Raw genomic sequence first — 72,089 nt, 5'->3', positions numbered from 1 at the left:
TATAGGCCTACATTATGCTTATTGAATGAGATTGTTAGTACTTCATTTTTGTTTTTGTCTTTTATCGGGGGATGACTGGTATACACAATAAAAAAATATTGATTTACACCCATGACATAAGAGAAGATCATTTCAGCAAAATTAGCCGTCTGTTATGAGATATCAAAGAATGCCGGGAGAAATGTCGTTTATTTCAACAAAAATATCGTCTTTTCCTTATTTTCTGAAGTGATGTAATAATTGTAGGTCTTCAAGCCTGTGTGGCTTGTGCTTGCCATACTTCCATGATCATGTCGGCTTCTTCTACAGCTGCCGGATGGCCAACCTTTTTTGTTGCTAAATTGAATGAATTTCTCCGTCGAACTCGGGAATGCTCACCTGCGACCCTGTTTGAAAAGACGCTCTCTCATACGAATTTGAATTCTCAGTGGACATTCTAATTTGAATTGTGTTAAGGCTACGTAATTTGAAGTGATAGGATATAGTGAAAGGAAACTGAGATTGAATGAACATCTTCATTGCGCGATCTTTTTTTTTTTTAGGCCCTTTTGAATTACCTAACTGTGAAATTAGAAGACAAACGTACACACACACACACACACACACAAATGACTGCAAAATCTTTGCATAATGTTGAACCATTTTGAACATTCGAATATGTCGTTTTGCTCTTCCTTTGTAATACATTTGCCTCGATTAGTGCTGCTTCGATTTATCTCATTGCATCTCATTACTTTCCTTTCCAGCTATCCACTTCTTCATTCCCATCATCTACAATTAATCGTTTAGATTGAATATCCCCATTGATGGTGGCGATCACCTTTCCAAGATACTTTGCCCGTATTATTATATATAATCTTATAAGATATCACCATAACACAGATTATAGGCAAACCTAGCCGTGTGTAATATTTCATTTCGTTTGCCAAAGTGTGTTCAGATTACTGTCCATGGAACTAAATTTAGAAGACCAGCCTATTTTTTATCTCTTTATCTCTCAATCTTTCTTCTTATCGCATAGACTCCGATGTTTCGTTTGCAGACCGGAAGAGCTCATAAATGCTCCATCAACTGACTTGAATAGGTGTTATATATATATATATATATATATATATATATAACAATAATCTATCCCGTTTGCTGATGATTATCATATCACTGTGTGACATTTAATTTCAAGTGATGTGCAGTGAACAATACCTTCCCGCCATTACGGTAGAGTTGTAAGGGAATCATGATTGCACATAAAATTTGCAACATACAACCCGACAGTAAACTTACAAATGCGCTCGTTGATCTCCTTTATTCATCTCATGGAAACCTAAGTCATATAATTATGGTCGAAATCTGGAGGCAGTCATGATGGATAATTTCACAAAGCAAACGTCTTTATACAAAAATGCATGGAGTTCGCAGGTTTAGTCACCATTAGCTGTCAAAGATTGCAAGAAAGATGCAACTATTTATCTGAATATTGAACATCCCATCAGGCTCTTGTCAACATTATGAAAATTGTTGAAACAAAACCAAGAAGCAAATTCAAATGGAAGATTGGTTTGAGAAACTCAACTTCGATGTTGCTTGAAGCTTTTTTTTTCTCTCTCTCATACTTATGAATGACAGCGTGATTATGTTATAAGATCGTTCAAAAAATCTACTCGGCCAACGAACCAAATAGAGGATATTCTGTATAATAGTCATCATTTTCATACAATGCAAGAGCCGATATTGCCACTGTGGGGTCTTACAATTATATTCATCATGGTGAAACACAGCGTAACATGTGCGCGTGTTATAGGCAAGAATACTTTGAATAGACCAGGTGGCCAGAGTATCAGGTTACATTGTACCTCCTTGAATAGACAGGATGTTGATACAAAAACATTCCTAAGACGCACTCGTAGACGCCATCCGAAAAGTCGGGGATTATGAGCATAATAAAGAAGTTCAAAGGCCGATTACAGACAGCCTCTTTATTCTGCACCGGTCCATAGAATGCATTATAGTGATGTGCTTCGTATGTATTACGTAACCGCTTTTACGGACCCCAATGATTTTATGGTTGTTGAAAATCCAATGTGCAAGTTCTAATGTACTTGTTACGAACATGTATTACAGAATTTAAACCTCGACAATGACATACGCTGCAATAAAGCGAGAAACAAGACATACGGCAGAAGTTGTCTTTTTTTCTCTCTCTCTCTCTCATACGCTTAGAATTCACAAATAAAAATTATGATGTTCAGTATTTGATGTTTGCAGTATTTCAAAGAGGCAGTCAAAATAAAATTACATCCCATATTACGACGATACCGACAATGGTGATGTTGACTGTTTAGTCTTTTTTGGTTCTAGTTTTGTATGAATTCTTCATAATATGCTAATTTTCGGCTATAGTCGCTCTGTCAATTACTTATACGTTTAGAAGTCTGGGTTTTTCAGTCCATCTCTTTCGGAAGTTCACAAGTCAAATGATTTCGCGATCATTGAGTTATAATGGTTTTAGCAACACACTACCGTTTTGTAGCTCAATCGATTTATAATCAGTAGAATATGGTAACTCATGCCTAAAAAAAAATAAACTTTTTTTATGTAAATTTGTAGAAAGCACTCCAAATTTGCGAAGTGATGATTCAGTTTTGCGAGAGTCGGAGATGTGATAACCCGTCGCTTCAATTGAACACTCTACTTTGTTTAGGAGCAAGGAATTTCGAGCAATAGAAGCATGAAATGTTCTTGTCCATCTCATATATTGATGTGATCAAATGTTTTCATGCTGCTATTGAAGTGGTTTATGCACTTATCGTGGTTGCGTATTTTTTTATAATAATTGCATTATACATCTCTGTATTTACGTAGACCTACTTGCATTCATTCCTTTAGACTTCGTGAAATCGCATTGAAGCATTTTCATATTCATAAACGATTGCAGCAAATGCTCGTTTCCTTTATACATTATGCTTATTGAATGAGAATAGTACTTCATTTTCTGTCTTTTACCGGGCGATGACTCGTATACACAATAAAACAAAACAATATTGATTTACACTCATGACATAAGAGAAGATCATTTCAGCAAAATTAACCGTCTGTTATGAGAGATCGAAGAATGTCGGGAGAAATGTCGTTTATTTCAACAAACATTATCATCTTTTCGTTATTTTCTGAAGTGATGTAATGATTTTAGACCTTCAAGCTTGTGTGACATGTGCTCGCCGTTCTCCCATGGTCATGTCGTCTTCTTCTATCAGCTGGCGGGTGGTCAACCTTTTTGTTTCTAATATGAATGAACTTCTCCGACGAACTCGGAAATGCTCACCTGCGACCCTGTCTGAAAAGATACTCTCTCACTTTGATGCGAATCTGAATTCTCGATGGGAATTCTAATTTGAATTGTGCTAATGCTACATTTTTTGAAGTGATAGGACATAGTGAAAGGCAAACGAGGTTGAATGAACATCTTCATGGCGCGGTTTTTTTTTTCTTTTTTTTTGTTGGCTATTTTGAATTACGTAACCACGAAATTGGAAGGCAAACGTACACAAAAAATGACTGCAAAATCTTTGCATAATGTTGTACCCTTTTGCCCTTATTTGCCGTTTTGCTCTTCCTTTGTAATACATTTGTCTCAATTAGTGTTCCTTCATTTTATCTCATTACATCTCATCACTTTCCTTTCCAGCTATCCCCTTCTTCATTCCCATATACAAACGTGTAGATTGAATATTATCATTGATGGTGATGATCGCTTCTCCAAGATACTCTGCCCATAAAATTTATATATGTATGTATGTATATATATATATATATATATATATACATATGTATATATACAGATATATATATACACATATGTATATATATATATATATATATATATATATATATATATATATATATATATATATATATATATATATATATATATATATATATACATATGTATATATATATATATATATATATATATATATATATATAAAACGTAGAAAGATATTACCAAAACACAGGTTGTAGGCAAACCTCATCTTGTATAATTTTACATTACGTTTGAAAAATCTTTTCAGATTATCTACCGTCAATCAAACAAAATTTAGATGACCAGCCTATTTTTCTCTCCTTTTTCTCTTCTCATCGTATAGACTGCCCTGTTTCATCTGAAGAGCTCATACATGTTCTGTCAACTGGCTTAAACAGGACCGGTGTTTTATTCTTAGTTTTTTTTTTCTAGGTAAGAAATAACGATACTCATTTAGGTTGGTGATTACTTTTTATAATAATTAAATATATGTCTTGTATCACTGTGAGAAATCTCATTTCACTTGATACATAGTGAATAATTAAATCATTATCTTCCCGACATTACGTCGAAGTTGTAAAGGAAAGATCGCACAGAAAAATAGCAGCATCAAACCCCGATAATAAACTCACAAGTCGACTCGGTGATATCTTGTATGCATCCAATGAAAACCTATTATAAGTCGCATGATCGAAATTTGTAGGTAGTCACGATTGATAATTTCAGGAAGCAAACTTCTTTATACAGACTTCTTCAGAGGATGACAGGTATCGCGCAAGCGTGGATTATGTATTTTTATTCGTCTCAAAGAAAGTTAGAAAGATGCAAAGATTTGTTTGAATATTGAACATATTCCAGGCTCTTGTCAATTTTATGGGAATTACTGAAACAGAACCAAGAAATAAACTCAAGTGGACGTTATTCTATTACGAAATTCGACTTTGATAAATCAGTATCACCAATTCTACTTGTAATATTACATCGTTGATGGTTTGCCTAGTGTTGAAATAAAGCCACGTGCTTCTGTTACAGACACGCGAGCTTTGTATTTGGATACCAGTAGCGGGGACAAACAAGGTGTAACAGATTTTCAAATGTTGTATACAATGAATAAACTTCCTTCTGTTTCCAAAATTCATTGACTAGCTATGGTAAGGAATTTTGTGAACAACAGGAAGTCAAGAGTGGGTTCGTGTGCCTTTGATATCGCCACAATATGAGATTTACTTGGCGTGTCTTACAGTCGTGTAAATGGAAATACGCAAGCCTGTACACAATCCTCCGATCGATCGCTTTTCATTGAAAGACTTTGAAGGCTTGTGATCAACGGATTACAGTTTCCATAAAAGATTGCCTCCATGAAGCAGTAAATTCAAGACAATTATGTAGTAGAAATTTGCGACACCCTCGACATAGCCTGGTGCCCAATAATAAAAGACGCTATTCATTTGAGTTGACGAGGGAACGTAAATTGACGATCGTATAGTACGTGAAGTTCAAACCGCGCGCGCGAACCCAGATAGCGAAGGGAAGCGACATTATTATTCATGAGCGGTCGTTATTCATCCAATCAGGAAGCGGATTCCTACACCGCATACACGGCAATTTGATGATTGGGTAAAGCGGGACCGTAAGTCACACCCCCTTAGTAACCCTCGGTTCGGGCTCGATTTTGGAAAACCTGTCCGTCTGTGGGGGTGTTCGCCAAAGCAAACCGTCCTAAACGGGTTAAGGTAGCAGTATTATTTTGATGTTGATTATTATATTGTGGGAGGGGACGTCCCCCCTCCAATCACGGGGAGAACATTTTGCATTTTGACGTTGTAAATGCTGCAATTTGATGCATGTTTTGCGTGTTTTATCGACTTGAAACAGTCCCACTTGTTTAAGGTAGCAGTATTATTTTGATGTTGATTATTATATTGTGGGAGGGGACGTCCCCCCTCCAATCACGGGGAGAACATTTTGCATTTTGACGTTGTAAATGCTGCAATTTGATGCATGTTTTGCGTGTTTTATCGACTTGAAACAGTCCCACTTGTTTAAGGTAGCAGTATTATTTTGATGTTGATTATTATATTGTGGGAGGGGACGTCCCCCCTCCAATCACGGGGAGAACATTTTGCATTTTGACGTTGTAAATGTTGCAATTTGATGCATGTTTTGCGTGTTTTATCGACTTGAAACAGTCCCACTTGTTTAAGGTATTGAGCAGTGGCGACTTTTTTTTTTTTTTTGGGGGGGGGGGGCACCTCGTGGAAAAGTCATTTTGAGGGTGTGTATCAAGTGTATGCTTGTGCGCGCGTGCGTGTGTATGTGTGTGTGCGCGTGTGTGCGTGCGCTGTCAGTCTGCAAACTTAATGGGGACTACAATACATAACGGAATGTGATACATTCCACAGCGCAGTCATTGAGCAACATTGTAAGTTTTACTTACATCAGGAGAATGGCATAACGATTAGATGCGAGCGAGCTTGAAAATTTTGACATTTTACAGTCCAAAAACTTCCGTTTGTGGCTATATTTTTTGCTTTGGAAATTAGGGGGGGGGGGGCGCACCGGGCGCAACTGCTGGCATTTACTGGCAGCAACATCAGGAGAATGGCATAACGATTAAATGCGAGCGAGCGAAGCGAGCGAGCTTGAAAATTTTGACATTTTGCAGTCCCAAAACTGCCGTTTGTAGCTATATTTTTTCAATTGGACATTAAGGAGGGGGGGGGGGGACGTATCGGGCGCAACTGCTGGCAATTACTGGCAGCAACATCAGCAGAATGGCATAACGATTGATAATTGAATGCGAGCGAGCGAAGCGAGCGAGTTTGAAATTTTGACATTTTACAGTTCCAAAACTGCCGTTTGTATAGCTATATATTTTCGCTTTGGAAATTAAGGGGGAGGGGGGGGGCGCACCGGGCGCAACTGCTGGCAATTACTGGCAGCAACATCAGGAGAATGGCATAACGACTAACTGCGAGGTTTAAATTTTTGACATTTTGCAGTCCCAAAACTGCCGTTTGTGGCTATGTTTTTTCATTTGGAAAGTAAGGGGAGGGGCGCACCGGGCGCAACTGCTGGCAATTATTGGCAGCAACATCAGGAAAATGGCGTAACGATTAAATGCGAGCGAGCGAAGCGAGCAAACTTGAAAATTTTGACGTTTTACAATCCAAAAACTGCCGTTTGTAGCAATATTTTTTCGCTTTGGAAATTAAGAAAGGGGGGGGGGGGCGCCCGGTGCCCCCCCCCCCCCCCGATCCACCACTGGTAGTCAAGGGTGTCGGTTTATGTTCATGATTGGGGGATGTATGACCAGCGAGGGGGCGTCGAAGTGACCAAGCGGGGGAAAGATGTCCAAAATCTGAACTTTACAGCATCCTCTAATTGTTTGTTTGTGTGTGTGTGCGTGTGTGTGCGTGTATGCGTGTGTGTGTGTTTTATATGCATGAAAAAGTTAGGAAATAGCCTAGGTCTCAGTTCTCCGTACAGATGTACAATACGGTCGATAAATAGTAAGCACTGTAGAATACTAGTAGATGGGTATAAAATCAGTGCTGCCAGAGCCCGGGGTGCGAATTGTTTTTGCCCACGAATTTTTTGTCCCCGGTACGAAATTAAGAAAGAAATGAAAAAAAAAAAAAGAAAAGAAAAAAAAAAAAGAATAACTATTAGCGTCCGGCGTTGAGGTCGCTCGCAAACTCGTAAAATCGTAAGGTCCAACTTTGTCTTTCATCTTAAAACGATAGATAAAGACTTGAAAAAAAAAAATTAGTAAACTCACGTAAAGCCAGTAACGTTATATTATTATACATTTACTCCCGTACGTAGTTACGTTGTCTCGAATTAAGTGCACTGCATCGCTGTCATCTTGAAGGTTTTTAGATAAAGACTTGTAAAAGAAAAGATAAGTAAACTCACGTAAAGCCAGCAACGTTATATCATTATACATTAACCCGTGCATCACGTTGTCTCGAATTAAGTGTACTGCATCGCTGTCATCTTGAAGGTAGAGACACGTTAATAATTTTTGATCGACATTCTGTCGTGGAATGTCGACGGAAAATCTATTCTGTAGAACTGCTGTTTTTGAAGACAAAGGAGAAATTTGGAAGTTAAGTGTATTAACTTGTGGTGGGCTTTAATCTCCGTTAAAAGTTCGTGGAACATTCAGAAGGTTTCATGATATTTCATAGTGACATTACAAAGATTAATGGTCACATGAATATAAGCCTAATGTTATTTCTATTTCTCTGAAACCGCTAAATTTTTATTACATTCCAGGTGGATTTTATTTTAAAATGTAACACACAGAGAAGTAAGCAATTTGCAATATTAAAACTAGAAAAGCGATCAGCAGCCTTTGCATATGATGTTTTGCAAGATTTGCTAAACTGCTCACCGTTAACAAGTCTTACCCTTTTGCATGCAGAGAAAGAAAGTTAAGCAAAAATGAAGTTCACATGTTCACACAAAACGTGACCATGGATCTCAAAACCAACAAAAAGTCGCCAAACATGTATTTTTAGTTTAGAGCAGATTCTGTATAAGAGCAGACGCAGAAGCAGAAGCTTTAAAATGATGTATAACTCTATTCAAATGTACTCTCCTGACCTATCTAAATATTGGAAAGAAAGAACACACTTGGGAAAAGAGTGAACTGAGAAAAGAGGCTCTGAAGTACAGGGTCTGTATTCAAGCTCTTAATCTTTACCTAGCCGTGCTAGCTGTGCGATTAAAGGGACAAAAACTAGGAACTATCACATTAAACCATTCCATACGGCAACCTGGTGGCGTGTTTATCAAGTGTGTGGGGTTTCAGAATTCAGTATGGAACGGGTTGAGCTGAAATTGAGCATGATTTGTTAATACATTCTGTCTAGGATTAATGCCAATTTCAAAGCAGCATCATAATCTTTTATGAGGTTTTTACAGTAGAAAGTGAAGAACATTTACAGGGTTTTAAAGGAAAGAAAAAGGGACTTTATAAGAGTCACCTTATCGCACTATTCTCAAAAAAAAAAAGTTCGAGAAAAACTGGTCATAACACACTTTCCTAGTCGTTTTTTTTTTATTACAAACTTTAGCATAATGTAGAAGAAGTCTTGCTTGTTGCGACACAAATTGTCGCCCCCTAAAACAGGCCACAATTTGTGCATGAAGCTGACGGCACAAATTGTCACCCCAGCACAAATTGTCGTCTGGCGACAATTTGTGCTGAGGGCTGACGGCATAAATTATCGCCCGCCCTCGAAGCACATCATTTTTTTTTTATTTTTTTTTTATTTTTTTTAGGGGGGGGGGAGGGGTAAATCACTCTTGACATAGTCATTGAAATACCAACATGTAACTTACATGGCTACATCCATGCAAACAATTACTGTAACTGTAAATAGTCACGGTGAGGTTTCAAGGAAATGTGTATGTGAGCGCGCACATGATCATTGAGTGTCCGTTCGTGTGTGTGTGTGTGTGTGTGTGTGTGTGTTATCGCATATTATTGAAGAATGTGTGTTGAGGTGGTTTCTATGCATTGTGAGGATTTGTTTGAATGTTTGTCGGTGTTTGTTCATAAATACGTATGTATTTGCGGTGTGCATATGCAGTTCGTTTGTGCTAAAGTCAGCTAACGATTGAGAAATTATTTATGGCGTTTCGAAATTATTCGCTCATGCATTAAAGATGCAAAACTTACTCTGGGGCAAAGAATAGTGATATGGAAGTTGAAGTTAAGACTGATGGAAGAATATTACTGCAGTGAAAAAAAGAAATGAACAAAGACAAATAACATTTAGGGAGGGTACCTCCCTCTTATGCTTTTTCTCTCGGTCTCACTCCCCTAGCCCCCCTAAACACGTGCTCATTATACATGTTGAAGGCATTGCCACAGTAGTGCCTGCTGCTGCCCAAAATGTTCGTTCGCACAAAACACAAACAGACACACGTACGCACACAGACAAACAAACCACTACCACTATACAACCACCACACATGCACAGTTTCCACATATTGTGTTATTATACTCCGATCACACACATAAACACAGCTATGCGCAAACGCATACACAAGTCACATAATAGGCCTACGCACCTACAAATCATACACAGCACATACCATGCAGCCCCCCCCCCCACACACACACACATACTCATAACTTTAACCAGTTATAACCACTCCACCCAAGCATAACATCAGAGCAATCCCCCAAACCACACAATTCATAGTGCATGGCCGACGACAATTTGTGCAGCTACGTTTCATTTCGCCAGGACAAAATATTAATTGTCGCCATCGCCAGGCGACAATCTATGCAGGTGCGACAATTTGTGCCGCCAACTCCGGCACAAATTGTCGCCCCGAGCCGGGGGCGACAATTTGTGACGGGGCGACAATTTGTGCCGTAACACTTGCTCAGAAAATATGAAAAACTCAAGCATGTCAAGATAAGCTAGGTTGACCCATTCAGTCCTCACACAAAACCAGTGCGTGCGACATTTTGCTGGTTTTGTGATGCACGGTCACAAATGCACACACATACACACACACGCAAATTAATTAATATCATTCTTGCCGTTTTTTTTTTTTTTTTTTTTTGGGGGGGGGGGGGTAATCCCCCGGCAGAAAATTTGTTATGCTGTCAGAAACATTTGGTTTGCATTCGAATTCATGAAATTCATGTAAAGGCTGTGAAGAAAAATATTTTGTTAATAACAACTGGTGTTAACTGGTGGTAGATATATGTATGGCTCCAACAGTGTATGTATGTATGTATGTATGTATGTATATATATATATATATATATATATATATATGTGACCCTGCACCTCAAAACAAACAAAAAGTCGCCAGACATGAATTTTTAGTTAAGACCATATTCTAAAAGAGCAGACTTTAAGCTTTAAAATGACGTATAACTCAAATCAAATGGACTCTCCTAACCTTGATTATATATATATTATATAAATCATATGTACATGTATGTTCATGCCCAGTGATAGTATACAGAAACCAATAAATCAATAAATCAAATTAATAAATCAAATCAAATTCTTCCGTCGAGATGTTTTCATTTCAACAAATTGACAAATTGCCCTACATCGACTAAGAACTGAATTGATAAGTGTTTTAGTAGAAGTCATGATAAAAAAAAAAAAAAAAATGGGCGTACATACTCGAGCAGGATTCGAGCCTACGACCTCCTGATCTCCGGACAGGCGTCATCTCCACTGAACCAGAGTGTTGTATCTGAGTGTGTCAAGTCTAACGCTAATGCGGCAGTAAAAAGACTGTTAAAGGGTGAGGACATTGAGCTGGAAAACTGTTTTGACTATTGAAAAGGTTATTCATCAAAATCACACGTGAACATAATTATTATAGGGAAGTGATACATATATCACATATAATAATATGTACAACTATATATGCATATATTGTTTGCTATAATAGATAATTGGTTTCTTCCTCATCAAGAAAATTCATCAGTGAGGCTGGTTGATGGACCTTCACCTCATGACGGGTATGTGGTCTTTGAAACAAACACATATGTTTGTCTTGAGGGATTTCATGAGAGAGCTGCTATTTTGCTCTGCCAAAGACTCGGCTATCCAGCGGTGCAGGAATACTTGGATAAGACATTGCCCGGCATAATGACAACGAACGGGTTTATACAGTTACGATGTGATGAAGGTGTGTGCATATGATAAACATTGAGGAATTTATGTGTAGCATTAAGATTTTGGAACATTGGAACTTTATTGACCTCGGAACCAGACTTTGCTACGACTCCTGAAATAACTGGTTTACTGTCAGAGGCTGAATTGTGCTTTTATTTTGTTGTACTGTGTTGTGTTGTCTTAATTGTGTTTTGTTTGTTTTGTTTCACTGAAGTCGGTATTTTTGGGGTCATTAGTTGGCAGTGAAAATATTTTGGCAACCATCTTTCACACCGGTCTTTAGACTGTTAGAGCTGCCTAGCCATTGACATGCAGATTTATGGAATTAAAGATTTGTTATAACTAACCATTTGCCAAGCGTTTTGCGAGTACAAAACAGACAAAAAGAAACACCTCCATTTCCAGTGATCTCATTTCTAATGATCTTTGCAGAGTGTCTTTGTGCCAGGACACTATAAAATGGAGCATAATGCAGCTCATTGTCATTCATGCATCTTTTCTTTGGTCCAAGCAAAGCGATCTATTGTCCCAAATCCAAAGCCCTGACTTCCATAGTATATCGTGGACGTCGATTTTGATTTTCGTTTTGCTTTTTTTTTTGTGAAAGTATAATCGTGCAATTAAAGAATTCGGTTGTAGGGAGTTCCTATGAACCCCTGAATTCATTTCAGCTGGCTTGCATCGATTCAAAATAACTTAATTATGTTTCCTACTCTCATAAGAAATAATAGGGCCTACTTCGAATATTGCTAATTATACATGTGACTCGTTATATCAAACTGTAATGTCGTAGGGCACTGGCATCTTTAACAATAAAAAAAATAACGACTTACAAAGAAGAAAAAAATCACAATTTGAAACTTTGGCTCATTGGACTTTTTTTTTAGCATTCACGATAGACTACACTTATTATGTTTAATCTAAAACTGTAGTCACAACGGCTGAAAATGAATCATCATTGATTACCAATGATATACTGTCACATATTTTCTCGTCCCTGTTGTACTGAGACACTTACAGAGTAGATTCGATTCTACTTGTATTACTTCCGCATCTATTTCTCTCTATTTTTTCCATATTTCCGTATCCTTTCCACGCATCCCATTATTTTTTCGATACAGTTCTGTCGAGGATCGCTGGATCTGTTTTGCCTTTCTGTCCGTTGTATTGTCTTCCTATTATGACAGTCTTGTCTCGTTCTGTCTTGTATTTAAGTCCCCCTTTATAAGTTTTATCGTCCCAGTCTTGTTTAATGTCCATTCGCCTGTGTATGTGTGTCTGTCTGTTACTCTGTCTTCTTATTGGGCTTCCAGACTTTTTTTTTTATCTGACTTTATTCCCAATTTTTCCCCTTTTTGAATCAGTTCATTTTCTATTGACATTCTGTACATGAGGGGCCCAGCATTGCCTTTTTAGTGGGTCCCTCCATTTTTCGATATTTTGTGTAATGTTATATCGTCTATATCACTTCAGTCAATTTTCATTACAACATTATTTGTTACCCCAAGGTTCCACAATTATGTTTTCTCAATTTACTCTGTTTTGATTATATGTAACCCTATTCTCTGTTACCAAAGAAAGTGAAATGTTTATGTTTTTTTTCGAAAAATGAAATAAAGTTTGAATTGAAAAAAAAAAATCTCCATCAATGTTTCATCTTGGCAAGGTAATCAATCATCTCTGCTTATGTAAATAACATGGCTTAATAATTTGGCCCCATTATTACATTTCATACCTTTCGCGATTGTTAGAAATATCTAATTATCTCAGAGAAATTTGGATACCCCAATAAATACATCAAATTCTGAAGTAGAAAACCCATTCACAATTGCAATTTAGAAAATTAACATTTCATATTTAGAAAATTCATTACATGTATTCCAGTGCTTAATATTCTCATCGTGATGAATGGCACATTTGTGTAGATGGCATATTGGTAATTGCACCAATGTCAACTAAATTTCCTGGGAGTAAGAAAGTAAGAATTTTGGAAATACTCGTATAAGAAATACAACAGCACGCGCACAAACATACTTCCCCACTGCATACTGCTCAGTACTGCAAAAAATGTACATTTTGAAAGCACAACCCTTGGGTCCGTTCCATGAAGTCATCACATAAAAGTCTGAGCATAAATCTCAGACTGGCCAAGGTCGCGCATATGTAGCTATATGAGAGACATTCAAAGAGGAGTAAAATCCATTTAATGAGCGTTTCATACATGTGTCTTAATAATTATGCGGAAAAGTCTCTCATAAGACTTTCATAATAACGGACTACTGGGGTCAATTCCATACTAGTCTCTCAGCCCAGTCAGGCCTTGCTCATACGATGACGATCTCGTACTTTCCTATTGAATCAAAATTATGTACTGCCTATTATTATTCATACAGCCATGGATGATTATCATGCTGTAGTATCACTTGAAGTTGTTCTTTTGTTTTCCTTCTTTGTAATTTTGTTATGTTCTGTACATTCATTTGTACGTTGTAGGAAAAGCAAAACATTTACAAGCAAACAAACAAAAATGTGATAAATTCTTACATGAAGAGTATGATATTTCTTAAGGTGTTTTTTTTTTTTTCGCTTGTTCATATTCTTCTCACAGGTGAGCGAGGATATTGTGTAGTGAATTGACAAGAATTTCATTCATAACGATTTCAATGAAATCGGACATTGTCGGGAGCTGCATAATAAATCTTCTCGCAAGTAGCCAGCTATCCATAGACACAAGCAATCACTCTCTATCAGTTTTGTAATGACATAAGTCACCATAAAGTATTTGGATCAATTGTTAATGTTCTTTTTTGCTGTATCCAAATCAAAATGGTTTAACAATGAAAGATAATTTTGTATTACCCTTCAATATCAATTGATAGGTGACATTGACCTCGAGGAGTGCTCATTGGCAACCACTGGATGTTCCTCAAACCAAGTTGTTAGACTGAAATGCCGAGGTAAGAATTTGCCTGAAGAGTATGGTTTATATTGGGAGAATTTGATGTTTGATGACACGACTTATCTAGCGACGTGTCTAGATCAATGTTTTTAAGCAGATTTATTATTTGCATTACAAACTTAAGTGCCTCTTTCGGATGTGAAGATGTTTTCCTTCTTCAGGTTCGGTTTCTTTGGTTTCCATAAAAGAGGTATTCGGAAGTGTTTATTGAAACCTTAAAAATTAAAATCAGTCAAAGATGAATCTCACATTTGGCATTATCATGGAGAAATGTTTGCACTGCAGTATGACTCTATTTATAACTTTAATTTCGAGCACAATCTAAGCCGCTAACATTGAGTTGTGGATCCCTTTTAGCTACACTCAATAGTGTGTCTCATTGCACGTCACCAGATCCTTCATTGACACATGTTTGATTTTTTTTTTTTTTGCCATCCACACATACTTGATTTCTAAAAGAATCTAATAAAGATCACCCAGCTTAACGAGTTTCATTGGTTTCATTGATTCGATTTTAATAGTTTCTGATTGCTTTGTCATTGTGTATGGACACACATTTTTGGTAGCATAATGGTGCATGAGTTGCGGACAAAGTGATTTAGTCTTCACTTTTTACAATGCGTAGTGAACGTGTAAGAGCGATACTTAGCTTGACTTGCTTCCAGCCTTTATACACATGCTTTTCATGTAACTCAAAGCCACATAATACTCAAGAGGCCCCACTGATTGATTCCCAGTAAGCCTGGAAATATGCATTCTGTCCATTTAGGTGACGTGGCAATTTTGATGTTTCCATACATAACTACTCCTTTTACTTCCAGAATGTATGAAAACATTTAAATGATAATAGTTCATTCCTGGTAGTGTATCATTGTGCTTGTGTCATGCCCATGTAGAACCTGCGTTTATTGGTTGCTACAAAGGTGCCGGACAAACACTTCAGTCTCTCTTTTCACACAATGATGATGAGGTTGACGTTCATTTTGAAGACGAATGCATGTCTACCTGTCAACGAGTGTCCGGAGGCCAAGACATTGCTGTCGTACATCGAAGGTCGTGTGTGTGTTTGCAATCAGAGAAATTTGCAAACTTTATTACTGACAGGAGAATATTCCCACAGCTGGATCTGTCCTAACCAAACACAACTCGACCCCAATCACATTTTCTTTTCAACATTTAACAGTGAGTAAAAAAAAAATACTTAAAACAAATCCTGTAACTGTAGTCTCAGTTCCATCATCTTGAGAGAAATTATCTTTACTCACCATTAATCCTATCGATATCCAATGCAATACACCGGACAATCATGTGACTTTAAAATTCCCCTTGAAGTAATTGCCTCTTTTTACTACAATGCTGCAATCGTCTAGGTGATGGTTGGGCGTTAATATCGTTCAGGAGTTGTGAAAGCCAGGAATTAAAAGTAATGCACAAATCTAATTATTGACAGTATTTGCTGAAGTAAACCGTCTACCGAAAAAAAGTTTGTGAAATCTGAGATCTGCAGGCATCATTAAAGTATACCATAAAGGCAAACCATATTACTCTTGAAAGATGACACAATGATTTATTATGTGACTCCTCATTTTCGTCTTCCCCGTTTACATAATTCATGGGGCTTACGAGAACACTATACCCTTTTTTTTTTCTTCTTCTTCCACAGTGTCAGTCGGGTTTTGTGATCATCCCGTCAATGTGTCTAATGGCCAGTGGAACTTCAACATTACCAACTTTGGGTCCAAAATTACTCTAAAATGTGACGAAGGTTACGTCACCAATGGCAATAAGACATTGCAGTGTGTAGCACTACCTGAAAAGTCCAACTATTACCCAGTTTGGAACGCTACAGTCCCATCTTGCCAGGCAGTCAAAACGAAATTCACGGTGGGTTTCACGATGCGACTCAGCATGCGTATCTCTGTGGATAAAACTGAAAGGACAAGTCCATCTTCATGTACATGTGGGTCGAGTGAATGCATCAATATTAGTAGAACACATAGTGAGAGTTTGGGGAAAATCCGAAAATCCGTTTAAAAAGTGATGAAATTTTAAAGTATCTGCGCAGTCACTGCTGGATAGGAAGACTACTACAGTGTATGATGTCACATGCGTACGACGATATAAGGAAAATAAAAGGAGAATTTCACAAAACTTTACTTTTTGAATAAAGTGCACTGACAGTTCTTCGACTTGTTACTGACGTATATTAAGGGTGATAATTCCCCCTGCCTTCTGAAAGAGAAAAGTCGAATGTTCTTTTGTTATGCGAGAAAAGTGAAAAATACATTGAATTTTCTTTATTCTTTCTTTATATTGTTGTACACATGTGACATCACAAGCTACAGTAGTCTTTTCATCCAGCCATGACTGAGCAGAAACTTCAAAAATTCGTAACTTTTGAACGGACTGTCTGATTTTCCTCAAACTCTCACGGATGTGTTCTACTAATATTGCTGCATTCACTCAACCTACATGTCTATGAAGGTGAACTTCTCCTTTAATGTGTATGATTACACACTAACCTGAGTATTTCTTTGCTCTCACCAGTTTACGATTTTTGAAAGAGAAATTTACTTAATGTATCCTAACGAATGCCACAGTAAAATAATGTTGGATCTTGAAGATCATGCACGGTGCATCAAAATATGGTATACCTCCCAAACCAGAAAAATTTATAGAAAGTCCGATCTCCGCGAACGTTGGCTACAGCACAACCAAGACAACAGGAGGAAAATATTGGTTCTAGTCCAGACGCTTTTTTTTTTTTTTTTGTCGAACAGGACAATGTCACATGCTTAAAGAAAGCTTTTACATACTATGAATACAGAAAAAAAAAATGAAGGAAGAGCGTTCAGTATACGGGTGAAAATATTTGACCCTGCATCACACCAACAAAGAGTCGCAAGACATGGATTTTATTACAGGGCAAATACTAATACTAACAGTAATAGAAACATCCATATGACTTTTGGTCAAACATAATGCTATTCATTGACATCGTTTTTTTTTTCTTCCCAACATGATTTTTATTTTGTATGTTTGTTTTATACAGAAAATACACTTCAAGATGTTACACCCAGCACCAGCACTAGACAAAGTATAGACTACAGTAATAGCGGTGAGTAGCGAAATTTTGAAAACCAGCCAAAATGTACACCGACACTCTGTGTGCCTGAATAGGATGATACGTGATAATGAAGCATCTGCAGTAATAACAATGAAAACAATGATAATAACTTGCATATTGATGTAGATGGGATCTAGTTCTTAATGCTGCCATATTTTCACTCTTTTGTTTTCATAAGCTGTGGACAACCATGCTTCTCAATGGCCAACGACAATGAAAGAAACAACCGTCGTGTCTCCTTCAGGTGATGAACAAATCTGGTCTCACCATGCTTAGGCTTGTGTTTTCTGCCATAAAATGCAATTATGCTGCTGCAATGCTAGATTGACAAAAATAGTGACAAATCACTCTTGCTGTCTTGTTTGTGAAAAATTTAAGTGTGAGCCATTTTCCCATCACTTTGTAGCCCTTTTTGCATAGGTAAGGTTCGCGGAAATCGGACCTTCTTTCCCTTATTATGGTTGGTGAGGCACATGCAGCAAGCATCATTTTAAAGATATATATATATATATATATATATATATATATATATATATATATTTAACATTCAGCATTTCCGGTGATGATGTAATAAATTTATATAATATATATATATATATATATATATATATATATATATATGTATATATATATATATATATACATATACATATACATATATATATATTTATATAACATTCAGCATATCCGGTGATGATGTAATAACATCGGAGTGATGATGCGAACTTTTACCCCTCCCCCCTTTTTAATGAAAGTTCATGATATGACATTACATGTTATTCATGGCCACATTAAAGAAGAAGCAGACACTGAAGCAAAAAAAAAAAAAAAAAAATGACAGAGAAAGTGATAGCAAGTCACCATGTCCACTGTGCACAAGAATACGGCTTTTTTGTAATGCGCTTTCCTTAAACAGGGGCTAAAAAGCAACTAATATTGGTTGATTTCATCAGACTCTCGTGGAGACGTAACTATTATTATTGAAAACTCCCATTGATATTTATGAAATGGCATTTTCTAAAAACAAACAAACAAACAAACAAACACACACTCACAAATCGATAAGGGTTAATAGCGTGCCATTGCAACCAAAACAGCCTTGCCGTTTCGCCAAAAAGGTCTAGTCTAAAATGATATTGATTAAGTATATTTTTTTTTGTAACCTCGTTATTGTTTTTTATAAAATGGGTTCAAGAATGTAGCCAATTGGAAGCGCTGAAATGAGTCACGTGTGCTTGTATTAATATTTCTCACTAGCATCCGGATCCACGGCCGACGTCACAATGTTTGCAACTAGCAATGCGCACTCAGTCAGTTGTTACAAGTGCGTCGCGCGCTACTATACGCGCTGTCAATCCTGTAAACAACTTCTAGTTCGGGCTGCCGGCCGGCCTTTCTTGTGTGCATAACTGCTGTGTGGCGTACGTATACTCTTATACGTACAGTACTTATATGTGCGGGATTTACAATGTAGTGCAACATGCACTCGGCTTCGCAATTGTTTCACAATTGTAAATACCCTCGAGTGCGCTACGCCTCCACTAACGCACTCTATCCTGTGCATCATTTGTATAATAATTTTGGTAAGTCTTTGCCAACATCAGATGATCTTTACTACAGGCTAATTATAATTTTGATTATGCGCCATTTAAGCTTTTCTTCAAGTTTGTGAGGTTATACAGAGGTAACTACGTACAATACTGAAACCAAGCTAATTTTCTTAATTTTCTCATGTCATTCTATCTTGAAAGCGTATGGTATAGCTCGTCAACAGCAAAATTAAATCATGCAATGACTCGTATACTGGCATGCATGCTACAGGAATCAAGCAATTAACAATTCTTGCCAGGTTATGAAATTGAAATATCTATTTTTGCCAATCTGATTAACAGCAGCAGATACCTGTCTGTAGTCATTGTCAAGAGAAAGTCCTTACGAGAGAAAGTTATTGTTCAGTCATTCATTCACTTCCAAGGTAACAACGGGATAACTAAACTACTTTGTCCTTCAGACCTCCAATTTGCTCGGATAAAGTTTATTACGTACATTGTACATCCTGGGAACCCTTTTTCGGAGTTGTTTTCGCTGTGCTTGTCGTACTATCGGCTTGGCGCAAACATCAGCAGAAAAGGTGACTTTTGTGTAAACTGTAGGGAAGTGGGTGGTGAATTATTTGATAGTCATCAAAATATATAGATGATTAACATTCAGTAATGTGTGTGCGTTGCTAGGAAGTATATGGATGCTTTATTGCTGTTGTATATAGATATCCGTTTGTTGTTCAGAAAGTGTGACGGGTCATCACGGAAAAAAACAAACAGGTCGCTCAGAAATGAATGTCTGATTTTGTAATTGCTTTCCGCTGGAATCGGAGAGTTTCAAGGAATAGATTTGTTTCTCAGAATTCGCGGAAAGTCACCATCGGAAAACAATTACAACGGCGACCAATATAAGCTCAATTTTTAATAGAACGTGTTAAGATTATTATGTTATTTATTCAGGGCCTATTTATTTACTTATTTTTTGGCTCTGTAGCCGGTGTAAGATGTCACGAAATCTCAATAGATAAATCAAAGTGTCACATAGAAGAGAAAGTACCTGTGCTAGTATTGCATGCTTCAGTCCATTGAGACGTTCTTCTGGTGATGTGTGGCAACATAATAATTGTGATCAAAGTTATCTAAAGAGAAGCAGAAAGATCAGAACTACACTAACTTGGCCTATTTTATGTACTACAACTGTTATAAATTCTTTGTGGTACGTGTATTTCATTTCTACGATGATAGTAATATAACGATAATGATTGTAAATTTATATTGCGCAGTTTCTTTGAAGCATAGAACGGGGTATGACAAAAAAAAATAGATTAATTTAAAAGTAAGAAAAACTAATTCCTAACTGAAAATCCTAAAAAATTATGAAATTGTGACTTTAAAGAACTAATAATTGCATAATCATTCAATTTCATAAGAATTTGATTTCTGGGAAACATGCAGACATGTATTGAATCACGACTATGGGAAATTTTCCTGAAACATGTGTTTTAAGAAGATTTTTGAAACTGTCGACTGGTGATGTATGTCTGATTGAGAGAGAGGAGGAGGTTATTCCAAAGTCTTGGTGCAGCACTAACGAAATCACGGTCTCCTGATGTAACTTTCCTCTTGCACCGTGGATGACTGAGGAGCATGATGTCATTTGACCTACGAAGCCTGTGTTAGAAAATGTTAGAGTTGCAGAAATCGTGTATCACACCTAGTTTATTAGAGCAACGGTAAAATGAAAATATGATTTTTTTAAACTATTTATTCAATTGCAATGTTTTCTACAGTAACATCCCCTGCAGTTTAAATGTATGAATTCATTAACATGTTCTAAGAAATATTGTTTCCATTCTAATGGAATGCTATTCGTAGGCGTCGATAAGTTTCGAGTCATTCGAAAGTCCACTCCAGTGAAGAGCTGTCGCTGCTGGATCCGCCAAACACTTCCACTCATACTGAAGGCACGGGAGATCACGGAGGCACTTCATCTCATCCAGAGAACACGTATGAGAACTGTGGAGCGGTAATGACATACAAATTACGTCTTTTAAGTTACAGTTTTGATTTTAGAATTTCACTGTACGTATGTGTGTGTGTGTGTGTGTGTGTGTGTGCGTGTGTTCTATGGAGTTGAGCTCAGGCTTGAAAAGAAATATAAAAGAGGAAACCCTCTTCAACTTTGTTTTTCTTTAGAAATTAAGAGCACAGAGTGGCGGTTGTGAATGGAACTTGACCTTACATGAGATAGTATCGAGTAACCTGAAAAAAGAATTTATTCTTAAGGTTATCCAAAAAAGAGAAAAATCCACAAAACAGGTAATAGTATTTCCTTACAAGGGTGCACATCTTTAATTTAAATTTTGAACTTAGAATCATTGCCTGAGAGCAGCCGTGGCTTTTAGCAGTTTTCATGGATCACAACACTTCTGTTACAAGTAAAAATGTGTATCAATATATTTTTCCTACTTTTACAGAAAACTGTTACTTTAATGACAGCAAGGTACCTACAATGTCTATTGAGTCCAGGTCTGACCAAAGGGAGGAACTGTCAGAAAGCCATGTTGTAATTCATGAGCAAAAAGCGCTTGCGAACTACATTGATATACGTACTCTTCATGACGTGTCTACCTAAACTTGAGATTAATGTACCAAAAAAGAGAAAGTGAACACTTTTTTTAAATTTATATTTCTCTCAAAATGTTTAATTTAAGTGAACACCTTTGATTCTCTCTTCCAAGAGAAAATAAAGTCTCATCCTCCCTAAAGTGTTGTCCCCGTCTCCCTGTCCCACGTATTGGTAGCGGAGTCCTCTTCTGCGTGATAGAAGCTGCAGCTACATGTTTCTTCTTTCAAGGTGAGAAGATGGCGGGGTTTCCTTGACTCTATCCGTCCCTCTTCGTCTTCTAGTTTGACTTTGTTGTTCTTCCTGATCTGGTCACTTGGTTTTCTTCTGTGCTTTTGTCAGTTTTATCTTTACTATTTCTGTTCCCTCAATCGCTCGAAGGCGACCGCTTAATTAGGTCGGTGCTAGAGCAATTGCCGCTTATAGGCACCGAACGTTTTTGGGGGGCAGCAAGTGAAAGCTGGTTGGTCGCCGATGATTTTAACTCCACGTTAAAACTTCAGCTGCAAAAGACCGATGGCCTTTAACATCAGAAGTGCCCCATCGGTCATCGGTCGGTAACCCTCAGTTAAAAACTCGGCGACCGGTCGCTGAGATTTTACAGCCTCCTCGACAGCTTAAAAAAAAAAAAAAAAAAAAAAAAAAATCTGGGCGGTGCCAACATTTTAGCGGCGACCGAGCAGGCTACAAATCGGTAAGTCACCCCTCAGGGTTGCGACCATAGACTGTGATTATGTTTGTTCATTTACATTGCTTTGTAAAATTATATCATTGCATTTGTATTTTAGGTTGTATGTGTGTATGTGTGTGTGTGTGTGTGTGTGTGTGTGTGTGTGTGCATGGACAGGGAAAAGAACAGCCAACGATAAAGCTTGTGCCGTGCTGAAATGGAATAAAATAAAAAAAAAAATAATGAAGAAAATGAAATGAAGCATTAAATTCTTTACTTATAATATTGGAATACTATGATTTTTCAAAAAACGGAGTGACATATATGTGACTGACAAGATCACATGTGTTTAAATGTAACATGCTTTAATCATTCATAAATCAAAGCATGTATGTCGCCATTCCTAGGTAACTACCTGCCCACAGGCAGGTAAGTACAAGGAAATATAGAGTGCACTGTTACAGCACTACAAGGGCGCACAGATATACTAACATTTCAAACAAATACGATACATTTGATAAGCTGATTTCAAAAAATAAATTAATGCGATTTAAATCATTTACAATACATCGTCATCTATATATCGTCATCGTCACCACATTATGATAAGCATCACAGCTTCAATTATTTCGTGTTTCTGTATTTTCGGGAAACGTTCCTTATAGTCAAATTAACTCTGTATTACAATCCAATTGAGTACCTGAATATATAAGAACGACCCAAGTCCAAATTTGGCTATCGCGTTTGAAAGCCATTTACGTAGTCATGCAAATACAGATAATCATTCAAGTGACTGTTTTATATTCAAATTTGAATTAATAACACCCCAATAACCGAAAACACTTAAGGGAGTATGGATTTTTTTTTATTAATTTCCATTTTTCCTAAATTTTCTCAAATGGACTTGGGTCGTTCTTATAGTCATATACTCATGTAACAAAATTGGGTTTGCCCCAAGTCAATGGTCAACAGAGGGCGGTTGATACACACCTTAAATGTGTCCAATATACACAAGAGTACATTTAACACAAGTTACCCAACTCAAGTTCACCTGCTCAAGTGCATGCACCTCGAGCCTTTGTCTGAATGCACTGAGGCATGTCCAGTGGACATTGGCTGTCAGTGACCAAGCCCCGAGGGGATATAAAAGGGGGTGCATGCGCTGGGAAGGGGCAGTTAGAGATGCAGTTTTTGCAGTCAGTTTTGCAGAGTTTTGCAGTTAGTTTTTAGTTCGATGCAGTTGGAGTGGAGTTGCAGTTCTAGAGTTTGCTTTTTAGTATGAGAAAGCCCAGCAGTCAGTTCATATAGTTTTTAGTTGTTCAGTCAGTTAAGTTATGAGTCTGTGTCATTAGTAGCCCATTGGGAATTTACCTGTGTTGTAAACTACATTCATCAGGACGGAGCCGACTTGGTCTTCGTGAATAAAAGACAACTTTGAACGGTATGTATCCTCTTGGATAACTTGCATTTTTATACCATTGTACATCATATAGTTTGTGATGATGTCATTATGCTCGAGTGTGAAGTGTGATGTTGGTAGACAGATGCTGGATGCGGTGAGTGCGAGATATTGACATGCCATATGCCATATACTTTGGTGGAACTCTTGCCAATGTGCACTACAGGTGTGTGTGTGTGTGTGACCAATAGAAACATGACCGCTCGGATGTTGGGGAACAAAGGAGCAAGGAATGAGTAAGACTCCAGAGCCTTGTATACAAACAAGCCCCGAAAAAAAAAAAAAAAAAACAGCACACAAAGAAAAGACACACACCAAACCCAAACTTCCTAAACACCTACCTAAACAAAAAGAAATCGTCACACTCAATTTATTAACGGCGAAAGTGAAATCTTCTTTGGAGGCGCTCTTTATATGGGCATTATCCATACGTTTGGATTAATACAGACTGGATGCAATATAGGCTCATAAATCAGAGAATATAGGTTTGTGTTTGGGGTAACTGTCGTATAAAGATGAAGGCACTTACGTATTCTTTGATTTGATTTGATTTGATTGGTTCCTGCACTATATCATTGCTCATACAGATACATACACATAATATTATATACATTGATGGTGCCATATATATATATATATATATATATATATATATATATACATAAACATTAATTGTTAACCAAGTAACTTTCTTCATTACCTTTAGAATATACAGCAATACAGTTTCTTCATTGCCTTTACAATGTACAACATAACATATCAGCTTAAGCATTGCTTGATTTGCATGCAGCCCTCGTACATAATACATAACATATAGGAAAATAGGAGGGAGGGATGACTTGCATAGAGATAGGATAGAAGAAAGGAGAGAGGAGAGGTCTATCTGCTTTCGCTAATACACAAAGTTAGATCACCTTGATCACTGAATAGTAAAGCATGGCAAAGTATTTTCTCACCGAGATACAGGTGAACAGTTACAGGTCATGGTCGGTTACATAACATTACGCAATAAATTCAGAACGGCGATATTTGCACCAGGGAATTTCATATACAACACAATTACAATGACATATAATTATGTCACACTTTGAATTTATACTCCGAGACCATTTAACACAGAACTGAGTTTTTGAGAGTGTTTTGTTTGAAGAAAACATAAACCTATACATACAATGAAGCTTTATCAATGATCTACACTCAGCAGAAAAAAAAAGAAGAAAGTAAACACTTTCTAAAGAAATATTTCTCCTATAATATTTAGCTAAAAGTGAATGTATTACTAGATTATTTGATTTACTTTCGAGCTGGTAGTTGAACAAAAAAATAAACCCTTAAGCATGAGTGAACACCTTTGTTTTTTTTTTATCCAAGGGCACAAAAGTAAAAGTCACAAAACTGAGAAGTTGCCATTCACGCGTATGTGCTCTTCCATGTAACAATAAGAACAAACAACAAATTTCACACAAAAAAGAAACATGAATTAAGGTGCTGAAATAAACCTATGATCTCCATGATATCTCAAAAGGCCAAAATCTCAATTCAAATGAAATAAGAGAAGAAGCATTAACTAAAAAATATGGTAGAAATTTTAGTTCTTTTTTTTAATTACGAAATTGTAAATATATTTTGATTCTTGAATTCATCTTATAATTTCTTGAATTACCCATTTTAAAGAATAAAAAAAAAAATCTTTTCATTTAATCATGTTTATGCATATTAGTCATTGTCATTTGAAGTTTGACGTGTCAGAAAAATTCTTATTTTCCCCCTTTAGTTCCCCTCTTTGTTTTTGTCAGAGGTTAAGAGAACGCAAACTTATTTTTGCTATTTCGCTATGTCATTCATGTCTCTCATTGTGTTAAACTGGTCTTTTCTTGTCATTGTTATCGTGAAGGGCATTTGCTATGAAAGACAACATGTCGATTTTTTGCAGTTTTTACTTTTGTGCTTTGGAGGACAAAAACAATTGTGTTCACTCATGTATAATGTTTCATTTTGTATTAACCTTCTATAGCTTGATAACCAATTTAATTACCTTTAATACGGTATATAATATATTGTTGGTTTTTCTTTCATGAAAATGTGAACTTGAAAAAGTGTTTAGTTTCTTTTAAGAAGGTGCTTCAATTTTGGGCAAAAAGCAAAATGCTAGCTTTGCATCAAATTTATCTCTGAAATCGAAATTGCACGTAGCTCTACTCTATATTACACCTTACAATGTAGATGAATATCAATGACTAAAAAGAAATAAAATGAAAAGCAATAAAACTAACAATATCTAAACACGCCAAGCCAAAAATGCTCTTGATTTTAAAATTGTCCGTTATCTTTGAAATCACTTTCCAAGGATGATCTGAATTATCTCAGGGGTGATGCTCTATGCACACAGATACAATAACGATGATAGATAAATCAATGACAGTGATAATTTCAACAGAATTACCTATAGAATGCTGATTGAACCTGATATGATTTTTTTTTTTTTTTTGCGCAATATGTCACCAACTAAAGTCTTAGATTTTTTATTATTTATCTCAGGACATTGAAAGTTTAGTATATTTTGGATAACAGTAAAGGAATGATATCATGATACTATATGATACCTATAATATTGATGACCAGTTAGTCGTCAGAACGTGTAAACCATCATTCTTGGAAAGACGTTTGTTCTCAAGAAGACTGTTGTTAGAACTAGCTTAGCAAGATTTATGTGTCAAAACGCTTATAGGGATTGTACATCCCAGGATGTACGCATTGGACATTGTACGTAGGTTACAGCTCGTTATTCCGAAGGTTCGTTATTCCGAAGGCTCTTTATTCCTAAGATTCGTTATTCCGAAGGTTCATTGTTCCGAATTTCATTTTCGGATTAACCGATCTTCGGAATAACAAACCTTCGGAATAACGCCACAAATTTTCGGATTAACGAACCCTTTTTCATTTTCGGATTAACGAACCTCTAGGTATAGGGAATTTGCGTGTTTCGGATTAACGACCCTTCGGAACAACGAACCTTCGGAATAGCGAACCTTCGGAATAACGAACAGCACCCTGTACGTAAGAGGCAGAAAAAAAAAGTGACGTACCAGAGTGAAGACATTTCTTGGATATTAATAGTATTTTTTCCAGTTTTTACCAAAGTGTCTACATCTATTCTTTTCTATTGGTGTGTGTGTGTGTGTGTCTGTGTGTGTTGGGTAAACAAGGGAAAGAGTCGCTCTAATAATGAAATTTTGTGCGATGACAGAGAGATAAATCTTTGTGCAAGAGATACAAAAAGTTCGTATAAGTATAACAATAAGAAGGCATCAAAATTGTAGTCTTTTTTTCTTTTTTTTTCTAAAAAAAAAATGGTAGCTTAAAAAATCATATAAGGAATGTCATACTTCCATGGGGGTCGGCCAGATAATGTATTGAAACCTTCAAGGAAGGATTCAAATGCACATGATTATGTCCCTATATCAAGACAAATAAACGCTAATCAAGATCGGGCACATTTCAATCATCCGCTAATATTACATCTATGCTTTGAAATGGTATCGTAGGCGGCCATACCCTTGGCTCTCTTAGCGCTGTAATGTGTTTAGACTAACTTTTATACATTGTTCGAGTGTATAAGTACCATTCTATTAATCAAAACCAGTCGTTCGATACTTGGGCCATAAGCGTGTTTATATTGTAACGGTTTTATATTTATACGTATACGGGATTAAGTATAGCGTTCAGTACTGTGTTGTGTTTTTGTTATGTAAGCTAGGTAATATGCTCTGTGTGTTTCTGTTGTGTAAGCGAGGTACACTGCCAGCTCAGCGTCTTTTCTGTCTTTTCTCTTCTCTTCGTCTTAATTAGCTCGTCTATTGTCTCTTATGTTGTTCTTTGTCTCTCGCCTCGTCTCCCTCTCTCCCTCGCTTATGTTGTTCTTTGTTCTCGTCCAGTCCCTCTCTCTTCCCCTCTCCTATGTTGTTCTTTGTTTGTAATCCGGTCCTCCTCTCTTCCCTTCTCCTATGCTGCTCTTTGTTCCCCGTCTTGTCTCTCTCTCTCTCCTCCTCTCCCTTCTTGTTCTTTGTTTCTTGTTTACGCTGGGTCTGGTGTGTCTAATTTGACGGTCTGCTTTGTAAACGTGATTGACAGGTACCTCTACTGATGGTCACTGCCAAGGGCAGTATAAATAGAGCAGGGTTTCCCTTTGTTAGGCAGATTGAGCTAGAGATTGGGATAAGATTACTGTGAGTGAGGTTACAGCTCTGGGATTAGTGTCAGACTTCGGCAGATCACAAGAATGACAATGTTATACCGTGTACATTTATTGAACGTCATGTGGAGCAGGCGAGTGTCATGTCGCCTTAATAAAGTCATTGTGAACCGGAATCTTGAGTCTTAGTGCAGTCTGTCATGGTTCAACATCCATTCTACAGTCCGTGAGGCCCGCTACCAACCTCATCTATCACGGAATCTCAAAGGAACAATAGTTCACACTTCTCCGACCCAGCACACCACACTCAAAATCTCCTAATAGCTATACCACATACGACTATGTTCCGGAGAGAGACCCCGTGACAATATCGCATATTCAAATATACAAAACCGAAAGCCTTTCAGTGCCTTTAGAAATGATTGTCAGCTCACTCGGATGAAAAGAAATATTCGTCGTTAATGCGTTAAACTTTTGCACTCGAAAATCTCAATCATTAAATTCTTTGAAACCCGGTCATTAACCATCACGGATGTGAAAGTCATAAAAATTGTGAAATTAAATACTGAGTGCTTTCATGGACACTTCATCCGTAAGTATCTTGCCAGTGAATGTAAATTAATCAAATTCGTTATCACAGATCTCCCTGTAATGCCTACTTGGGAGCCTGAGGAATATTTTGTGACATGACAATGAAATATTAAGAGAATAGCACGCACATTCACGCAGGGTGTGGCCGAGTATACTAAATCATCTATGAGTCATGCAGTTTACGAGTCACACAGACCACGAGTCATACAGCCCTCGAGCTCGGCACTAGGCATTGGGAGCGCTTGGGAGAGCTACACTGAATTGACGGCCAGCGCATGCGCACACAGACATCTTATCCGTTCATGGATTTGAAATTTGTGCACATGTGATGTGTGCGCATACGCTGGCCGTAGTATTCAGTGTATGTAGCTCTCCCAAGGTCCTCTCGACCGAGTCACATTCAGTCATCAATTCGAACAGAAAGGGACTACTGGCAGAACCAAACGTTGTCCGAAGCCTGTTTTCAATACTTCAACTTAATTGGTAAGTCCTCAAATTGAAGAAATTTCTGGATTTTAAGTTGATATTTACCCGCGATACTAAATCTGTCATGATCCTGAATGCTACAATGCGAAGCCCCATTACGCTATGCGTATGGGGCTGCTGGTCGCAGTTAATTGCATGATTGCGAAGACATGAGAGCACTTTGGGGCGAGTAAGTCTCGCAGTGTTAGTTACATGAAAGGTACTTTAACCTGAAACACAAACTAAGACAAGGAAATTCAGGAAAACTTTTGAGGTACCAAAACTTTATATTATCTTTAACAACAAGTTAGTTGGTAGACTGTTTTATCCTATTCCTTCAAGGGCTAAGGTTAATGTGCTCGATGAGGCAGAAAGGTCTTTTTTTTCTTAACATCCATGTATACAATGGTAAAACAGCAGCGACAGCTGCAATAACAACAACAACAACAACACAACAAAGAGCAAATTAATCACATCATGAGGTTTTCCAATATCTGAGCACTTACAGGAGTAATCCACACCAAAATCTCAAGAAATTTATCGAAACTGTTATAAATATCATAATGATATTACTTTATTTTCGTAAATGATAATTTTCAAAACTATTTTCCCAAATAAATTGTGGTTGTAAATTATATAATAATTTGAAAACAAAAACAGGTGCTGTGCAGAGTAAAGGACAAGAAGAGGAAAAACAAGATTTATCACTGCAGATGGACATTACATAGATGAGGACGGTTACCTGCTTCCCCGTGTCATTCCTATGCAGGCAAGTCGAGATACCTAGAGGCCTGTAACATTGACAATGTCTTACCACGTGATAAACAAGCCAGTACATCATCGTCTACTCACTCCACAGCAGTAGATCACCCTGGTAATTCTGGAAAACTCTTTCTATTCGTCAATCTACCATGAACCTCTCTCAGAGTCCGACCAATCTTGGCAACCCCCTTTTGAAGAATATTTGTCCTACCTCATACTGGAATATGGAAGTATAAGAAAAATCCCACCCTTCCACTCTGAACTAAAACGAACAATTTTCTTGGGTATATCTCTATTCTTGCACATCAAGGGAAGCGTGGAAGTTGGATAGAAATGACTATCTCCTTTTTATTTTTTATTTGGAAAAAAATATCTGTGTGTCATCAAAAACGAATTGCTTTCCCCCCAAAGGAAAGAAAAAACAACTTTGTCAATGAAAGTAGATTTTCAGCCCCCCCCCCATAAGGTGTGGCCAGTTCAATAATGCAAGAGGACGTTCCCTGTGAATTGGAACCCTAACGATGCTTAGAAGTTATTAAATTGATTTCATGTCAACTGATGACAATAATGAAAATGTTATAAAGGCATAGTCTCTCACAAAACAAAAAAGAAAAAGTGCGGGTATTTGATTTTGATAATGATAAATAGAAGGAGAGAAGGAACCACTAATGACCGTGTTAAAGTTCAACATGATGTAAATGCCCCAATGACGAATAAGTTGAATGGTCGATTATTTACTTGAAAGAGAAAAAAAAAACATTGACAGAAAGAGACAGAGAGAGAGAGAGAGAGAGAAAGGATGGGAGAGAGTATAAATAAAGTATGTGAGAGAACGAAGGGGAGAGATGCGCCATTACACTGACAAGCAACGATCTTATAAATCACCAGTGTTGCTTGTGTGCATAATGTAAACTATCATGATGGTAGCATGAACTCATGTGCTTGATAGCCCCTTGTCATGCGCAATCTAATTCATCAGTACCTGAAAAGTTAAAGCGAAACCGACGCTTGCCTGTTCTTTTCATTCTTTTTTTCATCAGCAACGCAGCAACGTAAGCGTATACGTACGAGCTACTACAGTGAGAAATATAACCCCAACGAAACTAAAAACAAAAATATAAAACACATACGCTCACAAACAGGAACGAGATAAATTTGAAAATAAAAACATGACATATCACATTGAGATGACAATGTGTTCATGACAAAAATTACAAGCAAGACTCGGCAAATTGGTAGCCCGCACGCACTTTATCTACCCATTCCACCACTATCAGTATACAGTATCTTCATCCTTATTCGGTACGTCCACACACTTTTTTTTTTTTCGGGAAAAAGAATCAAACATTACTGTCGTTCAAAAGAGAAGGTCTGTTCTTTTTAGGTGATCTCTTCCATTTCATGTCAATTGTATGGAGTGTTCCATGAAAATCTTATGCAAACTGAGAGAGATAATAATGTAGAAATGATTATAAATAATATAATCATAATAAATAATGATAATTAATTCCTTTAATAGCATATCGAAAAAATGCGAGAATGTGCGGAAGAGCATGCATGATGGCAGTGAGTATGCTAGTACAAAATCTCAGATATCTTAGAAATACATGGTGGAATCTGGTCTTAGTAGTGTACAGTATATTGTATCATGAAAATTGTGCATTCATGTTACTTGGTGAAAATATACAATATCAAAAGGTGTAGCAATGGATAAATTTTCGTCGTCATCATCACCGTCTTTATCTTTCACAAAGTTGATTAATTTAATTTCATAAGACATCCTCACACAGAGTATTCTACTCAGCTGGTTGTGTGCTGATTTCTTATAGGTCTTCAACCAGTCAGGATACAGGATAGTTGAAGTTATCATATAGGTCAATTTTGAAAGAAATCAGGAATTTTATATCAATTTCTAAAAAAACTACCTACTTCCTTTGGAAGTTGGACTACTGTTAGTTGATGCAAATTGTAGATGTTTAGTATTTAATAGGCATGTAAAGAACTACCAAATGAAAAAAAAAAATGATTTAGGCCTTTTTTGCGAGTAAATTCTTTATAATTACACACAAACATGTATACAGGGCGTATCAAAAAAAGTTACACTTTTGGAAAAATTGTCTAAACTACATTTCAAAATATTTGGAAGATTTTTCCATATTTATGGATACCCAATAGTCTAATCTATCAAGTGCAATCAACAAAACAAATCTTTGTTCACGCTTGGCTGAACACTGACGCTCTTTGTCCAGAGTGTGAAAAATGGCTTGCCCCAAATTGAAAGAGGATGGAAAATTCAGCCAGCAGTCTAAATAAGTGTTCTCATTCAAACAAATTGCTCTTTTGCTTACAGTTTTGATTATGTTATGCTAGTTTAGGAATTTCTGGCGATTTTCTGTCGTGTTTTAAATGATTCCATTGTGTTATGGAAGGTTGATTAACAACATCAAGATCTTTTAAGCACAGTTACACAAATCATGCACAGACATATCGAACCCACATGCCAGTCACTCAGTCAAGAAAAAAGTACAAAATTAATGCATCCTCAGATCATTCAATCAATACAATCAATCCAATCCAATCAATCAATCAATCCAATCAATCAATCCAATTAATCAATCAATCAATCATTCAATCAATCAATCAATCAATCAATCAATCAATCAATCAATCAATCAATAAATCAATCAATCAATCAATCAACTAGTCAAAATTTTATTGTATGCATGTTTTATAAAAGATGGCAGATTGACATAGGGAATATCACCCCCCCCCCCCCCGGCTTAAAGGCTGATCAATGTTTGAAAAACTGATTTATTTGTTAGTTTATTCGTTCAATCAGCCGATTGATTATTTCAATAACTGACAAGTGATTAATTAATTATTGGATTGATTCACTGATTGATTGAACGACTCAATGACCGACTAACTGATATATCGGTTGATGTATTGATGGGTTGATTGATTGATTGATTGATTAATGGGATGAATGATTTGAATGTTGATTAATTTGGTACCACTAACGCATTAATGAATAACTGGCATTATATGTTATTGACGTGTCCGTGTATTGTGAAAACTGTGCTTTCAAGATCTTGACGTAATTACACACTCTAATTCTCACTGATTGATTTAGAAATGAAATCAATAAAATTACGATAAACCTGACAAAAAATCTCAGACTATCATAAAATAATCAAAGCTTTAAGCAAAAGAGCAGCTTGTTTGAATGGGAGCACTCATTTGGCTTGCAGGCTGAATTTTCCATCTTCTTTCATTTTGCCGCAAGTCATTTTTCACACTGTGGACAAAGAGCGTCAGTGTTCAACCAAGCGTGAACGAAAATTTGTTTTGTTGATTGCACTTGATAGATGAGACTATTGGGCATCCATACATATGAAAAAAAATCTTCCAAATATTTTGACATGTAATTTAGACAATTTTTTCAAAAGTGTAACGTTTATTTTTATACACCCTGTACATATATATATATATATATATATATATGTATATATATACATATATATATATATATATATATATATATGTTTGTTTGTTTGTTTTTATTTAAACACGGGTAAAAATACTTGCACTCAGCCGTTAGGCTGTTTTTCAGCAAGTCCGTCTGATATACACTGTACAAAAAACATAATGTGGTACAATCAACGTATAGAATAATACATAGACAATAATCGGTATAACCAAACAAAAAGATGAAAAAAAAAACACATATATACACAGCATTCTGAACAAAACAGTCTGACAGTAGAATGCAGTAAGAAGAACCCCCCAAAAAAAAAATCTCGGAAAGGAAGTGATTAAAAAAAAATATTACTCAGAAATAGAAAAAACTCATAAATCAAGGAAGAAAACAGAATCGATATCCTTCAGAAATTGTGCTAACCTTGTACGTGTTCTCGTGGCTTCCGGTAATTGATTGAATAATTGAGCTGCTATGTAAATAGTACTACTTTTGCAGAAATTGGTCTTTGGTTTTGGTAACAATACTTTAAACGCCGAGTTCCTCAGATTGTAATTAGATACTTTTAAGTTCACTTGATAAGTCAGAAAATCAGGCAAGAGGTTATTTAAAACTTTGTAAATAAAAACAACAAGATCTTTTTTCACTTTGGCACTGAGGCAGTCAACAGGCAGCCTCCCATACAAATCTCGTCTATTGTGACGATGATCCACTTTCAGAACAGTTCGCAAGGCTCTGTTCTGAAGTATTTGCAGTCTTTTTATATTACCAGAATTTGGTTTCATCCAGATGGTGTTACAGTACTCAAAGTGAGGACGAATCATTGTATTATACAGGGTTAATGCGGTGTCTTGGTCAATGTATGGTCTTGCCCTTCTTAAAGCGTACAAATTACGTAACACTTTACTTTTCACGCTGTCAACCTGTGGTTTCCAAGAAAATTCTGTGTCAATGACAACACCAAGATATTTACAACTTCCTACCTTTTCTAACTGAGTACCATCAATTCTTATACTAACATTTTCAAATTTTTTACGATTACGCCTAGTACCTATAAACATACATTTACATTTTTTAACATTCAACATAAGCTTATTATGAAGTAACCATTCATGCACAGCACGCAAATCATTATTAACAATTCTTTCAAGTTCAATAGGATCAGTGGATGCATAATAAATACAGGTATCATCCGCATAAAGCGACACTTGACAATTTCTAACTACCCGCGGCAAATCATTCATATACATGATGAACAACAAAGGTCCCAAAATACTTCCCTGAGGGACCCCACAGAGCACCTCACCCTCCTTTGAAACATTACCATTGATTACAGTTTGTTGTTTTCTTTGACTGAAATAATTTACAAACCAGCGTATAGTATCCTCGCAAAATCCGAAAAATCGTAATTTTTCAATCAAAATATCAAAGGATACCATATCAAAAGCCTTTAAAAGATCGAGGGTAACCACAACAACAACTTGTCCAACATCTATAACTTTATTTACATTTTCAGTGAGGTTTAGTAATGCCATTTCTGAAGAAAATTTTGGGCGAAAGCCATATTGTTTTTTTGTCAATAAATCATTTTCTTTAAGATAAGCATACACTTGTTTAAACACCAACTTTTCTAAAATCTTTGAAGCTACAGGCAAAACAGATATTGGCCTATAATTTGAGGGATCAGTTGTATCACCACCCTTGAATAGAGGTGTTATTTTAGCACACTTCCACTCGTTCGGGATAACACCATCTTTCAATGATAAATTTACTATGTGGGTAAAAGATTTAAGGATAACTGACACGGTGTCCCGTAGGATGCAAGCTGGTATGGTGTCAAGCCCAGTAGCCTTATTTCGGGGCGTTTTATCAATACACTTCTTTACCTCATCAGCTGACACTGAAGTGAATTCAAAAGTTGTACATGCTTTCGGTACATATTGCATAGGATTATTTTTGAAATGAACATTTTCTCTGTTTCGCAAAACCAAATTAGAAAAGTGGTTGTTCAGTGCATTTGCAACATCTTTGTACCCTGTATACTCGTTTCCATCATATGTAATTTTATGAACTTTCATAGAGGATTTAGCGCTCGGTATAAGCTCTCTTAAGACTTTCCACATGAGGGTGGAGTTTCCTACATTTTCCCTAATATTATCAATTACATATTTCCTTTTAGCTTTTCTCACAGATGATGTTACCAAATTACGTAGATTTCTATATTTCTGCCACTCATAATCATTATTCATGCGTTTAGCGGCCTGTTTTGCCTTATCTCTTTCTCTTATCAAAGCCATGACACCACTAGTCATCCAAGGTGACCTCTTTTGTCGAAGTCTTTTCTTTTTGACTGGGGCATGCCTATCCAACAGAGATCTTAGTTTATGAACCCAGATGTGATATGCTTTCTCTGTTGATGTTTCTTGTAATATTTCATCCACTGAAGAGTCATTTAATTCATTTACAAATTTTTCAATATCAAGCTTTCTCATGTTGCGTGATGAAATATAACAGTGGTTACCACCTGATTTCGGTTTACACTTACGCCAAGAGAAAAGAACCATTTCATGGTCACTTAGGCTGAAAGGCAAGACTTTGCATTGTGTAATATTTTCACTCTTTGATGTATAAACATGATCAATGAGTGTTTTAGAGTGCTTTGTTACTCTCGTTGCCATGGAAACACATTGAGTTAATGAGTATTCTTCTGCTATACTTTGCATACGAGAAGTATGATACGAGGGTTTCTTGTTCAACAGATCACAATTCACATCTCCTACCAGAACATAATCACAATAACGAGCTTCAACACTCTGGAGTATATTTTCAAGACCATGAAATATATTGATAGACGAATCTGGCGGTCTATACCACGACATTAGGATAAAAGGCTTTTGTTTATTAAGAGTTACCTGTGTACACGCTAATTCTAAGCCCTGATTATGATACTCTTCAAGGGCCACGTAATCTAAAGAACTGCGCACGTAGAAAATAACGCCCCCACCATTTCGATTCCGGTCATTACGGACTGTCTTGTACCCATCAATACATATTTCATGGTCAGATACTGACTCATCCAGACGAGTTTCACAAAAGGTTATTATATCAATACTAGCTTTACTCAGAAGTAATCGAATTTCGTCCATATTTTTCAGAAGAGAGCAAATATTCAAGTGTGCAATACTTATTCCACCAATTGTTTTGAACTCATTAACAATCTGTTCATGATCACTTATTTCTATTTCTGTATGACTATCAACTAGAACATTCTGTTCAAAATCTACATCCGAAACATTATAAGGAAGTTCAAACATTAAACATTTAGTACACATATAATCAGAATTTGACTGAAAAAAGTTGTAAGTAACAGACGAACACATGAAATGAATCCATTCGTTACATCTAACACACATAAGAGCATTTTCATCATACTTTACAGATCTATTACATGAAATGCATGGAAATGTCCGGCCCATAGGAAAAATCATGCATGTGATAAGATGCTATTTTCTGTCATACCGGCTCTAGAGCTTTTCTAGATCTTTGATTGATCTGATTTTTACCTTCTTGTCATCCCTGGTCAGTACTGAGATTCGTCCATCGGTAGTCCACACTCTCATCACCTTCTCATGCTTCCTCGCCATGTAGACCAGGTTGCTCCTCTCTTGTGTGAGATCCTCGTGGATGTACACATTGGAGCCTTTCAATTTCTGTCTTGCCGTGTACACCTGTTGTCGCACGTTATACCTAGCAAACTTGACGATGATGGGCTTCGAAGCAGGATGCCGTTGCCTCTGTGCTCGGTCGTACGCACGAAGCGGGATACGATGAGATCGATCCAAGTCCGCCGGCTGGATGTCGACGTCCAGTTTCTCGCGAATGATCTTGATGATGACATCGTCAGTTTGTTCCTCGCCGTTCTCTGCAACGCCGTGGAATCGTAGGCAGTTTCTCCTGCTGTACTGCTCGTGTTCTTCCAAGGCACTCTGGTATGAAGAGAGCTTCTTTTCCAGATCCTCTATTTTGGCTTCGAGGGCGACAAGTTTGTCGGAATCCAAATGGAAGTCCATGTTGATGGCGTTGTAGACGTCGTTGGTGACATTTTCTACGATGGCTTTTGACACGGCCTGTACAACCGATGGTACAACCGATGGGTTGTTTGCTGTTCTTAGTAACAAGTTTGTCAGCCGGATTCCTGCTCCTTTTTCGAGTTTCCATGGTCAGATACAGTCCCTCTTGTATACCAGGCACAAGTGAAGATACGTAGATAAGATATGATAGCTGTGACAAATGACTTGAAGCTCTGGAAAGATCAATATATCACAAATTCAGAACACAATCTCAGAGCACAGCACGTATGTATATATATATATATATATATATATATATATTTATGTATATATATATATATATATATATATATATATATATATATATATATGTGTGTGTGTGTGTGTGTGTGTGACCGTGCACCAAAAAACAGACAAAAAGTCGCATCTCTTGATTTTACGTGAGGGCTCAAAAAGGTGAAATGGGTCAACCGATTCAATCTTGACTTTTTCATATTTTCTGAAAGAGCTATCCTTCTTCTTTATTATGCTTTAATTTGGGATCATATCATGAATGACAAAGTGTGTTTTCAGCAGTTTTTCTACAACCCCTTTTTCGGGGAGAGTAGAATGATAGGGTATGTTTTAGAGGCCCCTTTTCATTTTTGAAATCCCTAGCACACTCTTCCATTTTAAGTCTAATAACTTTTGAAAGGATAATGCTACTGCTTTGAGAGTTGGCATTAATCATGGACAGAATGTGTTGATAGAACATGCTCAATTTCAGCTTAATTTGACAATCCCCTTATTGTTGTTGCTCCAGTGGTTTGCATCCTATGTTTTGTCCCTTTCATCGCACAGCTAGCACTGTTTGGTAAAGATTAAGCGCTTGAATACACTCTGTACTTCAGAAACTCTTTTCTCGGTTCACACTTTCCAGAGTGTGTGCTTTCTTTCCAGTTGTTAAAGGTTCGGGGAGTCCATTTGAATTGAGTTATACACCATTTTAAAGCTTAGAGTCTGCTCTTTCAGAATCTGCTCTTAACTAAAAATCCATGCCTGGCGACTTTTTGTTGGTTTTGACATGCAGGGTCATATATATATATATATATATATATATATATATATATATATGTATATATATATGTGTGTGTGTGTGTGTGTGTGTGTGACCCTGCACCACAAAACGAACAAAAAGTCGTCGGACATGGATTCTTAGTAAAGGTCAGATTCTGAAAGAGCAGACTTTAAGCTTTAAAATGATATATAACTCAATCCAAACGGACTCTCTTAACCTATCTAAATATTGGAAAGAAAGTACACAGACTAGATAAGTGTGAACTGAGAAAAGAGGCTCTGAAGAACAGGGTCTATTCAAGCGTTTAATCTTTAGCAAGCCGCCCGAGCTGTGCGATGAATGGAACAAATAACAGGATGATAACTACCTGAGCAACAACAATGAAGGGATTAACAGATTAAGCCGAAATTGCGCATGCCTTATTAACACATTCTGTTGATGATAAATTACAACTTTCAAAGCAGTAGCTTTAGCTCTTCTAAAGTTATTGGAGTTGAAAGTGATGAGCACGGACAGGGTTTTCATGAAATGAAAAGAGGACTCTGAGAGAAACACTTGATGACACTATTCCACTAAAAAGTGTTCCAGAAAAAAACTGCTGATAACCCAATTTCCTTTTCGTTTTATGATCCCAAACTTAGAAGAAGAGGAAGTAGAAGAAGATTTGCTCTTTCAGAAAATATGAAAAAGTAAAGATTGGCTAGGATGACCTATTTCACCTATTTTCCGCTCTCACATAAAATCAGTGCGTTCGTTCGTTTTGTAATGCACGGTCACATATATATATATATATATATATATATATACATAATATATATGATATTATTATTATATATATAGAATAATATATAATTATATATATATATATATATATATATATATATATATATATATACATATGTATATATACTGTATATAGCTGGTCTTTAAGAGTAGCTGCAAGAAAGATATCATAATAATGACAGTACATTCTTGTTAGTGTAGTGCGTCATGACAATCAAGAACATAAATATTTTATACAATTCTAAATTTTGAGATTGAAGAAGCGAGTTCCTATTAAAAAGTGAGCTTTCTATAGTTGATATTTCAAATTCGTTGTTTGTCTTTTTTGTTTTCATTTTGACCATGAATCGCAGAATCAGCAAAAGATGACACTGCTGAATTTTCCAGCAGATCTAGACAGTGGCATTTGGGTCCATTCATAGCTGATCGTGTGTCTCCGTTTAAATCTAATTTAATGTGCATGTCAAGCTTCCTTCTTTCGTTTTCAGTCTTAATCAATTCAAGTCAAATAATTTTACATCCATATAAAGTAACATAAGCTACATAACGCTTAAGGAATGTCAAATCACCAAATTGCGGGCATATTAACTTCATTGTTATTATAATATTTCCATAAATGAACAAGTAAGCAACTGAACTGATATTTTCTAACTCTCTATGGAATATAGAAATCCGCAAGAAAAACATAAATTGCAAATTTTGTTAACTACTCTAGAAGATCTCAAGATCTCTAGGAAATCTCAAGATCTGTCAAGATGTGTGATACATTGCCACACACACAATTACACAATCAAGATTCTACTTTAAAAAACAATGGTGATATCATTCATTAAAAATGTCATCTTGTTCTTAGGAATGATGCTACAATGAACCAGTTTTAATAAGGCGCATGAATAACATCTCTATTACATGCGCTCTATGCGGAAAAGGGGCAGACGAATGAAAACAGTCCCATCGTCATTAAACTATACGATTCAATTAGTCACATTGAAATAGTGTTTAAGAGCTGCTTCAATCTACAGTATAATGCTTAAGTTTGGATTAAGATCTTAGGTGTCTAGGGCTACTCAAATATTGGGGAAAAATTCTTTACATAAAACGGAGAGCCAAGATTCCTTGAACAATGGAAAACTATGGATAACATCTTAAACTGAACCCGGTGCTAATCGGAAATCTAATCATAAAATGAGATGTACATGGTCGCCCTTCTTTGCTCTTATTACAAAACCTTGCGGAAGCATTTTGTACTCTTTGTATAGATTTGTATCTCATTATCAGAAAGTCCAAACAAAGTCGCATCAAGACAAGAAGTGTGCTTCCTCAAATAATAATGTACAAGTAGAGGAAGAGGAATGTGGCAAGATACTTTCCCTGTCACTTCAGGATATGCGTCAGCTTTCAGCTTCAATTCGAATTCATGCTATAAAAACAAACAAAACCAAGACACACTGCTAGTAATCATATCCATGGGTATTCTGTACACATGAATCGGAGAATAGTGTCATTCTCAAGTGGTTATTAATGAACCTATATATGACAAAGCTTTCTCGAAACCCTGGAGGATGCAGCAAGATATTACATTGTAATTCTATTTGGGCACACGTTCAGACTGATTTTAAGACCGACTGTCTCGTTGATCCCTACAGTGAGGGACCAGGGCATATCGCTGCGCACTTTCAATGCGCGCAACTCTCTTGCAGACCCACATTAACACGGACAGAGTCACCAGTGGTTAACTTGTTCATTTCTGTACACTGCACCAAATACTTCATTTTTTTCTACTGCAGATGCCCCCACTTGAATAGACTTTGTGTGCAGGCTTTGCCAGTGATATTCTGCATATCAGTGTTCGATCAATTTGGATTTTCGCGATGGAGAGACCGATTACGTTTTTAGCGTGGTTGTATGTAGGTGTCGTCCTTCACAATTCGCTCCTCACACTTTCTACCGAAGAAGCTCACAAGACTTGTACGTATTTTTCTTTCTTTTCTTTTCTCTACAACACCATTATATTGACATGTAGTATTTCTTCTTATACAGAAATGAGAAGATTCAAAGATAATAAAGTGTGATTTTATTTACAAAATTTAGAGTAAGAAAAGAAACAAACATAAAATTTCATGTTTGGAGTTATTACCAGGCCACCTCCGCTGTATACAATTCAACTAAGAAATAAAAAAAAAGAATCAAACACTTTTGTTGCTATGGGTCTTTGCAGGTGTTCGATTCCCTTGAGCGTTCCCAACTTTTCTTTTCTACACATTTTTGTATAACATAAGACATTACTGTTGACTGAAATGTTGGTCGTCTACATGTTACCTGGACGCAGACGAATCAATCTTTTTAGATAACGTGCTTCTGAGATATTTAGAGTCCTTATGCTCCATTATTAGACAATGACTTTACTGCAAAGTATTCAGAAAGAAATTAGTGTGAAAAAAATTGTGCTTTTTTTTTTTCTGACATGTTGACAGGGTAGCGACATTTCCAAGGATCGAATATTATCTGATATCCCTTGCTATCCTTTTTTTTTTATCCATTCAAACATTACTCGCTTAATTAGAAAAACACTTCTTCGCGTCTCAAATTCCTTCCAGACTTCTTTCTTAACTGTTCGGGGACGCCACTACAGCAAGAGATACTGTGTGGTGCAGATTGCCTCGTTAAAGGCGATAGCTGGGTTTTCCAGGCACCTCGTGGACATCGAATACATTCTGAAATTATGTTTGTCAACCACACAGTGATTGGATTTGAATTTCTGGACGAAGTAGCGAACAAATCGTTTCTGAGTGTGATCATGAACCAGGCCGAATCCCTCAAATTATCTCTGGCCCATCAAGTAGAGCTACGGATAACATATATATGTCGACCCAGTGAAGTTCAATATGAGCGTGAAGTGCTACGAGGGTAAGTAGTTATGCCTTCAGTATTACTATGGATAGGCCTTACCACCTTTCTTTCTTGCGTGAAAGTATGCGTGAAGATTTGACAACAAAATTTTCAAAGGACAATTATGATAATAAAATCGTAAAATCCAAATTTGTCTTTTACCTTATGAAGTTTAGAGATTGTTAAACTATGCCTTGTTTTTGAGATAAAGACATAAAAAAAACCCAAATAGGTAAAGTTAAAAAAAAAAAAGATAAAGGTAAAGTCAGTAACGTTATATCATTATAGACTTACCCGATACACAGTTACGTTGTCTTGAATGAAGAGTACTGCATGGATGACATATTTACGTTAGTGATTTTTGATCAACATTGTCATGGAATTTCGGCGGAAAATTTATCCTGTAGAATTGCTGTTTTTGAAGACAGGTAAGTGTATTAACAGGTGGGCTTTCATCTTCGTTAAAGTTCGTGGAACATTCAGAAAGTTTCATGATACTTCATATTGTAGTGACATTACAAAAATTAATGGCCACATTAATAATTATAGACTGATGTTATGTCTATTTCTCACAGTCTTCTAAATTGTCATTACATTCCAGGTCGATTTTATTGTATAAATGTATTAACACAAAGAAAAAGTAATATTCCAAATTTGCACTAAAAGTAGAAAAGCGATCAACGGCCTTTTAATATAATATTTTGCAAGATTCACTAAACTGCTAACCGTTGACAAGTCTTACCATTTGAATGCTGAGAAAAAACATATATGGATATTTTTTTTTTTTCCATATTGAAGTGAAAGTGAAACTTAAGCGAAAATTAAGTTCACCTGTTCATGCAAAACGTGACCATGTATCTCCAAACTAGCAAAAAGTTTAGGAGCAGATCCTGAAAGAGCAGACTCTTTGAAGTGATGTAAAACTCAACTCAAATAGAGTCTCCTAACTTATCTAAATATTGAAAACTTGGGAAAAGTGTGAATTGAGAAAAGAGGCTGTGAAGTACAGGGTATATTCAAGCGCTTAATCTCTACCAAGTCGTGCTAGCTGTGTGATGAAATCGAGAAAAAAACTAGGATATAAACCACCGGAGCGACAGTAATGAAGTGATTATCAGATTAAGCTGAAATTAAGCATGATTTATTAACACATTCGGCCTAGGATTAATGCCAACTTTAATGCAGCAGTATAATCTTTTCTCAGGTTATTACAGTTGAAAGCGAAGAGCATTGACAGGGATTTTAGAAAATAAAAAAGGACTCTATAAGCAGGCCCGTAGCCAGGATTTTTCAAGGGGGGGGGGTGCGGTCACTAAAAATATATATATATATATATATATATATTCTTTGGACGACCGAACTACAAAAGTTGTATAAGACTTTGCGCGCGAAGCGCGCCGCAAATTGTGAATTTAGACTGTTTTAATGACGTTTTAAAGTCTCGAGGAAATTTGTATTTTTGTCTGTTGCATGCAATCGCGTTACGGTATTTCATCTAGGAAATAGTAAAAACTCATTTTGCCAGGAAGTTGCAAAGTTTAATTGTGTTCGAGACTCTGCGCGCGTAGCGCGCCGCAAAATTGAGAATAGTGATTTTCCTGGTGTTGTTTTAACTTTTATTTTTTCTATTGTATACCCGCGTTAGCAGGCCTGAAGCCTGGTATGCAAGTTTGTCAAAAACGAAAATAAATAAGAAAATTTTTAAAACAAAATGAATTGTAAATGCGAACCATTTATATTTTGCCTCCTTGTGGTAGGATATTTCCAGCATTTCCGAACTTTCAAATAATCATTTTAGATTTAATAATATCAAAGGTAGTAGATCCGATTCGCAAACATCTCCAATATCAGTCAAATGTCATATTAATCATCATGCTAAGAAGGTTTTCTTTGTGAAATTTGGAGGTCAGTGAAATTCAAAAATTAAACATCCGTTAGCTATTGGAAGAAGTTGAGTGCAAATTCAGACCTCAGGCTTAGTGCTCAGATGTTTTCCTATTTGATTTGATCTGTCTTACTGTGCACACTAAGATACATACTGGAATGGTTATTTCTTATTTATTAAATTATAGTAGCATATTTGGTTACTAGCTGTCTCTAGGCATTTTCGAATTTGGGCTGCAAAGAGATCCACTACATTTAAGTGAGAAGAGAGATAAGTAAATAATGATAAAATAAACAAACAAAAAAGAATGAGTTTCTTTTGTAATACTATCTGACAAACTTTTTACTTTACCATTTTACTTCATAGCTCAGCACTTTCCATTCTCTCTCATACCCTCTTACCCATTACATTTAAATGAAATACAACTAAAATGAGTTTGCGTGCCTGCATAATACTCTTTGGAAATTATAAGTGAAAATGTTCTTAGGTTTTGGCTCACTTTAAAATGAGAACCAATAGAACTGTCACAACATGAGAAAATGTATAAGTAATAATCAACACTACATTTCCGAATTTGGCCTGCAAAGAAATCCGCTACCTGTAAGTTAGAAAAGAGATTAGTAAATAATGATAAAATAAACAACAAAAAAGAATGAGTTTCTACCGCCGTATATCCAGAACAGAGCCTGAAACGGTGCAGGCTCAAGAAATCGTTTGTACTATAATACGTCTTGAAGTACTGTGTGATACTGTTGACCAACGGCGTAAATCCGTACTGAGGAGTGGGGGGATGGTCACCATCACCACGATTACAAGCCCATAACCGGACCGGCGCAGCATTGTGAGGGGGGGGGGGGGGGGAGGGGGGGGGGGGGAAGGGAAGCTTGGTGAACCCCCCCCCCCCCCACACACACACACTTTACAGGGATCGGATGTCCCACTTTTTTGCATGGAATAAGTTATAGTGGGAGGAAAGTGGCAGCAAAAATATGAAGACGTTTTGTTCTTGTTGCTTTTTTTTTTTTGCTTGTCAGATGACTTTCGGCGGAAAATGAGACCTTAAAAGTATGAAAACATTTTTCTTTTTGTTTTTGAAATATCTGTGAGAGGGAGCGGAACGACCGAACGGGGGGAGGGTGTGTATCCCTCTCCCACACGAGGAAGATTTTGCATTTTCAGACCTGAAATTCAGCGATCTGGTGCACACTTTTGGTGAAATTTTGTTTTCTTTTCTTTAAAAAACAATAAGAAAATGAAATATTCACAATATATTATTGAATGACTAAATCGTGGTATTTCAGCTCTTGCTCCGCCTGTGCGACATCACTGTGAAGGCCTACTAAACAATGGGGCCTATCACCGGCGTAGACAGGATTTGATCTTAGGAGGAGCGGTTATGTGCCACGGAGGGAGCGAAGCAAGCGAGGGGGGGGGGGAGGGTATGGTAGGGAGGTCTCCCCCTCCTACGATGAAATCTTTTTGCATTAATAATTTAGACATTTTACAGTCCCAAAACTGCCGTTTGTAGCTATATATTTCGCTTTGGAAACTAAGGAGGGCCGCACCGGGCGCAACTGCTGTCAATCACTGGCAGCAACATCAGGAGAATGGCATAGCAATTAAATGCGAGCGAGCGGAGCGAGCGAGCTTGAAATTTTTGACATTTTACAGTCTAAAAACTGCCGTTTGTAGCTATATTTTTCGCTTTGGAAATTAAGGGGGGCCGCACCGGGCGCAACTGCTGTCAATCACTGGCAGCAACATCAGGAGAATGACATAGTGGTTAAATGCGAGCGAGCGGAGCGAGCGAGCTTGAAAATTTTTGACATTTTACAGTCCAAAGACTGCCGTTTGTGGCTGTATATTTTCGCTTTGGAAATTAAGGGGGGGGGGGGCACACCGGGCGCAACTCCTGGCAATATATTGGCAGCAACATCAGGAAAATGGCATAACGATTAAATGCGAGCGAGCGAAGCGAGTGAGCTTGAAAATTTTGATATTTTACAGTCTAAAAAACTGTCCTTTGTGGCTGTATTTTTTTTTTTTTGCTTTGGAAATTAAGGGGGGCGCACCGGGCGTAAACTGCTGGATTTACTGGCAGCAACATCATGAGAATGGCATAATGATTAAATGCGAGGGAGCGAAGCGAGTAAGCTTGAAAATTTTGACATTTTACAGTCTAAAAAACTGTCGTTTGTGGCTGTATTTTTTCGCTTTGGAAATTAAGGGGGCGCACCGGGCGAAAACTATATTACTGGCAGCAGCATCAGGAGGATGGCATAATGGTTAAATGCGAGCGAGCGAAGCGATCGAGCTTCAAAATTTTGACATTTTGCAGTCGCTTGTAGTTATATTTTTCGCTTTTGAAATTAAGGGGTTAAGGGGGGGGCGCACCGGGCGAAAACTGCTGGCAATTACTAGCAGCAACAAGGAGAATGGAATAATGATTAGTAATGCGAGCGAGCGAAGCGAGAGAGCTTCAAAATTTTGACATTTTACAGTCCCAAAACTGCCGTTTGTAGCTATATTTTTCGCTTTTAAGGGGGGCGCACCGGGCGCAACTGCTGTCAGTCACTGGCAGCAACATCAGGAGAATGGCACATAGCGGTTAAATGCGAGCGAGCGGAGCGAGCGAGCTTTAAAATTTTGACATTTTACACTCTAAAAACTGCCGTTTGTAGCTATATTTTTCGCTTTTGTTTGTCCCACTTTTATGGGGGAACCCCCCCCCCCCCCCCCATCGACGCCTCTTCATAATATGAGGGTGCTTTTGTTAAGAGATCTGCTCCACAGTCTTTGATAAATTAGGGAAATATACATCAATATCAAAAGTGTACAAAGTTTATCGAAAGGGATCCTGTATAGCAGAGCATTTGCATGTTTATGATTGCAATACAACGATCTGGTGCATAATTCTGGCGATATTTGGACAATATTTTCCATTTAGAAAGTTCGAGATTTGTCCTCATCTCGGGAATTGCTTGGGGGATAAATGATTTGTCTGCCTAAACACATCCGTATAGGGGCGGGGCAAATGCCCCTTTGCCCCCCCCCCCCCCCCCAATACATTCGACGCCCCTGATCTTCCCTGGGTATGCCCATAGATGTATCCTGACTGAGTCATTGATCAGTCACTGTCGTTTCTCAACAATGATTCAGGAAATGGAGGGGGTTCAATTATGGCGATATATTTTTTGTTATTGTTTGTTTGTTTGTTTTCGTACACTATGATTTTGCAGATGGTCCCCAGTTACTCGCGTCATAGGATGTTTACAATGTAGACCTATACTATTTGACGTTGTCAATGTCTGAGCCATACCTCGCAGTGTATGTCGATGTTACTTTCTTCGCGAGCGAGCGAAGCGAGCGAGCGCCTGAGAAAATTGTGTATACATTTTCCTACAAGATAGCATATATTGTTCAGCTCTGTTACCTGTCTGAAGGCCGGCGTACAAACGTCATGCAATATGCCAAAATTGATACATATCACATTTCTGCTTCCTCCATTTTTTTTCTAAAAATTCAGGGGGGGGGGGGGATGATTGTACAGGCCATCCCCCCCTCCTCCATTTCAGGGGGGGGGGATATATCTCCCCATCCCCCCGGGATTTACGCCCATGCTGTTGACTCAGACTTCTACAAAGCTGTAAGTGAGAATTGTAATCCAATCCGACTCATTACCTGAGATACAATGTATTTATGAAAATATATCAATAAAGAATGTAAATTAAATAACGATGCGTCACAATGCAGTCTAACGCTCTCACAATGCTATCATACATAGGGTTTTTCACTGACTGTTTTTACTCCGGAGCTCTTGCAATATTCAGGCTTTTGTAATACTATCTGACAAACTTTTTACTTTACCATTTTACTGCATAGCTCAGCACTTTCCATTCTCTCTCATACGATTTGATTGGAGCATGCATTCATAATGGAAAATAGTTGACATAATAATCTATCCCCAGGAATTATCATGCCAACATGTACTTATATATACATGTACTATATCTTTGTGAGACGTAGATATAAAATGTCTCAGGTTTTCGATTATAGTAATTTCGAGGAAATTTCTTTAATTTTTATCATATATGTAAACTTGAGGCTATTAGATTTTCATCCACTTACCTCTGTTCCTGTGAAAAAATGCAAGTGTCAACCTCAATGTCATCCACGAATCGCACGTACTCGGGCGGCCAGTGGAAAAAAAAAAAAACACCGGTCACACGCGCCAAGGGCCATGGCATGCAGTGCCAATATAATAATAGCTCGCACAAATTGATACATAACATTTGTGTTTGTGTGCATGGGGACGATCTGATGGTTCATACAACAAAAGGGTTTCGTACAATTATTTTTAACATTGTTAAACGTACTCTTCCACATTTACGTAGCATATAATGTGTCTTTATATTTATTTGGATTGTTATCTTGAGAATTGCTAAAAACCGTTATTATGAAAAAGTGGACCTTTCAGAATTTGGGGGGGGGGGGGGGTGCGTACGCACCCGACGCACCCCCCCCCCCCCCCGGCTACGGGCCTGATAAGAGACACCTAATTACACTATTCTTCCAAAAAACTGGTCAAAACATAATTTCCTAGTCTTTTTTTATATATATATCAAGCTTTAGCATAATGAAGAAGAAGTCTTGCTCTTTCAGAAAATATGAAAAACTCAAGCATGACAAAATAAGCTAGGTTGACCCATTCAGTCCTCACACAAAATCAGTGCTTGCAACATTTTGTTGGTTTTATGATGCACGGTCACAAATGCACACACACACACACACACACACACACACACACACACACATGGACACACAATATCATTCTGCCGGCTTTTTTTGGTAATCCCCAGGCAGAAAATCTGTCATGCTGTCAGAAACGAATTTTGGTTTCCAGTCAAATTCATGAAATTCACCTAAAGGCAATGAAGAAAAAAATATTTTGATTACAACTGATATTCATGTATATATATGGCTCCATCAACGTATGTACATTAATATACATGTACAGTCAAACCTGTCTATAGCGGCCACCCAAGGGATACGGGAAAAGTGGCCGTTATAGACAGGTGACCGCTATAGACAGGTAACATGTATCATCGTTGTATACATCTATATAATATACTTACATGTACATGTACACGTATGTGTGTACGTATGCACATGTGTGTATCATGCATAGAACAGTGCCGGTGTTTATGAAATTGTTGCACAGTACATGATGTAGCATGTGCAGTCACTAGTGCCTTATTGTGACTGAATAAGTGATGAATGCAACGGTGGCGATCACTGAACGTTGCCCAGGAATGACTGGCACGGCTAACAAGCAGAAACAACACGCTGGATTATCGGCTCGGCTACGGCTTTTGGCCGCTATGGACAGGTTAAAATCTACCGCGGGAAACAAAATTTGTGGCCGCTGGCCGCGTTAGACAGGTGGCCGCTATACACAGGGTCTTTAACATTGCTTTTCTCTCGGGGGGATTTTTCAGTGGCCGCTATAGACAGGTGGCCGCTAAGGCAGGTTTGACTGTACATGTATGCTCATATACAATGATAATACAGAAACCAATAAATCAATAAATCGAATCAAATTCTTTTCCTCGAAATGTTTTCATTGCAACTGATTGAAAATTGCCCTACAACGACGTAAATAAGCACTGAATTGATCAGTGTTTTAGTAGTAGCCATGATTAAAGAAAAAAAAATTGGCGTATAAACTCGAGCAGGATTCGAACCTATGACCTCCTGATCTCCGGAGAGGTGTCATCTCCACTAGACCACCTAGACCACCGAGTGTTGGTTCTAATCCTTCTTATCATGGCCACTACTTAAACACTGATCAATTCAGTACTTATTTACGTCGATGTAGGGTAATTTGTCAATCAGTGGCAATTTGCTTTGCAATTGATTCTCTAATTCAATACAATGCACAAACCTAAAAAAAAAAAAAAATAATAAAAAAAATAAAATGAAAGTCCCGCGGCCTGATGTTGGAGTTATTCCAATAACGTGCCTTTGAGAACAGAGCATAAACTTGAGGTATTAAAGTATGAAGAGCCCTTGGAAACAAAACACTCTAAATGTCACCTATGTTTATTCCAAAGAAGCCGGCTTTTATTCACTTTCCTTCTCTTGATTTATAAAGTGAACTGTGTATAAAACTACAAATCAATCAGTGGTTTGACGCCTTTATAAATGCATTGTAGAGTGTTGTAACTAAGTGTGCCAAGTCTAAAGCTAATGTGGCAGTTGAAAACCTGTTAAAGGATGAAGGGATTGAGGTGGAAAATTGTTTTGACTATTACAAAGCTTATTCGTCAAATCACACATGAACATAGGGAAGTGATACATACATCACATATATGTAAAACTATATTATTTGCCATAATAGCTAATTGGTTTCTTCCTCATCAAGAACATTCATCAGTGAAACTGGTTAATGGACGTTCGCCGCATGACGGGTTTGTGGTCTTTGAAACAAACACATATGTGTGCCCTGAGGGATTTGATGATAGAGCTGCTGATTTGCTTTGCGGAAGACTCGGTTTTCCAGCCGTGGAGGAATACTTGAATCAGACATTGCCCGGCATTGTGACAATAAACGGGTTTATTCAGTTACGATGTGGTGAAGGTGAGTACATATAAACATTATTGACCTACATGTATGACCCAGACTTTGCTACGACCGACATGTTGTGCTTCATTTGTTTTGTTTCATTCAAGTTTGGGTTTTCTTTTTTGGTAATTAGTTTGCAGTGAAAAAAAAAATGGCAGTCCTCCTTCGGATCGGTCCTCAGAGCTACCTAGCTCTAGAATGCAGATTTATGGAATTAAAGAATTTTTTTAACTAACCACTGTTTCCAAGCAGTTCACGAATACAATTAAACAGACAAGAAGAAACACCTTCTTTTCTATAATGATCTTTGCAGAGTGTTTGCGTCTTTGTGCCAGGACACTATAAATTGAAGTATACTGCAGTTCTTTATCATTCTTGCATTTTGCTTTTGAAATCGTGGTCTTAATCGTGAAGCGATCGTGGTGATCTTATCAGATCGTATTAGATTGTACCATATCTTGAGGTCAATCATGGCAATCGCGTTGATCGTAGAACATTTTTGAACCGTCCAAAATTTTTCTACGATTAACACGATTAATTTTTTATTGTGATCATCACATCAGATTGTCTTGGATCGTATCAAAACGCAGCAAGTCCTATCTAATCGTGCTTCTTAATCGTGTTGATCGGGATCGACTTTTTACTCTTTTACTCGCAAATTGTATTCCGCGAAGTTGAATAAGGGAGGGGTGGCACAATGAAATGTAAAAAAAGCACCACCACTGAAACATCCACCAGAAGCATAATGTTCCAAATACCCCACAAAGAAACTTTTGTGACTTTTGAAAAGTGACCATTGTCGTGGATGTAAGGTCACTCGTGTAAAGCCATTGTCATTATTTTTCATATAGAACTTAGTCAATAAGTGTAGCAATACACCTGCGAATAATTTTGCTTAAGACTTTTTTTTTGTTAAAAAGTGACATTATTTTAGGGGAGTTTCATTTCTGTTGTGTGTGTGTATGTCGGTTTTCTTAAACATTGTTGAATAGAACAATAAATAAAGCCAAACAAACAAAACTTTCAATACCACATGAGATAACGACATTTTGAAGTAAAAATGCCTATGACACATACTATACGAATATGAAATCAAACACACAAGCAATTGCAATCAGTTCGGCCAACTTTCTTATATTGAGCGTATAACACATATTATGCCAGCATTCAAAGAGAGCCTATACTCTTTTTTAGCATCAATTTCATCATATTTTCTTCATGTATTTCAAAGAAAGGTGAAAACATTTGTCTTGATCCTTTTTTTTCCGGAGAAGATGGGGCAATGATCTGATCTTGTGTATTCGTTTTTGTGTGTGTGTGTGTTTTTTTTTTTTTTTTTTTTTTTTTTTGGGGGGGGGGGTGAGCACGTTGATTCAATATTCTAATAATTTCTCTAAGTTAAATTAGAAGAGGAACTGTGGCTGGCCTAGGTGATGTTTTCTATCTGATGATAATGTAATCGTCATTCGCAGTACTGCAAAGGTCACGTTCTCATCATTCTCAACCTGTCAACCCTTGCCATCAGCAATGGTTGTGGATAGTAGACTTAACCACTCTGCAGAAGTAGAGGAAACAATGAAGTCCATCGTCAGCCGGACTATAATGTTCCCATTCGGGTCCAATCGCACCTATGGTGCGTTCCCACTGCCGATCAGATCAACTCGATCAATCCCGATCAAGCTTTTTTAGCCTGGTCGGGCTCGCTCGGCATTGGTATTCGGGGTCGATCTACCTTGATCGCCATCGCTCCTGCTTCCTTCACGATAATTTTGGACATGTCCAAAATATTCGAGTAGGAAGCCCGAACACCAACAGCTCGGGTAGTGATCGAGAAGAGATCGAGCTGATCGGGAATCGGTCGTATAGAAATATAGTGTGGTCGGGACGGATTTTTCCCCGAGCTCAGTTCCCGATCATCTCGAGTTATACTCGAATGCTACACGATTGATTTCAGATCATCTCGATCCAGGATTCATCAGTTTCATGAATAATTCGACCGCTGCACGACCGATACAGGACTGCTATCGATTGATACTCGACTAAACTCGATCATGCTTCGACCGGCACTCGATCATACCGAGCACTTTTTGAGGTAATCATGTAGAAATGCACACCATGCACACCTACCATTTCCTTCCTTAATTTGTCAATAAAAACTTTTCGTGGCTATCAGAAAAGTCAAGATGAACCATATCTGATGGTTTCATGAAATTTCATAGCCAATTACAGTAGAAAAGTAGCTAATTTTGACTCAAAAGTACGCCGATCGACAGCTGTATCAGCGTAGCATGTTTGATGATCGATTATGTGGAAAAGCGATATAATGATGATGATCGATCGTTGTAGTCTGTGATACAGCCGCTTGCTTGGTGTTTAACCACAATAATTACGTCGGCTTTACAGTAAAAAGTTGAAGAAAGAAAGTGATCTCGATGCGTCTGTGTTTTGTTGTTTTAGTTAATTTTCTCCTGCGTGCTGCGTTTGACTGTATACAAACATTGAATCTGTCAACATATTTTGCTGACTGAATGATGGGAGGATAATATGTGTACAAAACAATAAAAGATGATAAAATGGACCTTACTACGAAACAAAAGCAAATATTGGGGTTGCAGTTCTTGTATACATAATTAATAAAATGAAATGGAAAAATGAATAGCATTATTATCATAAAAACAATCATTTATACTATAAATTTAACTTATCAATTAAAAACATTAATTTAATACCATTTACCATCACCAGAAACAAACAACAAATCCCCTTCGAATTCAACTTCCTCCTCATCTTCTTTTCTCTCTCTTTCTCCCTCCTTCAAATAGCCTTGCTCTTTTCTTCCACTTTTCCTTCAACCTCATTCTTTTCCCTTCAACACTATTCAAATTAAATCATCAACTTTTGTCATAATAAAATCAATACTTGCCACAATTTCTAAAGAAAGGACGTCTAAATCCTGGTATGAATAATATGTATCAATAATTTAAATAGTGATATTATAGTGGCAATGAAAAGAATGAGAAAAACTACGAAAATGAGAGTAGATCTAGGGCCCACACGTATTGCTGTTAGTAAGCGCATAAGCGGCTAATTAGAGACTACCAGAATCGATTTTAATCGTAAGACATCGTTCTCTGTGAAATCGATGCACTACTTACTACGTCGGAACTATATGATCGCGACCGACGTACTTTTCAACTCCGATTTCTCATTTTTCTTCCCTTTTCGGCTTTCTAATTCTATGAAAACTCTCTGATATGGTTCAATTTAGCATCTCCAAGAGCTACACAAAATTTTATTGACAAACGGCGAAGCGAACGGTAGGTGTGCATTTCTACATGATTACCCTTTTTGACAGTGGTTGCAGCAGGTGCAGACGTACTTTCTTAGCACTCATTTATTGTTCAGGTATTAAGAAAAAATATATGCAGTCCTTGGTCACGTTAAAAAGTTAAATGTCGTCAGTATCTTCAGCCACTCCTGGCCCACTGAAGAAAAGCAAAGGGCCACGAAGAGAGAAAAGACAACAAACCCTAGACAGCAGACATGGCAGAATTAGACTCTCCAGACAAATATACCAGAAGAAAGAAAGGAAACACAACTGAAACTGAGAAAAATTCGGTATTCTGGCGATATGACTGTAACGTGAAAGGAAATTTTCTAGATTATCTACTTTACTTATAATATGAGAAATGTTTTTTGAATTCTTTTGCTAGCTAGTCTGTTTCAAAGTTGAAGTTGGTTACGTTGATATAAAATCTATTTCTTACGCTGACGTGTTAAAACAGTAGTTGTAACATAGATTCATAAATGCTCAGTGACTTACTTTACTTTTATTCACGTAGATGTTACACTTTTGCTTCGCTTAATAAGTTTTTTTTTTTATTGAGAGTTGTATGTACATTGCTTGAAGTCCACCTTGATATCGATTGGCTGAGTTGACAAAAAACTAAACAACCAAGATTTTCATCTTGCTAGTGTAAAATGTTATATTGTTTTATTTTCATAATAATGTACTCTGTTCCACATATCAGCACACTTCATGAATTTAGAAATTAATGATACATATTCTTTTACACACTCTTGGGCCTATACTTTATCAATGACTACATACATATTTTTCATTCACTTTTTCATTCTTTAGTAATGAGAACAATAATGACAAAGATAACACGACTCATTAGGGTTGTAGAATAGTCATTTTTTTTTTCAGCTCTATATAATGGTGCATTCATGAGCATATAGGCCTATGTTTCATTTTAAACCAAATTAATTTCAGCCCACCTATATGTAATGAACTTACGAAGCGTGGCGGTGTAACATTTTTTTATTTATTTTTTTTTAATCTTTTAATGAGACATCAAACTTAGATTTGCTATTCTTCCCATCCACTGCAAATATCGAATGCATTTGAACGAACCTATTATATTATACTTGGTGCCCCGGCAGACAGAGTGCTACAAAACTGTCTCTTATTTAAAAAGATATGAGCGACTGAATGAAATCGTTAAATTATTCAATAGAAAGAACACCTCAAATTTTATTTGACACAATGATAATCAATCTTTGTGCAGGCGCTTTGATCTCCATGAAAATTTGTGATTTACAAAATCTGTAACTTAGGGCACTGATATCCTTCTTGACTGAGCGATAGTGAAGCCGTAAAAACTGATAATGAATGCGTCAAAATAGCTACTGAAAACTGATAAAATGAAAGAATACAACTGAATGCATTTTTTGTACCTTTTTGGGCTCACAAACAGTAGTGATCAGTCTTTGTCATCTTTTTTTTTCAGGAAAAATGAATAGAATCGAAACGCCTGCACGAGAATTGATGATTGTGGTTTCAAAATAGGAAGTGTTCTTCTATCAACTATAGGTTTTCCTGGCCAATTTCGCACTTTTGTCAGTCCAATTCTTAATTGCTGCATTCAGTTTAGCAAAATATACCATAGATGACATGTTCGGTAGTTCAATTTCATGATCTCTTCATTCAAATTAATTTTGGAGCATTCAAATTACCTTTAGCCTCATTCTAATTAACACTTTTTCAATTGAAATTCGTAAAACAAACACCATTTGGTTATTCGCTCATTCAGTTTAGAATGATATAGTTACGTGATCACGGACATGCTGCTCTCGTTCATTCCAATTCATTTTTTTTTTTGGCAATCAATTTAACATCTTTTGCAGTCAATTTAGCACGCATGCTTATGGTTTGCTTCTTTCTTTATTTTCTTAACATAGTTATTATTTTCCAAGCGTCATTACATTTCATATTTTCGTAGGCCTACTCATTTCAGAGATTTTGGCAACATTTTTTTTTTTCATTAATGTGCTTAGTGTCTCTTCAAGTCCGAAGATAGTGCAACATGTGCATGGCCACAACTTATCTTGCCGTTGAGCGTTTATTCCGTGTGTCGGCAAGTTGTAGGAAGTCATGGTTATGATCATCAAATATTCCTATAATTCTTTTTCTGTCCCCTTGAGAAATACGTCTGTATCTAACTTGTGCCGTCATGACTGTAAGAAGATGAAGTTAAACTAAAGTATTGGTACATGTACGCCTGGTATGAAAGAAAGGGGCGTTACAGAACAAAAATACGATACTTTTACTGCTTAACAGTGCGTGGATGAAACAATAAGTCACATAGAAATACGCGTTTAAATGTTATCACCTTTTCAAAAAAAGAAATAACATGACGTTAATTTCAATGAACATGTTATATATATAGGAATTTGACTGCCCATACGCGAAATTGAATTACTGAAATACCCCTTTCGCCAGTGCTGGCGAATTTGAATGACTGAAGAGCACGTGCCAATTTGAATGCCCGTTTTACGAATTCGAAAGGCACATGTGCAAATCTCATTGATCGGAATGCTAAATTGAACGAACAACTTGCAATTTTGAATGACAGAATGTGCAGTGATGAGGATTTTCGCTAAATTAAATGAACCTTTTATCAAATGGACTGACAAAAGTGCGAAATTGGCCGGTAAAACCTATACTAAAGATAATCTTTCGTTCATTCACGCTTTTGCAATTAATAGTCAGTTTTATGGCACTCTTTTGGGCCACGCCGTATTCAAGCATAAATACTGAGTTGTCTCATATAACCAAACGAATACTGTAACCAATTCTTCTTTCACTCGATCACTGTACGAACCTGCCGACCCGTTCGATGCAAGATCTTACACAGATCGAGTCATGTCGAGCTGGTCTAAGAAGTCTAGTAGAAATCGAGTATTGACCGTGTAGCGATCGTGTATTGATTGTGTGTAGATCGGGATGTTCGAGTAGAGATCTGTACGGTTGTCGAGGAGAGATTCTGGAGATGTCGAGAATGGTCGGATGTGGATCGTAAAAGATCGAATAGCGGTCGGCAAGGGATCGTGTTGAAGGACGATCGAGCATTTGGTCGGGATTGGTCTGGTAAAAATAGGTGATCGGGATTGATCTCGCTTGATCGAGTTGATCTGATCGGCAGTGGGAACGGGGTCACTTTTGATCCCGATCGTGAAAAATATCGTATCTTATCTCAACAGCCCGCATTGGTTCGCGGTATTCGTATTGGAATGTATCAGAACGTAGCTGCACGCACCAAATCGGGGATCCCGATCGTAATGATAGTAATAGATTGGAACAAATCATGGACTCAATCGGGACAATCCTATCGGATCGTACTTGAACTGAAGACCAGATCGTGACAGATCGTATTGCTTGAAGTAGACCAATCGTGACCATATCGCATCCAAGCGAAGCAACACGTATTGGCTCGCATAACCTCGTATCCAAACGTGAAATTTCAGACGAGTTCAACGAAACTTCTACGATCAGTTACGAATGTCCAATCGTGGCGTTTGCAATAGATCGTACGATAGGTGGGAACCCCGCTTTAAGATAAACTACTCTAACTATACCTAATTAAAACTGTAGTCACAACGACTGAAAATGATCTGTCTCCATCAATGCTCCATCTTGGTAAGGTGTTCATTCATCTTTGGTTATGTAAATAATATGGTTAGTTGGCCCCATAATAACATTTTGTACCTTTCGGGATTGATGCAAATATCCTATTTTTTTCCTTTCAGAGAAATTCGGATATCCCTATACGAATATATCAAATTCTGAAATATTCAAAAGCAATAAACAACTGAAGTGTAGAAAATTAAGATTTCATATTTCGAGAACTAGTTACATGCAGTTCAGTGCTTCATATTCTTATTGTGATGAACAGAACATTCGTGTACATGGCATGTCGGTAATTGCACCAATGTCAACCAAATTTCGTAGGACTAATTTCGAATTTTGCAATACTCATATAAGAAATACAACTGCACGTGTCAGCTCTATCATACATCTTTTTCCCACTGCATTTTAATCAGTATTGCAAAATCTACATTTTGAAAGCACAACCCTGGGAGATGGATGATTATTATGCTGTAGTATCACTTGAACTTGTATTTTCGTTTTCTTCCTTTTTTTTAGTTTTGTTATGTTCTGTTTAGTCTTCACAACAGTGTACATTCATTTGCAGGTTGTACGAAAATCAAAACAAATGTAAACAAAGATTTAATTCTTACACGAAGAGTGTGATATTTTCCATATTTCTTAACGCGATTTGTCTTTTTATGGCTTGTCCATATTCGTCTCTTAGCTTGAGCGAGGATATGGCGCAGTGATAAGCAAATGTTGTCATGATAATGAAATCGGACATTGTCGAGAGCTGCACAATAAATCCTCTCCCAAGTATAGCTAAACTGTCCTAAATGTTCATAGACACAAACAATCACTCTCTCTCACTTCGGCAATGAAATAAGTCACCGTAAAGTATTTTGATTAATCTTTTATGTTCTTGTTATACCTAAATCAAAGGAAACCAAAACCCAAAGAGAAATGTAGATTGAGTAAAAGCAGTACTTAACAGTAATAGAAAACATCAGTAAAAGTTTGAGGAAAATCGTAAAATCGATGCAAAAGTTATGAATTTTTAAACTTTTGGCCTTAAAACCACTGGATGAGGAGACTACTAGATGTTATGACGTCATGTGGACAACAGTTCAAAGAAAAAATGGAATTCAAATGGAATTTCACAAAAATTTAATCTTTCATAAAAATTACAATGATCAGGTATGTCTTAGAGGTCCCTTTTCATTTCTTGAAATCCTTTTCACACTCTTCACTTTCAAGTCTAATAACTTTTGAAAGGATGACACTACTGCTTTGAAAGTTAGCATTATTCATGGGCAGAATGTGTTGATAGATCATGCTCAATTTCAAGTCAATCTGATAATTCCTTTATTGTTGTTGCTTCGGTGATTTTACATCCTGTGATTTGTCCCTTTCATGGCACAGCTAGCACGGGTTGGTAACGATTAGGCGCTTGAATAGACCGTGTACTTCAGAGCCGCTTTTCTCAGTTCACATTTTTCTAGAGTGTGTGCTTTCTTCCATGCAGAATTTGGGTAGGTTAGGGGAGTCCACTGGAATTGAGTTATACATCATTTTAAAGCTCAGAGCCTGCTCTTTCATAATCTGCCCTTAACTAAAAACCCATGTCTGGCGACTTTTTGTTGGTTTTGTGGTGCAGGGTCACATATGTTAAGGGTATAATGAAAATTATTCCTCCTGCTTTCTTATATAACGGTTGATTAAGTGCTCATTCATTATGCTAGTCTCCTCATCCAGCGGTACCAACGGCAAAGCATTAAAAATTAATAACTTCTGCATCGCTTGTCCGATTTTCCTCAAACTTTCACTGATGTGTTCAACTAACATGACTAATGTTGCTGTATTCACTCAATCCACACTTCTCTTTTGGTTTTGGGTTCCCTGAATGAAACATAATTTTGTACTACTATTCAATATCAATCGATAGCTGACAAGTTCCTCGAGGAGTGCTCATTGACAACCATCGAATGTCCCTCGAACCAAGTTGTTAGACTGAAATGCCGAGGTGAGAATTTGCATGAAAACTATGGTTTATATTGGGAGAGTTTGGAGTTTTATGGCACGGCTTATCTATCGACGTGTCTAGATCAATGTCTGGAAGCACAATTATTATTAGCATATTATAATGCCTCTTTCGGGTTTGATAGATATTTCCATTCTCAAGTTCCGATTTTTTGGTTTTGATTAAAGAGGTATTTGGAAGTGTTTATTGAAACCTTGCGAATTACATACAGTCAAAGATAAATTTGATACTTTAAAATTATCATGAAGAATGAATATTGTTTGCATTACAGTATGACTCTAGCTTTAATTTTGGGCTTTCAAGCCACTAACACAAGCCACAAACATGATATAGTGGATCCCCTTTTGCTCCGCTCAATAAAGTGTGTCTCATTGCACGTTACCAGATCTTTCATTGGCATATGCTTGATTTTTTTTTTTTTTTTTTGCCACCCACACATACTTGATTGAAAAAAAAAAATCTTAGTGGACTTAGATCACAAGCTTAATGAGTTCCAGTAACTATTGATTATTTCTTAATGGTTTGTGATTACTATGTCATTGTATACTGACACACACTGGTGGTAGCATAATGATGCATGAGTTGCGTTCAAATTGATTTAGACCCCATTTACAGTGCGGGGCTGGGACGAGCCGCGGCCGAACCCAGCCTCAATTGCAGGACCAAGCCCCGCAATTCAGTCCGTTTACAATGCCGGGCTCGGCCGCGCTTTTAATTCAAACCTTTCAATATTTTGTCGTAGTGGCGCTCTGCTTGTAAACAAACGCAATTGGTATAGTCTGGTTTTCAGACCCTTTGCCAACTGGATTCCGTGGCGACGAAGTCGCCGTTCGGGCAGAGGCCTTTGCCGAAGGAAAAATCCTTTGCAGGACAAAACCACCTTAAACTATACTAGTTTTCGACGTTGAGGGGGTTAATACCGAAATAGTATAAGTAGAGGGTTAGGAAGCCAGACGAAAATTGCCCCGCATTTGGCCCAGTTTGCGTTTACACTAGGACCCCGTTTACAGTGCGAGGCTCGGCCGCGGCTCACGCTCTGGAGGTGAGCCCGGCCTTTTCTCAGTGTAAACACAAACTGGGCCAATTGCGCGGCCAATTTTCGTCTGGCTTGCAAACCCTCTGCCCGTACTATTTTGTTGTTGAGGATATCAATCCCCTCAACGTCGAAAACTAGTATAGTTTAAGGTGGCATTGCCCTGCAAAGGATTTTTCCTTCGGCAAAGGCCTTTGCCAGATAGGCGACTTCGTCGTCACGTAATCCTGTTGGCAAAGGGTATGAAAAACAGACTTTACCAAATTGCGTTTGTTTACAAGCAGAGCGCCACTACGACAAAATATTGAAAGGTTAGAATTAAAACCGCGGCCTAGCCCGGCAGTGTAAACAGACAAAATTGCGGGGCTCGGCCCCGCAATTGAGGTTAGGCTCGGCCGCGGCTCGGCCCAGCCCTGCACTGTAAACGGGGTCTGAGAAAAGGCCGGGCTCAGCCGCGGCTCGGCCGCGACCGAGACCACCTCCAGAGCGTGGCCAAATGCGCGTCCAATTTTGGCCCCGCATTTGACCTTTTGCGCGTTTACACTGAAATGAAGGTGGGCTCGGCCGCGGCCGAGCTTCGCACTGTAAACGGGGTCATAGTCTTCATTCACAATGCGTAATGAACGTGTATGAGCGATACTTTGAATAAAAAGAAAAGCTTAGCTTGATTTGCTTCCTGCCTTTATATCAACACATGCTTTTCCTGTGACTCAGACCCACATAATACTCAGAGGTCCAACTGATTGATTTCCGGTAAGCCCTGGAATATACATTCCGTCCATTTAGGTGACGTGGCAAATTTGGTGTTTCCCTACGTAACTACTCCTTGTAATGTTTGAAAACGTTCATAATCACAATAGTTTATTCCTGGTAGTGTGTCATCTCGCTTGTATGTTGTATCGTATCCATGTAGAACCTGCGTTTATTGGTTGCTACAAAGGTGCCGGACAAACACTCCAGTCTCTCGTTTCACACAATGATGAAATTCACGTTCATTCTGAAGACGAATGCATGTCTACCTGTCAACGAGTGTCCGGAGGCCAAGACGTTGCTGTCGTACATCGAAGGTCGTGTGTGTGTTTGCAATTAGAGGAATTTGCAAACTTTATTACTGGCGGAAGATATTCCCACAACTGGACCTGTCCCAGCCAGACACAACTTGACTCCGACCAAGTTTTCTTTACAGCATTTAATCGTGAGTTAAAAACTGTGACTTAGCAAGAAAATCCCAGCATGACTGTTCTCAGAACAAATTCCATGACTGTTTTAAAAGGCAAAGATGAGTGGATAGAAGGATCAAAATGATAACTCTGGTATCGGTTATATGGCCTTCAGAGCTATTATTCGCAATTGCCGTTAATGCTATAGATAAGAAATGCTATACAAGGGACAAATTTGTGACTTTAATACCAATGAAGCAATCACATCTTCTTACTAACAACGCTGCAAATACTGTTATAATACGTCAATTATAATCAAAATCAATAATAGGCATGAATAATTGATAGTGACTGCAGAAACTTCTAGCATTTTTTTTTCTCAGAAGTAAAACGTTTACCCAAATAATCTTCGAAATCAGAGATGAGCAGATGAAGAGTTTGTTCGCAAAAACCGATAAGTCCATATTTGTATGATGTAGTTTAAAATACCTTGAAGTTAATTTTTCAAAAAATTATCATTTATGCTAAACTATGCAAATTCATGCATAATGATGCATGAAATCAGACTATTTGGTATAAATAGCAAAATAAAGCTCAAAACAGGCACATTTTTTGTGTAGATATTCTTTCTAGTGTCCTTTTTGTGACAAATTGTGATATCAGAAAGTATTTTATTGTTTTTTTGAATTTCTTATGTACATCTTTGTTTTTTTCGACTTTATGTTTTTCACTGTTTTTTCGATGAAATTTGTCCGTAATATCGCTCCGAACAAGAAAATATGTTATTCATTGATTTTAATCAATAAAACCCCCAAATAATCATGCTTTTATGAAATTTGCCTGTAAGCACAGTTGGCATTGAAATTGTACACGAATTCACGTTTTTGAGCAATTTTTGGCCCGACATGCATGTACATATTTATGCGTAACTTCAGAACCGCGCGCCCGGGCGTCGCAAATTTGGTGTCAAAAGATGCGAGAGACTCGAAAAAAAAAATGTCATGAAACGTCGCAGCGATAGCTTTTTGCGATTACGATACATCAAGCGGAACGTCGAGGGGGCCTAGTTAGGGTTAAAATGTATTATTTTGTACTTTATGACAGAGACCGTACTTCAAAATCTTCAAAAATGGACTTATCGGTTTTTGCGAACAAACTCTTCAGATATCGTTGAACGATACCAACAGGGCAAACAAGACAACTCCTGAAAGATTACCAGTGAGTTATTTTGCAACTCCTCATCTTGGTATTTTCCCTTAAACAAAATTCATGGGGTTTACGTGAAGATCAGCCGTTTTGTTTCTTCTTCTTTCTACAGTGTCAGTCGGGTTCTGTAACCATCCAGGCAATGTGTCAAATGGTCAATGGAACTCCAACACCACTAACTTTGGGTCCGTAATAACTCTTTGCTGTGGCGAAGGTTACGTCACCAATGGTAGCAAGACATTGCAGTGTCTATCTCTACCTGGAAAATCGACCTTCTTTCCTGTCTGGAACGATACAGTTCCATCTTGCCGGGCAATCAAAAACGAAATTCACGGTGGGTTGTAAAATCCTAAGAGCATGCCGTGAATAAATCTTTCTTACAAACACCTTCTAAAGTCATTCTCCCTCAATGCAATTTAGCACACGTATCTCTGTGGATGCACTCTTAAAAAGAAAATTGTAAATCAACATTTAAAAGGGCCGAGGAGTGACAGCGTTTTTGAAATGTTGTAATCACCCCTTTTATCCAGCTGAATCCAACAGTTAGATGTGCTAGATACAGCAAGAAAAGGGGTGAATGCAACATTTTTAAAACCCTGTCACTCCTCGCCCCTTTTAAAACGCTGATTTACCCTTTTCTTTTTAAGAGTGTGTATCTGAATGTAAATGATTACACACACAGAGTATTTCGTCGCTTTCACCAGTTTCCTATTCTTGAAAGAGAAACTTTTTGAACGCATCCTGACGAATGCCATAGTAAAATAATGTTGGATCTTGAAGATGATGCATGATGTATCAAATTATGGTATACCTCTCGAACCAGAAAAAAGTGATAGAAAACCCTATCTCCGCGAACGTTGCGTCAAGTTTGAGTTACAATACAAGGGCTGAATTTTCACTTCATACAACCAAGACAGCAAGAGGAAACTCGATTCTAATCCCTACTCTTTTTTTTCTTTTGTCGAGCAGGACAATTTCATATCCTATTGGTTAAAGCAAGGAGGTTTTATACATGGAGTTCTAACTGGCTGTAATCATTCAAACAGCTGTCAGATTTCTATTCATGTACAAAAGAATTCCCCAGGTGCACATGTGTTTTGATGATCGATGTTCCAAGCCGCCGTCTTGCTGAGCAACGTGAAGATTTATTTTGAACGTTATCATAATGTTGGCCATATCTTATCTTATCTTGCTTATCTATTTATTAAATGAAATGAAATTTCACTTAATAATAAAGCATGTAAGACAAAAGTCAATGCCGTTCAGAAATTTGCGCAAAAGTGTAAATCAGAGCTGTATTATGTGAAAATGTTTAAAACTGTACCATCCTGGCAAGCTGGTTTTATCACTTTTCGACTTCATTTCTCCAAATGAAACTAATATGTTAAAATCTTCAAGTATAGTTCTTTATTGATAGATATATCAGATTAGTGCCCGCGTATGTCCAGTCGAGCAATTTTCATCTTCATTTCAGCATTTTTTTCCTCAATTTCTGTTCACGCATCCTCGTGTCTGTACCACCTAGCTTTTATAAGAAGGCATAGCGAAAAGTAATTACCATCACAAAGACATATCTTCCTTTGAAAGTGGCTGGTGATTAGGCAATAGGCGTTTTCACATCAGCACGATGTTTCGAAATAGCGCGCTATTTTCTGACTTGGGAAATTAAACCGATCACGAAATAGCGCGCTACTTGATAATGTGAACACAAATTAGCGCGCTAATTGATCGAAAAAAAAAAAAAAATTCTCGAGTCCGACGCGGCATATTTCGGAAATAGCAGGATAATTAATGCGAACTAGCGCGCTATTTGATAATGTTCGGGCTGATGTGAATAGGAAATGAAATAGCGTTCTAATTAGCGATCGCGAAAAATATCTCGAGCTTGCATTTTTATCGGGCTGATGTGAAAACGCCTATGATGGAGACACGAGTCAATTATCTTCGTATCGGCGCGGCTAATCCTGTTTGGCACATGCTTCAAATATTTTTGAGCACCGGCTTCGAACATAGATGAAAGGGAATAACTCTGTTGTTACTCCATCTCTTCAACCTCCTTGGTTAAAGGAAGCTCTTAATTCCCATGAAAAAGATAGAGAATACAGAAAAAAATATGAAGAAGGACGGGTGAAAGTATTTAATCCTGCATCACAAAACCAACAAAACGTCGCGAGACATGGATTATATTACATCTATGTGACTTTTCCGTCAAACAAAATGGCATTCATTGACAGATCTTTTTTTCTTATAAACATTATTTGTATTTTGTTTTTGTTTGTTTTTTTGTTTTTGTTTACAGAAAATACACTACGAAATGTTACACCCAGCACCAGCACTAGAAATAGTATAGACTACAGTAATATCGGTGAGTAGTAATACGTTTAAAACCAGCCAAAATGTACACTGCCACTCTGTCTTCCTGAATAGGATGATAAGTGATAATGAAGCATCTGCAGTAAAAATAATGAAAAAAAAATGATAATAATTTGAATATTGATGTAGGTAGGATCTTAGTACTTACAGAGTCATATTTTCATTCTTTTATTTTCATAAGCTGCGGACAGCTATGCTTCTCAATGGCCAACGACAATGAAAGAAACAACCGTCGTGTCTCCTTCAGGTGATGAATAAATCTGATCTCACCATGCTTATACTTGTGTTTTCTGCCATAAAATACAATTATGCTGCTGCAATCCTACATTGACAAAAATAGTGACAAATCATTCTTGCTGTCTTGTTTGTGAAAAATTTAAGTGTGAGCCATTGCATAGGTAAGATTCGCGGAAATTTTACCTTCTTTTCCTTATTATGGTTGGTGAGGCACATGCAGCAAGCATCATTTTAAATATATATATATATATATATATATATATATATATATATATATATATATATAAATGTGACCTTGCACCTCAAAACAAACAAAAAGTCGCCAGACATGAATTTTTAGTTAAGACCATATTCTGAAAGAGAAGACTTTAAGCTTTAAAATGATGTATAACTCAAATCAAATGGACTCTCCAAACCTATCTAAATACTGGAAAGAACGCACAAACTCAGGAAAAGTGTGAACTGAGAAAAGAGGCTCTGAAGTACAGTGTCTATTCAAGCGCTTAATCTTTACCAAACCGTGAAGGCTGTGCGATGAATGGGACAAAAAACAGGAAGTAAACCACCAGAGTAACAACAATGAAGGGATTATCAGTTTAAACTGAAATTAAGCATGCCTCATTAACACATTCTGTCCATAATTAATGCCAACTTTCAAAGCAGTAGCACTATCCTCACAAAAGTTATAAGAGTTGAAAGTGAAGAGTGTGGACAAGGTTTTTCAGAAATGAAAAAGGGATTCTAAAGACACACCTAATCACACTATTCTACCAAAAAATGTTCGAGATAAACTGCTAAAAAAAACCACCACACTTTCCTGCCCATTTTATGATACCAAATTTTAGCATAATGTAAAAGAAGACCCGCTCTTCCAAAAAATATGAAAAAGTCAAGCTCGGCTAGGTTTACCAATTTCACTTATTTTCAGTCCTCACGCAAAATCAGTGTGTGCGACTTTATGTTCGTTTTGAGGTGCACGGTCACATATATTATATATATCTATATACATATATATATATATATATATATATATATATATATATATATATAATATGTCCTATAATATTATATGATTATATATATATATATAATATATATATATATATATATATATATATATATATATATATATGACATTCAGTATTTCCGGTGATTATGTAATAACATCGGAGTGATGGTGCAGAACTTTTACCCCTCCCCCTTTTTAATGAAAGTTCATGATATGAGATTACATGTTATTAATGGCCACATTAAAGAAGAAGGAGACACTGAAGCCAAAAAAAAAAAAAAAGTGACAGAGAAAGTGATAGCAAGTCACCATGTCCACTGTGCACAAAAATACGGCTTTTTTTTTGTAATGCGCTTTCCTTAAACAGGGACTAAAAAGCAATTGATATTGGTTGATTTCATCAGACTCTCGTGGAGACGTAACTATTATTATTGAAAACTCCCATTGGTATTTATGAAATGGCATTTTCTAAAAACAAACAAACAAACACACACTCACAAATCGCTAAGGGTTAATAGCGTGCCATTGCAACCAAAACAGCCCTGCCGATTCGCAAAAAAAAAGGTCTAGTCTAAAATGAATATTGATTAAGTATATTTCTTTTTGTAACCTCGTTATTGTTTTATATTTTTGGTAAATCTGAGTACTTTGCCAAGATCAGATGATCTTTACTGCAGGCTAATTATAATTTTGATTATGCGCCATTTAAGCTTCTCTTCAAGTTTGTGAGGTTGTACAGAGGTAACTACGTACAATACTGAAACCAAGCTAATTTTCTTAATTTTCTCATGTCATTCTATCTTGAAAGCGTATGGTAGCTCGCCAACAGCAAAATTAAATAATGCAATGATTCGTATACTGGCATGCATGCTACAGGAATCAAGCAATTAACAATTCTTGCCAGGTTATGAAATTGAAATATCTATTTTTGTCAATCTGATTAACAGCAGCAGATATCTGTCTATAGTCATTGTCAAGAGAAAGTCCTTACGAGAGAAAGTTATTGTTCAGTCATTCATTCACTTCCCAGGTAACAACGGGATAACTAAACTACGTTGTCCTTCAGACCTCCGATTTGCTCGGATAAAGTTTATTACGTACATCCTGGGAACCCTTTTCGGAGTTGTTTTCGCTGTGCTTGTCATACTATCGGCTTGGCGCAAACATCAGCAGAAAAGGTGACTTTTGTGTAAACTGTAGGGAAGTGGGTGGTGAATTATTTGATAGTCATCAAAATATATAGATGATTAACATTCAGCAATGTGTGTGCGTTGCTAGGAAGTATATGGATGCTTTATTGCTGTTGTATATAGATATCCGTTTGTTGTTCAGAAAGTGTGACGGGTCATCACGGAAAAAAACAAACAAACAGGTCGCTCAGAAAAAAAAAAAATGTCTGATTTTGTAATTGCTTTCCGCTGGAATCGGAGAGTTCAAGGAATAGATTTGTTTCTCAGAATTCGCGGAAAGTCACCATGAAAACAATTACAACGGCGACCAATTAATAAGCTCAATTTTTAATAGAACGTGTTAAGATTATTATGTTATTTATTCAGGGCCTATTTATTTACTTATTTTTTGGCTCTGCAGCCGTTGTAAGATGTCACGAAATCTCTATAAATAAATCAAAGTGTCACATAGAAGAGAAAGCACCTGTGCTAGTATTGCATGCTTCAGTCCATTGAGATGTTCTTCTGGTGATGTGTGGCAACATAATAATTGTGATCAAAGTTATTTAAAGAGAAAAAGAAAGATCAGAACTTACACTAACTTGGCCTATTTTATGTACTACAACTGTTATAAATTCTTTGTGGTACGTGTATTTCATTTCTATGATGATAGTAATATAACAATAATGATTGTAAATTTATATTGCGCAGTTTCTTTGAAGCATAGAATACTCAACGAGGTATGACAACAACAAAAAAAATAAATCTAATCTAAAAATCTAAAAGTAAGACAAACTAATTCCTAACTGGAAATCCTACGAAATAATGAAATTGTGACTTTAAAGGACTAATAATTGCATAATCATTCAAATTCATAAAAAATTGATATCTGGGAAACATGCAGACATGTATTGATCACGACTATGGGAAACTTTCCTGAAACATGTGTTTTAAGAAGATTTTTGAAACTGTCGACTGGTGATGTATGTCTGATTGAGAGAGAGGAGGAGGTTATTCCAAAGTCTTGGTGCAGCACTAACGAAAGTACGGTCTCCTGATGTAACTTTCCTCTTGCACCGTGGATGACTGAGGAGCATGATGTCATTTGACCTACGAAGCCTATGTTAGAAAATGTTAGAGTTGCAGGAATCGTGTATCACACCTAGTTTATTAGAGCAACGGTAAAATGAAAATATGATTTTTTTTTTTAAACCATGTGTTCAATTGCAATGTTTTCTACAGTAACATCCCCTGCAGTTTAAATGTATGAATTCATTAACATGTTCTAAGAAATATTGTTTCCATTCTTTATTTATGGAATGTTATTCGTAGGCGTCGACAAGTTTCGAGTCATTCCAAAGTCCTCTCCAGTGAAGGGCTGTCGCAGCTGGATCCGCCAAACACTTCCTCTCATACTGAAGGCACGGGAGATCACGGAGGCACTTCATCTCATCCAGAGAACACGTATGAGAACTGTGGAGCGGTAATGACATACAAATTTCGTCTTTTAAGTTACAGTTTTGATTTTAGAATTTCACTGTACGTATGCGTGTGTGTGTGCGCGTGTGCTCTATGGAGTTGAGCCCAGGCTTGAAAAGAAATATAAAAGAGGAAACCCTCTTCAACTTTGTTTTTCTTTAGAAATTAAGAGCGCAGAGTGGCGGTTGTGAATGGAATTTGACCTTACATGAGATAGTATCGAGTAACCTGAAAAAAAAAAAAATTCTCAAGGTTATCCAAAGAAAGAAAAATCCACAAAACAGGTAATAGTATTTCCTTACAAGGGTGCACATCTTTAATTTAAATTTTGACCTTAGAATCATTGCCTGAGAGCAGCAGTGGCTTTTAGCAGTTTTCGTGGATCACAACACTTCTGTTACAAGTAAAAATGTGTATGAACTCTTTGTTAGAAACTACGGATAGCAGTGCCTTTGATCGCTACCTTGACATAACCATGCGTAAAACATTGCTACTAAGAGCCCGAAGGTTTACGTTTATCTGTCAGTGAATTAAATGTAGTTGCCTATTAGTTTTAAATGCTAACTTAGTCCACACACAATCGTCGACATTAGTTGATTCACTGTACTAGAATATTTTTCTCAGTTTTTTTTTTCTGTAAAGTGCTTTTTCTATGAGTTTGATGATGTGAGAACGTGGAAGCTTGATTAGTAATTATCGTTCTAAAGTATAATATACTAACCTTTTCACAATATTATTGCATGTGATAGACAGGTCTCGTGGCGACTTTGTGCGTGTTTTATTATATAGGGTCACATGTCACCGAACCTGTCCCTTGAAACTACAGTGAACAGCGGGAGAGGTATTGAAAGTTCAGCTGAAACTGGATCACGTTCTTCTTATGACGTCATACACCACCTTAAACACGTTCATGAGTGTACAAATGAGGCCGCGGATAACACAAAAGCACTATACATGGAAATGTCAGGTGCAGGGAAGAAGGGGAAGAAGAAGGTCGTAATTCTTCAATCCAGGCATATCAGTGAAGAGGAAGAAGATGTTGATGAAGACGGCTACCTCCTTTCCAATGTTAGTCTGCACAGAGGTATAAGATTTCAACCTGCAGTAAGTCAAGATTCGAAAGAGCCTCGTGGCATTGACACAGTATTACCCTGTGGTAACAAAGTCGGCACAGCATTATCTTATCAGCCCACAAGAGCTGCAGGTGACACTAGTCAATCTGAGAACGTGCAATCGTCAATTTACCATGAAATTTCCTCAGCTTCTGACCAATCTGCAGCTATTCCAGAACCGCAACACTCTCCTACTTACTTGAATATCGAAGGAAATTACGAATTAGGTCCTTATGCGATGACCCTGAACGACCCTTCATATTCGGTATCTATCTATCCTAGCACGTCAAGAGAGGAGCATGAAGTGGATGAACATGGCTATCTCGTTTTAGAAGCAGATACTGATGGGAACACCAATGATTGTTTTGAGAACCAAAACAACTTATTGCCCACAAAAATAGTTTTGTACAAAAGCACAATTTCCGCGAGAACAGAAGATCACTTCAATTCAACAGTGTATGACAGTATTCCTGATGAGCCAAAACTCTAAAAGACACTCTTATACTGATAGCTGAATGACAACTGATGTCACAATAAGGACGGAATTACGATGTGTGATTTTCGTCATTCCGAATGTTTGTAATACCGAAATGTTTGTTTTTCCAAAAAGGGGATAGGGTTCAATAATCCGTACATTTGTGGAGTAATTCAGAAGGTCGTTAATCTAAAAATTTTATGAAGCTTGATGTTTCGAAGGTTCGTTAATCAAATTATAAATAAAAAAGGTTCTGTATTAACGAAACTTGTAACTTATATTTTGGTTAAAACCATCTGTGAATGATTCCTCACGGGGTAATAGGGAATCATAGGGGTTGGACCATTAAATGGTCTCGGAGTATAAATTCAAAGTATGACATATAATGTCATTGTAATTGTGTTGTATATGAAATTCCCTGGTGCAAATATCACCGTTCTGAATTTATTGCGTAATGTTATGTAGCCGACCATGACCTGTAACTGTTCACCTGTATCTCGGTGAGAAAATACTTTGCCATGCTTTACTATTCAGTGATCAAGGTGATCTAACTTTGTGTATTAGCGAAAGCAGACAGACCTCTCCTCTCTCCTTTCTTCTATCCTATCTCTATGCAAGTCATCCCTCCCTCCTATTTTCCTATATGTTATGTATTATGTACGAGGGCTGCATGCAAATCAAGCAATGCTTAAGCTGATATGTTCTGTTGTACATTGTAAAGGCAATGAAGAAACTGTATTGCTGTATATTCTAAAGGTAATGAAGAAAGTTACTTGGTTAACAATTAATGTTTATGTATATATATATATATATATATATATATATATGGCACCATCAATGTATATAATATATGTGTATGTATCTGCATGAGCAATGATGTAATTCAGGAACCAATCAAATCGAATCAAATCAAAGAATGCGTAAGTGCCTTCATCATTATACGACAGTTACCCCAAACACAAACCTATATTCTCTGATTTATGAGCCTATATTGCATCCATTCTGTATTAATCCAAACATATGGAAACTAATGCCCATATAAAGAGCGCCTCCAAAGAAGATTTCACTTTCGCCGTTAATAAATTGGATTGTAATACAGAGTTAATTTGACTATAAGGAACGTTTCCCGAAAATACAGAAACAAGAAATAATTGAAGCTGTGATGCTTATCATAATGTGGTGATGAAAATTATAGATGACGATGTATTGTAAA

The 72,089-nt window shown here is 37.1% G+C and overlaps 1 protein-coding gene across 1 annotated transcript; it reads left to right on the top strand.

Moving 5' to 3' along the window:
• The first annotated feature begins 42,134 nt into the window (after nt 1-42,134).
• LOC140227042 (uncharacterized) lies at nt 42,135-70,891 on the top strand. The gene is made up of 10 exons (XM_072307473.1): nt 42,135-42,156; nt 50,448-50,663; nt 59,528-59,605; nt 61,570-61,851; nt 63,135-63,356; nt 65,322-65,387; nt 65,577-65,642; nt 67,708-67,819; nt 69,143-69,293; nt 70,079-70,891. The coding sequence occupies exons 1-10, from the start codon at nt 42,135-42,137 to the stop codon at nt 70,889-70,891; spliced, it is 2,028 nt and encodes a 675-aa protein (XP_072163574.1).
• The last annotated feature ends 1,198 nt before the right edge of the window (nt 70,892-72,089 follow it).

Source organism: Diadema setosum, chromosome 4, assembly GCF_964275005.1.
Source record: "Diadema setosum chromosome 4, eeDiaSeto1, whole genome shotgun sequence".
Lineage (NCBI taxonomy): Eukaryota > Metazoa > Echinodermata > Echinoidea > Diadematoida > Diadematidae > Diadema > Diadema setosum.
Note: the sequence above shows the minus strand (reverse complement) of the source record. Positions and strands in the feature narration are given on the sequence as shown.

Coding starts and splice junctions, on each gene's coding strand:
- LOC140227042 (XM_072307473.1), top strand. CDS start 42,135: ATGAGCGTGAAGTGCTACGAGG. Junction 42,157..50,447: donor GAGCGTGAAGTGCTACGAGG/GTAAGTAGTTAT, acceptor TTCCTCATCAAG/AACATTCATCAGTGAAACTG. Junction 67,820..69,142: donor CGCAAACATCAGCAGAAAAG/GTGACTTTTGTG, acceptor TGTTATTCGTAG/GCGTCGACAAGTTTCGAGTC.